This window comes from Lithobates pipiens, unplaced genomic scaffold (genome assembly GCF_037356315.1).
Source record: "Lithobates pipiens isolate NorthernLeopardFrog02 unplaced genomic scaffold, aLitPip1_a1.2 Scaffold_13, whole genome shotgun sequence".
Classification (NCBI taxonomy): domain Eukaryota; kingdom Metazoa; phylum Chordata; class Amphibia; order Anura; family Ranidae; genus Lithobates; species Lithobates pipiens.
The window spans coordinates 517582749-517654837 of NW_027507718.1; the positions used below are offsets into that span (position 1 = coordinate 517582749).

The following is a 72089-nucleotide window of genomic DNA, read 5'->3' on the forward strand; positions in this document are numbered from 1 at the left end:
TCTACTTAACACAACAAACCTACACAGTCCCTGTCTTGTTTGCACCGCCTGTATACTGCTGTTCTGAGTATATAGTGCCTGGGGGCACCACGCCTTTCCTTTTTTCAATATGGGTACGGGGTTCCCCTTAATATCTGTACAAGACCCAAAGGGGCTGGTAATGGGCAGGGGGGGGGGGGGCTACCCATGCCATTTTTCTCAATGATCTTCATCAATATTGCCGGAACCAGATACAGTGGTGTGAAAAAGTGTTTGCCCCCTTCCTCATTTCCTGTTCCTTTGCATGTTTGTCACACTTAAGTGTTTCGGAACATCAAACCAATTTAAACAATAGTCAAGGACAACACAAGTAAACACAAAATGCAATTTGTAAATGAAGGTGAAAAAAAATCCAAACCATCATGGCCCTGTGTGAAAAAGTGATTGCCCCCCTTGTTAAAACATACTATAACTGTGGTTGTCCACACCTGAGTTCAATTTCTCTAGCCACACCCAGGCCTGATTATTGCCACACCTGTTCACAATCAAGGCATCACTTAAATAGGAGCTGCTTGACACAGTAAGGTCCACCAGAAGATCCTTAAAAGCTACACATCATGCCGAGACCCAAAGAAATTCAGGAACAATTGAGAAAGAAAGTAATTGAGATCTATCAGTCTGGAAAGGGTTATAAAGCCATTTCCAAAGCTTTGGGAATCCAGCGAACCACAGTGAGAGCCATTATCCACAAATGGCGAAGACATGGAACAGTGGTGAACCTTCCCAGGAGTGGCCGGCCGCCCCAAATTACCCCAAGAGCACAGCGACGACTCATCCAAGAAGTCACAAAAGACCCCACAACAACGTCCAAGGAACTGCAGGCCTCACTTGCCTCAGTTAAGGTCAACGTTCATGCCTCCACCATCAGGAAAAGACTGGGCAAAAATGGCCTGCATGGCAGAGTTCCAAGGAGAAAACCACTGCCGAGCAAAAAGAACATCAAAGCTCATCTCAATTTCTCCACAACACATCTTGATGATCCCCAAGACTTTTGGGACAACATTCTGTGGACCGATGAGACAAAAGTGGAACTCTTTGGAAGGTGTGTGTCCAAGTATATCTGGCGTAGAAGGAACACTGCATTTCATAAAAAGAACATTATACCAACAGTAAAATATGGTGGTGGTAGTGTGATGGTCTGGGGCTGTTTTGCTGCTTCAGGACCTGGAAGACTTGCCGTGATAAAAGGAACTATGAATTCTGCTGTCTACCAAGAGATCCTGAAGGAGAATGTCCGACCATCTGTTCGTGTACTCAAGCTGAAACGAACTTGGGTTCTGCAGCAAAACAATGATCCTAAACACACCAGCAAGTCCACCACCGAATGGCTGAAGAAAAACAAAATGAAGACTTTGGAGTGGCCTAGCCAAAGTCCTGACCTGAATCCTATTGAGATGTTGTGGTATGACCTTAAAAAGGCCGTTCATGCTCGAAGACCCTCTAATGTAACTGAATTAGGACAATTCTGCAAAGATGAGTGGGCCAAAATTCCTCCAGGACGCTGTAAAAGCCTCATTGCACGTTATCGCAAACGCTTGGTTGCAGTTGTTGCTGCAAAGGGTGGCCCAACCAGTTATTAGGTTTAGGGGGCAATCACTTTTTCACACAGGGCCATGATGGTTTGGATTTTTTTCACCTTTAATAATAAACACCTTCATTTACAAATTGCATTTTGTGTTTACTTGTGTTGTCCTTGACTATTGTTTAAATTGGTTTGATGTTCCGAAACACTTAAGTGTGACAAACATGCAAAGGAACAGGAAATGAGGAAGGGGGCAAACACTTTTTCACACCACTGTATTCCATTAAAACCGCAAGAAGTTTTAAATGACTTTTGTCCCGTTAAATGTCATTTTGTGCAGGGACTGTTCTAAACACGGGAAACACGTGGCACTTCACAGGCCTACTATAGACACCCCCAAGGCATGATATTTAAAGGAATATTTCACTTTTTTTTCACTTTAATCGTCATTAAAATCAGTGCTCCCGAAAAAACTGCAGTTTTTAAAAACATTTTAGGCATTGACCCATGTCCCCTGGGGCAGGAGCCAGGTCCCCAAACCCTTTTTAGGACAACATCTTGCATATTAGCCATTAAAATTAGCACTTTTTATTTCGAACGTTCCAGTCCCATAGACTTCAATGGGGTTCTAAAGTTCACACGAATTTACGGTCCGTTCAAAAATTCTGGTGAAAACCGAACCGGGGGTGTTCGGCTCATCCCTACCTGTGGAATAGGACTAGGAAAACACAAGCAATTGGGGTAGCTTCAGGTGTACACTATGCAGGTGGCACAATACACCGACTGTAACTGCTACAGCTGCCTGTTGTATAGGACTAGAACAACACCAGCAATTGAGGGTATCTTCAGGTGTACACTGTGCAAGTGGCACAATACACCGACTGTAACTGCTACAGCTGCCTGTGGTATAGGACTAGAACAACACCAGCAATTGAGGGTATCTTCAGGTGTACACTGTGCAAGTGGCACAATACACCGACTGTAACTGCTACAGCGGCTCGTGCTATAGGACTAGAACAACACGAGCAATTGGGGTAGCTTCAGGTGTACACTGTGCAGGTGGCACAATACATTGACTGTAACTGCTACAGCTGCTTGTGGTATAGGACTAGAACAACACACTATGCACCGTGTACGTGGCCTTATATAGTGAGGGATGTGTACTAAAGCCCCTGAGCCATAATTGCCCACAGCATCCTGCCTGTGGCCAATTAATGGCTCTTCTCGCTGCCGGCGCTGTGATTGGCCAAGCATGCTTGCCCAATCATCATCCAGCATCATCTTTCAGCAATGCACTGCGATCCCGCAGGATTTAAATAGGATTTAAATATAAAACGCTACCAAAAAAAAACTGTTAGTGATCGTAGGGATCAGGCCTGACTCGCGAACGCTGCAGTTATGTGTTTAGTGTTTTGTAAGTGACAGTGATCAGTCGATACTGCACTTGGGTGGGCTGGGCGGAGGGGCAAAACGCAGGTGCTAGCAGGTATCTGGGCTGATCCCTAAAATGCTAACAATGCATTTTTTTGGAACCCTAAACTGCTGGGGACACTAGTATAGATCTGATCAGATCAGATATTGATCTGTTCAGATACTATACCACTACGGGAGGTGTATGCTTTGCGTGTGGGTGTTATCGGTACTGGCACTAACCTAGCGCTGCTTGGGGCGACGCAGACCCTATCTGACCCTTAAACCTAATTGATATCACCCACCGGGTGATCAGGGGGTTAAACCTTTATTGGGTAATAAATGGTGGGTGCCCTGATGCTATAAAAAGCAAACTAACTAACCAGTGTCACCCGTAACACTTATATGGTGATCACTGGTGAAAGGGTTAACTAGGGGCAATCAGGGGGTTAAAACCTTTATTAGGTAGTATATGGGGGTACCTAACACTAGCGATCAGAAAAAGATTGCTTAGTGACACTGTCAAAAGGGGGTGAAAGGGTTACCTGGGGGCAATCAGGGGGTTAAACCTTTATTAGGTAGTATATGGGGGTCCCTGGCGCTATATAAAAACCTGACGGGGGAACCTAAATAACTAAATAACTAACTGGCTAAGCAGCGTCACCAGTGACACTTATACAGTGATCACTGGTGAAAGGGTTAACTCTAGGGGCAATCAGGGGGTTAAAACCTTTATTAGGTAGTATATGGGGGTACCTAACGCTATAAAAACCTGGCGGCGAACCTAAAAAATAACTAGCTACCTAGCGGCACCAGTGACACTAATGCAGCGATCAGAAAAACGATCGCTTAGTGACACTGGCAAAAGGGGGTGAAAGGGTTGCCTGGGGGGGGCAATCAAGGGGTTAAACCTTTATCAGGGGGGTAGTGGGCTACCCTGGATGTATGACTAAAATTGAGTTTATTCGATTTTTCTTATAACAAAAAGTAGAAAATATCTTTTTTTTTCAAAATTTTCAGTCTTTTTCCATCTATATTGTAAAAAATAAAAATCATAGAGGCAATCAAATACCATCAAAAGAAAGCTCTATTTGTGGGAAGAAAAGGACGCAAATTTCGTTTAGGTACAACATTGCATGACCGCGCAATTACCAGTTAAAGCAGTGCAGTGCGAAATTGTAAAAAGACCTCTGGTCCATAGGCTGACAATTGGTCCGGGGCTTAAGTGGTTAATGTATCCTATGCTGCCAGCCCCCCTGCCCCCCCCCATTTTACTTACCTGAGCCCTGGAACCTGACCCGGCGGGGACCCGCTGTCTCTCTGCCCGGGGTTCTCAGCTCTTGATTGGATAGATTGATAGCAGCCCAGCCATTGGCTAATAAAAGAAGAAATGTCCGCACTCTGTACTGGATTCAAAATTCTTATTTATTGAGAACATTCCAAGAGTTGACAAAAGACAAATGATTAAGCGCACTTGGAATGTGTGAATTGCATCTACCAGCTTTCTGTCTTTTGTCAACACTTGGAATGTTCTCAATGAATACGAATTTTGAATCCAGTACAAAGTGCGGACATTTCTTCTTTTCCTGGACGTCCTGGACACTAAGCTACAATCCCTACTCCAAGCCATCACTCACAATATAGCTCAAGAAGTAGGGAAACTTGCCAAAGAGCTGATAGGAGAGATTCATCAACTAGGAGGCCATACAGACACCCTTGAGACTAAGTTTGATGAGCTGGTGCAATATGTCCACGTTTTGGAGGAAGACAACGCCGCCATTAAACACTCTGTCACCCAACTCCAAGCACAACAGGAAGACCTTGAAAACCGGAACGCAGGCAGAACTTGCGGATCAGAGGCATTCCTGAAACAGTGGATGATAGAGACCTCCGCTCTTATCTCCTGAGCCTGTTTAATGTGGTGGCCCCCAAGATTCTGGATATCGATTGGAGCCTAGACAGGGCACACAGATCCTTAGCTCCCAAACCCCCGGCTGGAGCGAACCCAAGAGATGTGGTGGTTCGGTTCCACTACTTTGATAGCAAAGAAGCGTTAACACTCGCCACCCGTAACCAATCCAGGCTAGACTTTAGAGGATTTAAGATCCAAATTTTTAACGATCTCTACCCCATTTCCCTGGTGAGAAGGAGGAACCTCCAACCATTGACATTACACCTTCAGAACCACAAGGTCTTGTACCGCTGGGGCTTCCCCTTCTGCCTATCTGCATCTCGAGATGGCACACAATATTCTCTTCGTGACCTCCAGAAAAGTGATGCCTTCTTACGCAACCTGGGCCTGCCGCCTCTTCCTGACGATGATCCTACACCGCTTCCTGCCACCCCTAAACCGTCTGCAATCCCAGGTCGCATTTGAACCCCAGTGAGATAGAAACCACCCAAGACCAACTTCACTCCTCAAAGGAGATCATCTTTCAGGCCCCCACCCTGAAGTGTTTCGCGCTTGGATAGGGTTCTGTTTCTTTCTACTGTTGGGCCTTCTACTGCTCTTGTTTGGATGGCTATGCCCTAGTGGATGTCCCCACCTACTCCCGACACCCATGGGGTGCACCGTTCATTGTTACTACCTTAATTTTCTTTCTTTTTTTTTTCCTCGCATCGTCCTGGTTTAATGGACTCCTACCTTACAAGATCTTGACGAACCAGGCCCTCTGCATCGGAAGGTGGGGGGAGGCCCCCCGGCTCCCCCCATGTTAGGTGGTCAACATGACCCCCTCACCTGCCCCAGGCCCAGACCTGGGCTTCCTGGAGGCCTTTAACCCTCTAGGTTTCTCTTCGGATGTCACTTGGACTTTATTTTTTCTTCTCTACATTTTTTTTTATTGGCTGCTTTTTTGTTTTTCGTTACTCCGCAGCCCCCTTTTGATGCTTACCTCACCAGTATTATTTTTCATAGTTTTTTGCCCCCGGGCCTTTTTCTTTTTGACCGGTGGCCGCTACACCTTAATGACTATAAATGTTTATGTTGCAAATCTACTGTTGTTCTATTTACTATCAGGTTACTTTGTACCTATCCCATGTTCCTTGCACCAGGGAATCTTTCCACCAATATATGCTACGTTTTTACTCATATGCTTAATTATCGGATTACCTTGTTATGGCGCTGAAATTTTTTACCTGTAATGTAAAAGGTTTAAACTCTGTCCGGAATAGGTGGCTAGCCCTGAAAGAGTTTAAAGCTTCCAAAGCTGATGTTATTCTAATCCAGGAGACTCACTTCCGTCCTGGGGGTTCCCTCAAATTTGCCAGTTAACATTTCCCGATATCTTTTATGGCCTCTGAGCCGTCGGGTAAGGCAGGCGTGGCGATTCTAATTAATCGTTCATGCCCCTTACAAATTAAATCCTCTTACTTGGACCCCCATGGCAGATTTATTATCCTGGACTGCATGTACCATTCTCAATCCCTTACGATACTTAATGTTTATGCTCCTAACACCGGCCACGTCCACTTCCTTACCACCGTATTTGACACTTTAGGTTCTCTCAACCCTTCATGGTGCTTGGTGGAGATTTCAATATGACCATGTCACCCAGTAGAGACAGACATGTTTTGTTCCCATCTAAGACCCTTTCTAACCCAGAATCCCTCTCTAAGTCCTTTCGTTCACTGATCAGAGCTAAACACCTATTAGACATCTGAAGGATTAAACATCCCACACAAAAACAATACACATTTTATTCCCACCCCCATAAACTTTTCTCTAGATTGGATAATTTTTTTATCTCCACACCCCTCTTGACATCTGCAATATCTTCAGAAATTAACCCGTCGCTTGGTTAGACCACTCCTCTGTACACTTGGAATTATCCCTCTCCTCTGCTTCACCTAGAACTTGTCATTGGCGCCTCAATGAAACTCTTCTACGAATCCCTGAAACCAGAGATCTTTTATCCGAGAGTCTTACTGAATATTTTCAGCTTAACACTAATACAGTCTCTGGGCCCTCAACCCTGTGGGAGGCACACAAGGCTGTCTTTAGAGGACACTGTATTGCCACAGGTTCTCGCCTGAAAAGAGACGCAGCATATTAATGATCCTCTATTCTTTCCAAACTCCACGAAGCTGAGAGACTTTTGTTTTCTTCCCCCGCGGTGGCTGGGCTCAGAGACGTTATCTATTTACGCAACCAACTTAGATCACTAGATATGAAAAAAATAGATAAGTCCCTCTTATGGGCTAAACAGAAATTCTACGAGTATTCTAACAAATCCCACAAGATGCTGGTTAACAAACTCAAACCTCGACCCTCCCACACATTCCCAGACCTTCTCAGACAACCTGATGTTCCCCCCCTTACTGCCCCCTTACAATGTCAAAAGTCTTCGGCGACTTCTATCACAAATTATATAATTGCCTACAATCAGACGCCCATTACACCTTTACACAGGAGAAATTTGATTCCTTTTTTTGAATCCCTGCATCTACCCACACTCTCTCCCGATCATCTTTTATCCTTGAACTCAACAATCTCTCCAGAGGAACTAGCTGGAGTGGTGAAATATCTCCCTACCCAAAAAGCCCCTGGCCCTGATGGCTTGCTGTACTCCTAATTTAAAACCTTCCTTCCAATCCTGAGCCCACACCTGATCTCCCTATTTTCCTCCCTATTGAAAGGCACCGAAACTCATCCCCAGTTCCTTCATGCCTGCATCTCTGTGATCCCAAAGCCTGGAAAGGACCCCTCCCAGATAACTATAGACCCATTGCTCTGCTCAACTCAGACTACAAAATCTTCACGAAGATTTTAGCTAACAGATTATCCCACTTGATTCCCCAGCTCATACATAAAGACCAAGTGGGTTTTGTAACGGCCAGACATGCAGGTGATAATACCAGATGCACCATAGATCTAATTGACTTGCTAAACAAAACAACACTCCCAGCTCTGATATTGAGCCTAGATGCTGAAAAAACGTTTGACAGCCTTAGCTGGCCCTTTATGTTTGCCACACTTTCCAACTATGGCTTTAAGGGCCCCTTTATTGATGCTCTACGTGCCGTATACTCCCGACCCTCCTCACAGGTTCAATTATCCTCCTACCTACCACCTTCTTTCTCTTTAAGCAATGGTACTAGACAAGGGTGCCCATTGCCCCCCCTACTTTTTATCCTCTGTCTAGAGCCCTTAGCTGCTGCCATTCGCATTCACCCTGATATCCGGGGGATTACCCTACGCCAAAATGAATGTAAGTTATCCCTATTCGCTGACGACATTTTGATGACCCTGACCAAACCCCACACCTCCCTTCCTAACCTACATGCCATACTTCAGCAATTCAGCTTTCTCTCAGGTTATAAGATCAACACTAGCAAAACGGAAGCTCTCCCTATACTCATCCCGCCCCCTGATCTTATAGCCTTACAGCGAAACTACTCCTATCACTGGCACACTGACTCCCTCAAATACCTGGGAATTAACCTAACAACCTCATATTCAAGCCTATATCAGGCCAATTTTCCCCCACTCTTCCGAGACATTGACCGACTCTTGCGACAATGGGACTCATATCCCATTTCTCTCTTGGGCCGCATCAATGTCTTGAAGATGTATGTCATGCCAAGACTCCTCTACCTGTTCGAAACCCTTCCGATCTCTGTTCCAATGTCCCAACTCAAGGCTACCCAAAGGTCTTTTCTCAATTTCATTTGGCATTACAAAGCCCACAGGATAGCTGGTTCGGTCGTGCTTGTCCCTAGATCCAGGGGTGGACTGGGTGCCCCCGACCTCCTTAAATACTACTTTGCTACCCATCTAAAACCGATTATTGTTTGGTCACACAGAATGGCATCCAGTATTTGGTCGTAAATTGAGATGGGCATTACTACCCCGGTCCACACTTGGTTTGGACAAATTTAGACACATCTATAACTCAACTCAGGAATTTATGCCTACATCCGATGACGTTTACTCTTTCCATATGAAAGAAATGCTCTCAGCGTTTCTCCCTTTCACCCCCATGTCCACCCCTATTAAATGTACTGTTTAATCCTGACATTCCAGATAGCCTATCATACACCCATATGCTCCCCTGGACACAAGCCATAGATAAGGTTTTAATGTTCTGGTATAGAACCCCAGAGGTTCTACATAAATACGACCCCGGGGACAATATTGGCTCCCTTTTTCACATCTTTTGGGAATGCTCCATTATTCAACATTTTTGGTCCACTATTCAAGCATACTTACAAAATCTTTTTGACACCAAATTCCTTCTAACCCCGACTCACTTTCTACTAGGCTTGCCACTCCCCAGCATCCCCAAACACGCCCAAAAATTGGCTGGTTTTGTCCTCCTGGTGGCGAGACGAGCCATACCTGAGGTGGCTGTCTCAGTCCCCACCCACCCTTTTACAGGTTCTGCAAACACTGGAGCAGATTCGTAGACTGGAGCACCTTACTGCTACTATCCATTACAATTTGCCTCGGTTTTCCAGGATTTGGGACTTGTGGGACCTTTCGAACCTTCATCCTGGGATCCCTCCAGTGCCCTCCGGCAGTACAGTGCCCTCTTAAATAGCTACGTGGTTGGTTTAACCCCCTCTGACTCTGATAACACTGCTTATTAAAGATTCCATGGTGCCCCCCACTCCCCCTTTTCCCCCCTCCCTGTAGGAATCCCATGGAGTGCCTTTATCTGGTATAGGCGCTCCTGAGGCCCCATTGACACCTAACGAGTGACTATTCTCACGGTGTGATATTTTAATACACTCAGTCTGCCCACTCTTGGGTTCCTTCCTCACTCCTCCTTTCCCTCGTAACCTCCTCTCCTCGATTTCTACAAGTATTAAAGTGTAACTCTTTTTGTACAACTGATGACACTGTAACCTGAACTTTACTGGCCTTGGCCTCTATTTCTGTCTCCTCTGTTTATCTCCTCCTGTTCTTTCTTATGATACTGGCGATTATTTGATGTTACTTTTTTCGTTGTATCTTTGAAATCATTCAATAAAACATACAATTAAAAAAAAAAAAAGGGATCCTGTGAGTAGGAGTAACCATTGCTGGGTATTTTTTCCCCCTTTGTTTTAATACAGCATAAGAACCTGTACTGAGAAAGTATAGGGATTGCCATAGTTGACCTCTCATTCTGCAAAGAGTAGTTCCCTGGCTGATATGTTAATCCCCCAGCTTCAGTTCTTCATGAACTTTAGACTTAAGACAATATGCAGATTAGGAATTGTGAGTTTACACTGACATTCAAAATTTGCAGGCTTTTGCACTTTAGAAAGTATGAACCAAAGACAGCTGGGCAGATGGAGGCCAGTAATGGGAGCAAGGTTGCTGAAAAGGGGAGACCTCCTGCCCTCAGTTCAACAAGGGGCACGGCAGCCGAGGAGCATCTCTCTCTCCCGCTCTGCCTTTCTGCTACACCACTTAAGGACCAGGCCTCTTTTTCAGACTTGGTGTTTTCATGTTTTGCTAGAAAATTACTTAGAACTCCCAAACATTTTATATTGTTTTTTTTCTAACACCCTAGAGAATAAAATGGCGGTCATTGAAATACTTTTTTTTACACCGTATTTGCGCAGCGGTCTTACAAACGCACTTTTTTAAAAAAAAATGCACTTTTTAAATAAAAAAATAAGACAACAGTAAAATTAGCCCAATTTTTTTTATATTGTGAAAGATAATGGTATGCCAAGTAAATTGATACCCAACATGTCACGCTTCAAAATTGCGCCCGCTCGTGGAATGGCGTCAAACTTTTAGCCTCAAAAATCTCCATAAGCGACATTTAAAAAATTCTACAGGTTGCATTTTTTGCGTTACAGAGGAGGTCTAGGGCTAGAATTATTGCTCTCGCTCTACCAATCGTGGCGATACCTCACATGTGTGGTTTGACCACCGTTTTCATATGCGGGCACTACTCACGTATGCGCCCGCTTCTGTGCGCAAGCTCGTCGTGACGGGGTGTTTTTAAATTTTTTTTATTTTTTTTCTTATTTATTTTAATTGATTTTATTTATTTTTACACTGTTGGATCACTATTACAAGGAATGTAAACATCCCTTGTAATAGAAAAAAGCATGACAGGTCCTCTTAAATATGAGATCTGGGGTCAAAAAGTCCTCAGATCTCATATTTGGGCTAAAATGCAAAAAAAAAAAAAAAAAAAGAAAATCTGACATTTAAAAAAAAATATGCCTTTAAGAGGTATGGGCGGAAGTGACGTTTTGACGTCGCTTCCGCCCTCCTATGGTATAGAGACGAGTGGGGGCCATCTTAGCCTCACTTGTCTCTATGCCCAGCTAGGAAGAGGACCCGATCGCCTCCGCCGCTACCGCCGGCTCCGGTAAGCAGCGAAAGGTGCGGGAGGGCAGCGGGAGGGGGGGTGGCACCTCTCCCGCCGCCGATAGCGGTGATCTCGCGGCGAATCCGCCGCGGAGACCACCGTTATCGTACAGCCGACCGCCGCCTGAAGAGATGGATATCTCGGTTGTGGCAGCAGCTGCTGCCGTTAACGAGATATCCCTCTTCAAAAAAAGGACGTACATCCCCGTGAGGCGGTCCACAAGTGGTTAACAGCCAATCCACAGCCTCCTGACAAACTCGCACAGCTCAGTGCTTTGATGTCATCTCTCCTTCTCTGAATTATCTTCTATTAAACTAGGTAAGTTTGTTACCCCCCCTTCCAGATACTTGTCCCTCTCACATTCTCCCTTCTTAGGCCCCGTACACACGATCGGACTTTCCAATGGGAAATGTTGAATGTGAGGTTGTTGGCGGTAAGTCCGACCGTGTGTATGCTCCATCGGACAATTGTCGTCTAACTTTCCGCCAACAAATGTTGGCTAGCATGTTCTCAAATTTTCCGTGGACAAATGTCTGTTGTTGGACTTACCGAGTGTGTGTACACAAGTCTGTCGGACAAAGTCCAAAGTACAAACATGCATTCTCGGAAGCAAGGATGAGCCGGAAGCGGTCGGTCTTGTAAACTAGCATTTGTAATGGAGAATTAACATTCGTGACGCGGCAAATTATGAAATCTCGAAATGCAGCAAACAATTCTCTTCTTCTTTAATGGGATAATAATGAAGCTGCTTTGCTGGTGATACTGATGGAGTTATTGCAAATGAATTCTCAAAGGCTTTTTTTTTCTAGTGATATCAAGAATAATATTATTATGTTTTTATTTTATTTTATTTGGGCAAGTTACCACAACACCATTATCCCATAGTTTTTAAGATCAAAGATACAACTATTCCTTGTGTCCTGAATTACAGAACACCAGTAATAAAGGGTAGCTTCAGGTGTATATTGTGCTGGAGACACACAACACCCACTTTAACTGCTGTAGATGCCTGTATTACAGAACACCAGTAATAAAGGGTAGCTTCAGGTGTATATTGTGCTGGAGGCCCACAACACCCACTTTAACTGCTACAGATGTCTGTATTACAGAACACCAGTAATAAGGGGTAGATTCAGGTGTATACTTTGCAGGAGGCACACAACACCCACTTTCACTGAGGACGTCTTATGATGAAACGCGTATGACGCAATCACGCACGCCACTTCCGCATTGTCACGTGTGTTAGGTGGAACGCAGGACGGAACGCACGCTAGGTACGGTTGCCTACGTGCTTGCTCCCGTGCTAAAGCTGGGCATTATGAGCCTTCATACAGGTGGTAGCGCTACACCCCGTGTGAGGACCGACGGCGGAGCTATCTCCATCCCCCCAGTTGTTAGCCTGTTTGGACGGAGTGGACTGTTGACTTGGGGACTGGTCGGATGCACTGAATCCCCCTGTCCATCCAACCCTGCTGCCTAGTATTATATTTAACATCCTCTAATATCAGCGCCTTAAAAAGCTTCTCACCAGGGCTCGCTATAGGGCTTATGGTTTTGGAGAGGTGCATATACGTTTAGCCACCTACACTCTGTGCACAGTATGAGTCTTATATATATATATATAGACTTATATTTTACATTTTGCATTTTTTCTGCATTTTTGATTTTTATTTTCAGCTTTATTTTTCAAATTTATTATATAGATTTTTGGTTTTTTTTAATCATATATATTTTTTATTCCTTGGTACCGATATTTACCCTTTGTGTCATACTGGGTGGTACATTATATACCCCCCAAAGGGTTTTCTGTGTGGTATTTTCTGTGAATGCCATAAAAAATCTTTTTTGTAGTTTAGCTCATTTTATATATTTACCTTCTGTTATTACATTTTTTGTTATTATATTTTTATTTTTGCAAAACACATCTCTGTCTGAATACCGATGTGTGAATAAAAGTTTATGGTTTTTTAAAACTACACACCTTTGTTGGAATTACTACACTATGGAATCCTCCCCCCTTCTTTTTTCCTTGAGGAAACTCTGAATACCAATATCAGTCTCACCTGCTCATCAGGACTTGAGTGGACTACAATCTCTGCAATTAATCTCTCATCAGCGCATCTACGTCAGCAGTGTGATATCTACGGGCCTGACTGCCCTGTGTTGGCTCATAGTTTCGGTGAGTGGGGAGATAAAGGGGGCGAGCACGAAAGTCACCTGAAAATCTGTTCCTGGGCACCAGTCACTTCTCCACCTACTGCACTCTTTTTGCTGTGAAGATTTTGTGGACTTATTAATTACTAATTTTTTAATTTTTTTATTTTTTCTAGTAATATATTTTTTCACTTTTTGGACTGCATTTATAGCTCTTAATAGATTATCTGGGGCTAATTTTGAGATTTATATGCATTTTCTTGGGTAATAATTATCACATTGATTTATTTAATATTTATTTATTTATGTAATATCTCCTATTTTATGGATTTACATTCCTGGTATTATCACATATTTATTTGAGGGTATATTACACTGTATGGTCACCGTATTTTCACTTTATTTATTTCTATTCATGCAATTAACTTCACTGTGTTAATTTTTCAACACACTTATCAATTTAGTGGCATATTAATATCTTATTATTTACCACGTATTTATCACTGCTGCACGCTATGCATATGTTATTTACCATATTACTAATTTCCGCTGCTTACGTAGTTGTCTAGTTTTGTGTCTACGTAGTCAAGCTTGGCCTAATTTATAGCCATCTTTTGTGGTACCTGATTGGCTGTGTTCAGGAATTGTTGTATAATATTGTTGGCAGTTGGCAGTGTGTCTCTATTTTCTATATTCTGCATATTAGTAGTAGTTAGTCTGATATCTATATGACACCTCTTGTGGCTTTGTGATAGGCTAATGGTGGAGGTGTACCTCTATTTTATGTACACACCCCATTTGAGCAAATTTACAGTGGCGCCGAACCCCCTTTTTATAAATAACCTCCTCTGATTCTGGTTGCATCCCCTTAGGGGGTAGTAACTTTTAGGGTTGGCGACATTGGTTGTGAGTCCTTCTATTTACGCCTACATCTCATCTGAGCCTCCGTAGTGCGGCCTGGGATCTGTAAGGTCTGAGCACACATTCTTTTAAAGATACAACTATGTTGGTGTCCCTTAACAATTTTACATTTGTTGACAGTACAGTGCATGCATCCTTTATGAGCAGCCATGGTGTAGGGAAGTACATGTCTGGCTGACGAACAGCCGTTCAGGAACAAACTGAAAAGGGTTAAATGAAAAACACGAAAAGAAAAGCATGAATCAACACTCACCAAACTTCTACTAACACGAAATTAGCAGAAGGAGTCCAAAGGGTGGCGCTAAAGAGCTGAAAAAACACGTAGTATGTCACTACGTTTAATAACATAATTGTTGGCCAACATTTGTGTGACCGTGTGTATGCACGGACAAAATTCCACGGTTTTGTTGCCGGAAAGTCCGATCGTGTGTACAAGGCATCTGGCTGATGTGCTCAATCTGCTGCATACACACTGATGCTATCTATGCGGGCTGCATTCTCCAGTAGTAGGAATTGAGCACATAAGCCTGCAGATTGTTATATAAAAAAAAAGAGTGGTGATCAGAAACCATCAAAAGAAAGCTCTATTTGTGGGAAGAAAATGATAAAAATGTAGTTTGGGTACAGTGTTGCATGGCAGTGCATTGTCATTCAAAGTGTGACAGCGCTGAAAGCTGAAAATTGGCCTGGGCAGGAGGGGGGGAAGTGCCCTGTATTGAAGTGGTTAAGGTTTGAGGTATGTCTTCCTCGGTTTCTATGCCTCCAAAACTGCCAGAATCCTCCTCCTCATTCTCCTCTTGTGTGTTCTGTGGCAACACAAGAATGGTGTCTGCATAAAGCGGGCCTTGAGAGGAAAGGAAATCCTCTTCTTCCTCCCACTGCTCTGCCTCTAGTGCCCTGTCCGTATTGCCACACAGTGTATTCTCTAGCAGGAACAGAAGAGGGATTGTGTCACTGATGCATGCATTATCACGGCTCACCATCCTTGTGGCCTCCTCAAATGGTCACAGTACAGAGCATGCATCCTTTATGAGCAGCCTTGGTGTAGGAAAATAAAAGCCAAGGTGCTATACTCACACATGTACTCATTGGTGGCTCTCTGCTGCATGTGCAGCCGTTGCAGCATTGCCAAATTTGCATTCCACCTGGTGAGCATGTCACAAATCAGGCTGTTTTTGGGCAGGTGGAATTGTGGCACAGCACATTCTGCAAATTCAAGGAAGCAAGCAGAATCCACCAGACTGAAAGATAGGAATTGTAAAGCCAGCAATTTTGACAAGCTGGAATTTAGACACTGGGCATGTGGGTGGCAGGGAATGTATTTAATTTATTTCATGCTGCACCAGTTGGGACAAGGACATTTGCCTGCTATTCTCTACAGCTGGTGGGGTGCTGCTGGCAGAAGTGTTGCAAGGTCCTGTGACATCCTTTGCTATACCATCATCCCTGCTAGTGGAGGCTGCTGAGAGGTCAAGATATATAGTGGGGGTAGAAATGAAAGGCAAGGAGTGAGGAAGAGAAGAATTGTGTCCTTTTTGCGTGGCTTTCAGGTACTCTTGCCAACTGGCTAAGTGGTAGAAGGTTAAATGCCTTTGCACGTATGTGGTACCCAAATGGCTGGTGTTTTTGCCTTGCTTGATCTGCTTGCAACAGAGATTGCAAATTGCAACAGTGCAATGTCACATGTCATCCGCAGATCTCCCATCATGGGAGGGTGTCATATGTACTTGGCTTCTCGCTGCTCCTGCGGGCCCCCGCAGTGCAACGATCGGGGATGAGGCATGTCCCTTGAACACAGCCCATCCCAGATCCATGTAAAGAGCCAATAAAAAAATCCTCTTTACCACGTGACTGGCTGCATTTAATCACAGCCGCCCACATTCACTATGCACGAAGCTCGTGCGCACCCCTAGGGGGGGCGCGCAGAGCACTGATTGGTGACGATGTTTATCACCCTGACACAGCCCAACCCCGATTGTGGTAAAGAGCCAATGTAACTGGCTCTTTACCACGTGACTGGCTGTGTCCAATCACAGCCGGTCTGTTAGGTACCCGATGATGAGCCTGACTTGGTAGGAGAAGACCTCTCTTACGACTCTGATTCAGGGGCCACTGGAATGGAGACAGTGGTCCCGTGAGCGCAGTGGGGTAGGAGTGTCTGAGCAGGTTGCAGCAGCAGAATGAATATTCTTCAGGCAGGCTGGAACTGAAGGAGCTGGCTGGGATGACAGCGGATCAGCGACCAGAGGACCGGCGGATGCTGGAGCAGCAGCTACAGATCCTGGATAGGATACAGCACACTTGAGGGAAGGCAGAAGAGTAGTCAGGAAAGCCGGGTCAGAACGGGTAGACAAACAGGGAGGTGCAGCAGACAGGAGCAAGGTCAGATGGCAGGCAAGGGTTCAGCAACCGAGGTCAGGCAGAAGTCCATAAGCAGGGTCAAACAAGCCAGGATCAGCACAGGAGAGGTCAGAGCGGTCAGACAGGAGCCGGTCGGTAAACACAGGATCAAACAAGCAGAAATCAGGAACTAAGGCACAGAGCTGCAGACAAACAGCGTCACACAAGTGTAGCTGTGATCCTTTTAAGGCCACTGGTGCCAAACGGCACTAGTGTGAATGCGTGTGCGCCCATTGTGCTTGCGCCCACACCTTTCGTGCACGTGAGTGTGCCTGAGGGGCACACTGGCACACACACACACGCGCGCCGATGCTCAGATCGATCAGAGGCGCGTGTGCACATGCGCGCACACATATTGGCACAGCCTGCACTAGTGGGTCCCTGACACGGTCACAGAATGTCAACAAACCACGGTAATGAGATGTTACCGGGTTCTCCTACTCACACCGATCGTGTGTGAGAAGGAGATTGCGGTAACAACTCATTAACGCTTACAGTGCACACCAACACACACTGATTGCGCAGTTTTTCTATTTTGTCATCTGAAAATTGGTCTGGGCAGGAAAGGTGCCCTGTATTGAAATGGTTAAATAATTGAAGTATAACTGTAACCCAACAAATAGGTTTGTATGTTTACAAAAATGTACAAGGCTTTGTTAAAAAAAAAAGTCAAACCTATATATATATTTGTTAAAAAAAAAAAAACAGATTTAGAAGGATGCATTTGGCAACCAAAACAGTAGATGCAGAAAGAAGAATCATATTCAGACAATGAGAAATCTATCACACTGAAGTGTATAAAAAGAGAGGAGAGATGATTACATTGTCACTAACGTAAAGTGGATAGAGTATGTTACTGATTAATGTTCAGTGCTACATCACAGAACTCTGTACATCATGATGTATCATAAGAAGGATTGTTTGTTATTTCATATGTATAGAAGGATCAAAAGTCCCTTTTCATTGAACTTCTATAAAGTCCGGCTCTTTTGGATTGTCTTGTGGATGACATTATTCATAAACAAGGCTCAGAGTTCACCAGCAATTAAGGATTTCCAGTTGGGGTACCCAGATGATGAGATTATTTTATATAGGGAGGGTGACCTTCTCATCGGAGGAGTGTTCACAATATCTGCAGGCACTGGAAACACAACAGACATTAATGCAAAATCAGTTCTTTATTGTGCTGAGTAAGTAGAATTTTACATTTACATTTTGATTTGTCTGTTTTCTTTTTCATACATGATTTATGAAACCTCACAACTAGAGATTAGAAATGAAAAGGATCCTGTGAGTGTGGAATAACCATTGCTGAATGTTGATAATACAACATAGAAACCTGCACTGGGAAAGTACAAGGTTGTCATAGTTGACCTCTCCTTATGCAAAGTAATTCCCTGGCTGATATTCTAATCCCCAGCTTCAGTTCTTCTTGAATCTTTGACTTCTGACAATATCCAGATTAGGAATTGCGAAAACACACTGACTTTCCCGATCTGCAGGCTTCTTCACCTTAGAAAGTATGAACCTGATATAGCCAGGCATATGGAGGTCAGCAAATGGGAGCATCCAAATTTCTATCCTTACAGAATTTCTTTATAAATGTAATGCCCCATACACACGATCAGTTTTTCCAACAACAAATGTTGGATGTGAGCTTGTTGTCAGAAAGTCCGACCGTGTGTATGCTACATAGAACATTTGTTGTTAGAATTTCCGCCAACGAATGTTTGAGAGCAGGTTCTCAAATTTTCCAACAACAAAATTTGTTGTCGGAAATTCCACACATGCTCGGAATCAAGCAGAAGAGCCGCACTGGCTATTGAACTTAATTTTTCTCGGCTTGTCGTACGTGTTGTACGTCACTGTGTTCTTGATGTTCGGAATTTCCGACAACATTTATGTGACCGTGTGTATGCAAGACAAGTTTGAGGTAACATCCTTCGGAAAAAAAATTCACAGTTTTGTTGTCGGAAAATCCTATCATGTGTACAGGGCTGCTCATACCCCCAAGCACAAGGGGCATGTCAGACAAACTTTACTTTAATGGACATTGTGCATGCTCAGCTTGGTGTTTAGTGGCCTATAGATTAGAAACTGCTGTGTTGCTCAGAGAAGTTGCTGAATGGTCTGCATCATGTTCCTGCTATTTCCAAGGCCTGATCCCCTGTTACCACTTATCTGTGCATGACCTGGGTTACTCTCTGAACTTTGCCTCTGCCTCCTGCTTTCACTCATTACCTGCTTACTTGACTGGTCTTTGCCTCCTGATTATGTACTTTGCCCAACTTATACCGACCATGGTAGTGCCAGCAGCAGCCAGCAACAATGTTCTTGATCATTGGGTACACCAGTGCCAGTGTCATCAGAGCCAGCGCAGCCATCAGCAGTGTCCCTGACTGCTGCCACATCAGTGCAGTGTGACCAGAGTCAGTGTAACCACCAACAGTGTTTCTGATCACTGTGTTGGCTCTGAGTGTTGCCTGTACTGACCCTGGCCTGTTTATTGACCATGTCTCCCATCTCTGGCCTACCGCTGGAATGTTGTCTTTGCCATGTCTCTTCCTTGTCACCTGAATGGACCCATCTGCACTTCCAACTGACTGTATTCCTTCAAAGCACTTGTCTCAGTCATCCACTGCAGAGAACTTAATTCCTGGAACCACAGGAACTCTTTTGTTCTTTTATTCAGCATCCTGTAATTACTGGCCAATGAACATAGCATTCCCGGGGACAGCTACTTACCAGTAGTCTAGGCCTGCTTGGCTTATAGGTACAGAGACTGCTACAAGTGAAGCTACACTAAACTATATTCCCCGACCAGACGCAAGCATTACACTACACTGCTATGGTACAATGTTGGTTGGTTTTTGTAATAAACAAGATACAATGTCCAGTGGATAATAAGTCCAAATATTGAAAAAGTTTCACACATGTAGTATTCTGATACCTGGGAGGAATAGCAGAATGTGTTTAGGGTTGTAGTTGTAAGTATGCCCAGGCTGTGTGTGAGATATATCTTATTGCATTGACAACTTTGTGTAAAAATATATATTTTAATTTTCTTTCATTTTTCAAAAACGTATAGTGAAAAAATAAATCTTAAAAAGGCTCACCATTCTTTCTAAAAATACCCTGGGGTTGTTTACTCTCCAAAATGTAGCCAATCTATGAGTGTTTCTACTGTGATAGGTAGTCAAGACATTCAGTAGATGTCTAATTTATGCCCCTTGAAAGCCTTGGATTTTGGGCCCCTCTATGTGGCTGGGCTATGAAAAAGTCTCATATGTGTGGTATCTCCATACTCAGCAGGACTATCAGAATGTGTTTTGTGGTATAATTCTAAATATGACTTTACTGTGTATTAGGAGTATCTTATTTGACAACTTCATGTAAAAACATTACATTTTTCATTCATTGTCTTTCCACATTTTCCAAAAACTTGTGGCAGAAAAATTAAACCTTCAAAAGACCATTCTCCTTAAAAACATACCTATTGTATTTACGTGTTTTTGGTGTCCTGACACTCCAGGGAAACCAAACATGTGATAGGTAGTCGAAAAATTTGATTAGACTTGGATTTTGGCCCCTCTATGTGGCAGTAGCAGCAGAATGTGTTTTGTGGTGTAATTATGAGTATTCCCATTCTATGTGTGAGAAATATCTTATTCATTGACTGCTGTAGGTTACAAAAAGTACAATTCCATTCTCTTTACATATTTACCAAAAACAAGAGTCTACTTTGTGAAATTGGGTCATTTTGTGGGTGGTTCTCCTGTCCTGGCATTTCAGGGTCTCAAGAAATATGATAGGTAGTCAAGAAATCAGATGCAAAGTTCAAATTCCATGAAAGCCTAGGGGTTCTCTTTGAATATTGGTCCCCTCTATGTGTCTCGGGAGCAAAAAAAGTCTCATGAAGTATCCCCATACTGGGGAGGAGTAGAAGAATGTGTTTTGGAGTATAATTTTAAGTATGCCCATGTTTTGTGTGATAATTATCCATCAGAGGCTCTTTATCAAGATCGTGGTGCTGTGTGTCATACTGACACACCGCACCACCGATCGCCGTGATTTGCGCTGTTATCACCGATCGCCGTGATTTGCGATGTTATCGGGCTGTTATCCTGCAGGACGTCATATGACACCCAGTCAGGATAACTGAACCACCGCCCGGCCGTCATTCTGCTATAGGCTGGGCAGGAAGTAGTTAAATAACAAGGTTCTACAAAAGCTCCAGAAGAAGCCATGCTTGTGGTAAAACATGTAGAGGCAATCACACTTTTGTACCTTTACCACTGGGTCATTATGGCCCAAAATTTTTATAAATTGTTTTACAATATCTATGTAATAAACAAATTCTATTCTTTGTAAATTTTGCTCTTGATTGGTCTTTATGAACCTTAAAACTCCAACTTTGTGCTCTCTGGGTTTGGTCATATTTAAAGGAGGTGGCACATTTATTAGAGTCTCCTAGCTCCAATATCAATTTGATAAATTTCTGTTACCATTGAAAGATTTCCCCTCTATTACTTTTCTGGGGACTACCCAAACTGGGATTTTCTTTTACCTTTAATGATAATGGTAAACAGGACAAATAGAGAGGGTGAATCTCCTTAACGGGGCAGAGACAGGTGTTCTAATCCCTCTCCACTCTGTCCAAAACTAAAGCAATATGATGCTTCCATGCAATGTTTTTCTTAAATACCTGGAATTTATAGAGATTTTTGTGTAATGAAGATTCACTGGTTAATATGATACTATTTCTTTACCTTTATCTATTATATATATTTTTTTCCTTTGCAGAAGGGATCCAAAACTATTTTTGAATGTTCTTGCTTTAAATTTTGCCATATCCAACCTCAACCAGAATCCAGAAATATTACCCAATATTACACTGGGATTTCATGTCACGGATTCATGTTTATATTCTAGTATGGCAGTGAGGAATCTTCTAAGTATTTTATCTGGGCCACAGAAGACAGTTCCTAATTACTATTGTTCTGGAGAAGACAAACTAGTTGGTTTTATAGGAGATCATTTTTCAGTGACAACTATTCCAATGGCACAAATACTGGGAATCTATGGATATACACAGGTAAGTGCTAATCTTTTATCCTTGACTTCAAATTTATCCTGGGCCCATGCAACACAACATTCTAGTAAAGTAAAACCAGAATGAAAAAAATAGGCAGTGTATCCAATGCCACTGAATTGAATTGTGATTTAAAAATTGCTTTGTGTATGAAGTTTCTTATAGACTACCTATAGTGCCTTGAAAAGGTATTTACACCCCTCCAAATTTCCCATATTTTGTCATGTTACAACCAAAAATGTAAATTATTTTTATTGGGATTTTATGTGATAGACCAACACAAAGTGGCACATAGTTGTGAAGTGGAAGGAAAATGAATGGTTTTCAAACTGTTTTAGAAATAAATATCTGAAAAGCGTGGCGTGTATTTGTATTCAGCCCCCTTTACTCTGATACCCCTAACTAAATTCTAGTGGAACCAATTGCCTTCAGAAGTCATCTAATTAGTAAATAGAGTCCACCTGTGTGTAACCTCTTTGAAGCCCTCAAAAGTTTGTTAGAGAACCTTAGTGAGCAAACAGCATCATGGCGGCCAAGGAACACACCAGACAGGTCAGGGATACATTTATGGAGAAGTTTAAAAGCAGGATTAGATTATAAAAAATATCCCAAGCTTTGAACATCTTATGAAGCACTGTTCAATCCATCATCAGAAAATGGAAAGAGTATGGTACAACTGCAAACCTACCAAGACATGGCCACCCACCTAAACAGACAGGCCGGGCATAGAGCGCATTAATCATAGAAGCAGACAAGAGCCTCATGGTAACTCTGGAGGAGCTGCAGAGATCCACAGCTCGGGTGGGAGAATCTGTCCACAGAACAACTATTAGTCGTGCACTCCACAAATCTGGCCTTTATGGAAGAGTAGCAAGAAGAAAACCATTGGTGAAAGAAAGCCATAAGAAGTCTGGTTTGCAGTTTGCGAGAAGCCATGTGGGGGACACAGCAAACATGTGGAAGAAGGTGCTCTGGTCAGATGAGACCAAAATTAAACTTTTTGGCCTAAAAGCAAAATGTGTGGTGGAAAACTAACGCTGCATATCACCCGGAACACATCATCCCCACCATGAAACATGGTGGTGGTAACATCATGCTGTGGGGATGCTTTTCTTCAGAAGGGACAGGAAAGCTGGTCAGAGTTGATGGGAAGATGGATGGAGCCAAATACAGGGCAATCTTAGATGAAAACCTTTTAGAGTTTGCAAAAGACTTGAGACTGGGCCGGAGGTTCACCTTCCAATAGGACAATAACCCTAAACATACAGCTAAAGCTACAATAGGATGGTTTAGAACAAAGCATATTCATGTGTTAGAAGGGCCCAGTCAAAGTCCAGGCCTTAATCCAACTGAGAATTTGTGGAAAGACTTGAAAATTGCTGTTCACAGGAGGGCTGGGATCTGCAGGCTCCCTTGTTAAAGAGGGTCTCCAGATTTTGATAAGCCCCTGCCCATAGACCCCCCTGCCCCAAAGCACTTACCCACCCTGTTGAGGGCATGTGGCCTGGTATGGTTCAGGAGGGGGGTAGTCACTCGTCCCCCCCCTTTCCTGACCTGCCGGGCTGCATGCTCTATAAGGGTCTGGTATGGATTTTGAGAGGGGCACCATGCCATTTTTCTTTCAACTTTGGTGTGAGGTTCCCCTTAAAATCCATAACAGACCAGAACCCCACGCCATTTTTTTCAACATTTTTTTTTTTAAAAAACATTTAGCGGGGAACCCACTGACAGCTGATGAGTCATCTATTGTCAAGGACGCTGCGGCCATCTTCCCAGCCCACTCCTTAGCATTACTTATTATTAGCAACTAATACAGTAATTACCGCTAAATTGAGCAAATACCGTATTTGGTATATAACGCAAAATTAATGTTAATTCATGAATGTTAATGAATTGAACACTTGCACAATTGTTACCGCATTCAGTATTTTACCGAATTTTATGAGCCATTATTTAAGGCTTAGTGAATTGAGCCCCTAGTCTTGCATGTCTACCTAACATTAGCTAGACAAACAGGGGAGGTTAATGAAGTCAGTGGCCCTGTGTGCAAGATCATAAGTTGGGCACCATTGCTTGATATGATATAAAAAAAATCAGGGTGCTTAGTGCACCATAGTGAAGAATAGGCATGGTTTTCAATGTGCCAGGGGTGTTGCTAGGATTGTAAAAGATCTGGAGCTCCTCTGAATATATGAAATAGAGTAATGTTGCAAAGTAAATATGACCAAATTGTGTTAAGAGTTAGAGGGGCTTAAGAGGCATAGTTAAATAAAGAAGGTCTGTCTGTCAGTATAATCCCCCCATGTCAGGCTGCCCCCCAATATAATTCCCCCAGGGTTGACCTGCCCTCAGTATAACCCCCCCAGGCCAGTCCATCCCCAGTACAATCCCCCCCCAAGTCATACTGACCTAGGGAGATTGTACTGGGGGACACAATAACACTCAGCAATAGTTGATATTTTCGACCCTGCCTTTGTTGTGCAATGTTTACAGGTTGAAAACATTTTTTTTGCTAGAAAATTACTTAGAACCACCAAAGGTTCAATTTTTTTTCTAACACCCTGGAGAATCAAAATGGCGGTCGTGAATTTCTGTCACACCGTATTTGCGCAGCAGTCTTACAAGCACACTTTTTTTTGGAAAATATACACTTTTTTTAATTTAAAAAATAAGACAACAGTAAAGTTATCCCAATTTTTTTATATTATGAAAGATAAATTGATACCCAACAGGTCATGCTTCAAAATTGTGCCTGCTTGTGGAATGGTGACAAACTTTTAACCTTACTAATCTCCGTAGGCGAAGTTTAAAAAATTCTACAGGTTGCATGTATTGAGTTACAGAGAAGGTCTAGAATTATTGCTCTTGCTCTACCGATCATGGCGATACCTCACATGTGTGGTTTGAACACCGTTTTCATATGCGGGCGCTACTCACGTATGCGTTCGCTTCTGCGCGTGAGCTCGGCAGGATGGGGTGCATTTAAAAAATATTATTTTTTATTTAATTTTTTATTTTTACACTGTTCTTTTTTTTTAACCACTTACAGACCGGACCATTTTGCTGGTCAAAGACCAGACCACTTTTTGCGATTCGGCACTGCGTCGCTTTAACTGACAATTGCGCGGTCGTGCGACGTGGCTCCCAAACAAAATTGACGTCCTTTTTTTCCCACAAATAGAGCTTTCTTTTGGTGGTATTTGATCACCCCTGCGGTTTTTATTTTTTGCGCTATAAACAAAAATAGAGCGACAATTTTGAAAAAAACGCATTATTTTTTACTTTTTGTTATAATAAATATCCCCAAAAATATATAAAAAAACATTTTTTTCCCTCAGTTTAGGCCGATACGTATTCTTCTACATATTTTTGGTAAAAAAAATCGCAATAAGCAATTATTGATTGGTTTGCGCAAAAGTTAGAGCGTTTACAAAATAGGGATAGTTTTATGGCATTTTTATTAATATTTTTTTTTTTTTTACTAGTAATGGCGGCGATCAGCGATTTTTATTGTGACTGCGACATTGTGGCGGACACATCGGACATTTTTGACACATTTTTGGGACCATTGTCACTGTCACCAATGATATTGGCAGTGAAGGGGTTAACCAGTGGGTGACAGTGTAGGGGTTAAGTGTTCCTAGGGGTGTGTTACTAACTGTGGGGGGTGGGTTGGGCTTTCATTTAGTGAACACTGATCTCTGCTCCAATCATATGGAGCAGAGATCAGTGTCACTAGTTGCTAGGCAGAATGGAGAAATGCTGTTTACACTGCATTTCCTCCATTCAGCCGTCCCGTGAGACGATCGCGGGTATGCCCGCGGCGATCGAGTCCGCGGGACCCGCGACCGGACTCACGGGGGTCCCGACCGGCACACGATGGCAGGGCGGCATTGAAGATTGGATGTACCTGTACGCCAATATGCCTGCCCGTGCCATTCTGCCGACGTACATCGGCGTGCGCTGGTCGGGAACCGGTTAAATAAAGTGTCCCATTTATTCCTATTACAAGGAATGTAAATAAATAGGAGTAAAAAAAGCATGACAGGACCTCTTAAATATGAGATCAAAAAGACCTCAGATCTCATATTTACACTAAAATGCAATACAAAAATAAAATAAATGTTTGTCATTTGAAAAAAATAAATAAAAATGTCGCTTTAAGAGCTATGGGCGGAAGTGATGTTTTGACGTCGCTTCCACCCTGCAAAGATATGGAGACGGGTGGGGGCCATCTTCCTCTCACTCGTCTACATACCAAGCCAGGAGAAGGATCCAATCACATCCGCCGCTACGACAGCTCCGGTAAGTGGCAGAGGGCACTGGATCGCGGCGGGAGGGGGGCCCTCTCCCGCCACCAATAAAAGTGATCTTGCGGCCAGGCCCTCGGACCATGGCCAAATCGACCGACTGGTCAGTCCGCCCCTGAGCAGTAGTAATATCGCTGCTAAATGTTTCACTTCCCACTACAGCTAAAGGTTTGCTCAGCTGATTTCCCATTATGCCGCATACACACAACAGGACTTTCTGGCAGATTAGGTCCGATGGTCTTCCCGACGGACTTTTGGTGGACTTCCGACAGACTTTCCAAATGGACTTGGCCACACACAATCACACCAAAGTCCGGATTCGAACGTGATGACGTACGACAGGACTAGAATAAGGAAGTTCATAGCCAATAGCCACCCTAGCGTCGGTTTTCGTCAGTCGGACTAGCATACAGACGAACTGATTTTTCGACCGGACTCGAGTCCGTCGGAAAGATTTGAAACATGTTCTAAATCTAAAGTCTGTGATTTTTAGACAGCAAAGGTCTGACGAAGCCCACACACAATCGAATTGTCTGGCGTATTCATTCAGTCGGACCTTTGCTGTCGAAAAGTCCGGTCGTGTGTACATTAGTTTGACCATCCACTGAACCTCCAAAATTATGTGCAAACCTGCAGCTCAATCCTAGAGCACATGAATCTCCATACACTTTGTACACAATGCAGACAGAGGCCTCCCTTATATTGTCACCTCTGTTGGTTGAATGTTAGCATAAACTGTTCTTTATTGGTGAAATGCTTTTAAGGCTATTTTCACTAAAGAATATTAGGCCCCATTCACACCTGAGTGTTTTGTAGCTTGAAGCCTAAAGCTACAAAATTCTGGAGGGTAAAAAATCTATTATTCTCAATGGAGATGGTTCACATCTCCACTCCATGTCGCCTGAAGCCGAAAACCTGAAGCTCAAACAAGTTCTGAACCCTTTTTTGTCTCTCAAATCGGGCAGATTTTGGCGTTTTTCTTCTTTTTACATTGGTGACCTTTTGCCCTGCACAAAATAGCGGCAAAATGCAGTAAAAAACTCTGCAAAATTGCGGTAAAAATGCTGCAAAAAACGCAACAAAATCGCACTAAAATCACGCAATTTTCTGCCTTAAAATGCTACAGTCAGGTGTGATTGGGGCCTTAGGGTGTGTTAGGTTCACCCAGTGAAAAGCAACAAATAGTATCTGACAATACACATGTATTACAAACATTACAGGTTTTATTTGTGACTTTTGTGGGAATTCTGAGACATTGGCAAAGTTAGATTTTTAAAGTTTATCTCCAGCCTAAACTTTTTTTTAGGCTTGGATTGAATGATGATGAATGGCTTCACCAAATGAAAATCACCATATGCATGGTCTTAAAATAAGCCTTATGCCCCGCACACACGATCAGACTTTCCGCCAACAAAACCATGATTTTTGTTCGAAGAATGTTGGCTCCAACTTGTCTTGCATCCACACGGTCACACAAATGTTGGCCAACAATTACGAATGTGGGAACACAGTGATGTACGACATATGACGAGCCGAGAAAAAGGAAGTTCAATAGCCAGTGCGGCTACTTCTGCTTGATTCTGAGCATGGACTGAACTTTTTTGCGTCAGACATGTGTACACACGATTGGAAATTCCGACAACAAAGTTTTGTTGGCGGAAAATTTGAGAACCTACTAGCCTACATTTGTTGGTGGAAAGTCCGACAACAAATGTTCGAAAAAGCATGCACACATTCGGACTTTCAGCCAACAAGCTCACATCCAACATTTGTTGTCGGAAAATCCGATCATCTGTATGGGGCATAAGATGCTGTATCACCAGGTCTACATCTAGACCCAAGAACCCTGATGTTTTTTCATCATGGCTAAAGGCTCATACACGGATTGGACTTTTTAACAACAATGGTCCAACTGACCTGTTTTATTGGACAATTCTACCTTGTATGTGCTCCATCGGACAATTGTTTTCGGGTTTTTCAACGGACAAGTGTTCGCTGTGCATGCTCTCAAACTTTCCGGCAACAAATGTCCGATGGAGCATAATGCAATCATGTGTACACAAATCCATAGAAATAAAGTTCAAAGTACAAACACGCATGCTCAGAACCAATGCTAAATATCAGACAACAGTAGCAGAAGTTGTCCAAAGGGTGGCGGTAAAGAGCTGAAAAACCACGTGATTTGGTGAAAGTTGGCGGAAAATGTTCTGCTGTGTGTATGCATACCAAGTTCACGTCCAATGCCCCTTCGGACCAAAATCCACGTTAAAGTCCGTTGGAAGTCCGATCTTGTGTATGAAGCTTTAGTTTGACTAATTTGTACAATGATGCTTCCCTGTAATGCAGTTGAAACCAATATTAGAAATTGTACAAATCAACATTTCAATATAATATGTCTTGTTTTGAGTTGACGTTTTTGATATATATACATATATATATATATATATATATATATATATATATATATATATATATATATATATATATATATATTTTGGGCTTTTAGAAATATTTCTAAATATTGGCTATAAACACTGAAAATAAAGATTTTTTTCTATCTCTTTCAGATCAGTTATGGAGCTACAGAATATTCTCTGACTAATAGAGTCCTTTATCCTCATGTCTTCAGGACACTTCAAAATGACCATGTTCAATATATGACTATAGTTAAGTTGTTGAAACTGTTCGCTTGGACGTGGGTTGGAATATTGGCCTCACAAGATGATGAGGGAGACACAGTTAAGGACATTTTTACAAAGTACCTGAATAGTAATGGTATTTGTGTTGCGTTTACTATATCATTAGGAACTTATACGGGTGTTAGTAAGAATGAAGGAGAGCACAAACTTTTAAATATTATTGCTACTGTTAATAAATCAGTTGCTAAAGTTATTGTAGCATGTGGATCTTATCTAAGTGAAAATGCATTGTTTTGGTACCGTGATGCTTTCTATAATAAAACATTCATTTTCCCTCCTCTGTGGTCTCCCAGCCCTTCACTATATACTCCAATGGATGTATTTAATGGTAGCCTGGCCGTGGAACTCCATCCTCTAATCTTTCCAGATAAAGAACATTTTTTTGATGACACTGATAAGATGAAAAGCTTAAATAATTTAACAGATTCTTTAAATCTTTTATCACTTGCCAGATGCATGTCTGCAAACAAAGAAAATAAAAATAGTTCCATATTATGTCCAGCATTCTATGATACTTCTATCTATGAATTCTATCCTAATTTATTAAATTTTCTGCATCAAGGAGCCCCTCCTCAGATTTATTATGCAGTAGAAGCCATGGCAAAAGCATTACATGATATGAATCAGTTCTTTAAAGGAAAATCTTATCATAAGCAACATCATTATTACACACATAAGGTAGAGTATATAACCTTTCTATGGATATAGGAAACATACAAGATAATACCATCCTGGTAATAATCAACTGATGATTATTTACCCGCTTCCGGACCAGCCGCCACAGTTATACTTGCACAAAATGAGTTTTTCTGTTCTGCACATGTCTACCTCCAACACTGATGCCCTGTACACATGGTCGGACATTCCGACCACAAAATCCGTTTGATTTTTTCCGATGGAATTTGTCCGAAACTCGTCTTGCATACACACGGTCGATCAAAGTTGTCGGAAAATCTGATAGTTCGGAACAAGGTGACGTTGTTTACGTACGACGGGACTACGTAGAGGCCAGTAGCCAATAGCTTTGGTTTTATAATTTAATCTGAGCATGCATGGCACTTTGTCCGTTGGAATTCTCTACAAACGATCAGAAAAAGTCCAATCGGATTTTGTTGTCGGAAAAAAATTATAGATCCAGCTCTCAAACTTTTTCCGTTGGGATTTCCGACGGAAAAAGTCAGATGGAGCCCACACACGATCGGATTTTCCAACAACATAATCCGATCGGACTTTTTCCGACGGAAAGTCTGACCGTGTGTACAGGGCATAATAACCCTAACTTTTTTTTCATGGTGACCCAAGGAAACTTAAGCCTTAGTACCAGTGAATAATAATACACAAAGAATAAAAAAAATGTAACAAGAATTTTTCTTAGTTTAATTACAAATGATGGGTAGTAATGAGAGTGTGTTTGCTTGTTGTTAGTGCCAGGAAAAAATGAAAAGAAAAAATAGCAAGATTAGGGTTTGATGTAGGTCAATGTCAGGGATAAGGATAGGGTGATGGGTCATGGGTCATGGCCAGAGTTAAAGATCAGGGTCAAATGCTGGGGCCAAAGGTCAGGGTCAGTGTATTCTATTGAGGATTTAAAAAAAAATGAAACTTAGTATCAGTGTCAGTTGGTGTCACTGCCAGTGTGTTTTAGGTTGGATAAAAAAGCAAAATGCGCACTATTGTATCTGGGCCCTAATATGGGTACAAACAAAAAAATATATATTCCATTTGTGATATTGTTGCGATCAACAAGAGCAGGAGAATTTATTTTGGGTTTTTCTTTGGTGGTAGGTTATGATAATAGCAAGAAATACACAGCTTGAATTAATAAATATATATATTTTTTTGCCAGCTTCCTTTAATAATAAAAACAATTAAGGAATATCCATTACCATTTACTAGCAATGGAAAACTCCTAATTGAAAAAAGGTACCGTATATTTCATCTGGATACACTAAGTAGTTGCTATGATATGTACAATTTTACTAACACATGTCTAACTTGCAATATTATATGAACTCATTAGGATTTGTTTTACCCTTCGTCATGAAGGGGTTAATCACTTCTGACGGGAGACAGGCAGACCCTGCAGTTTTCCTCATTAGAGGTCTCAATTGCATCAGCTGATTATTAATTAAAATGTCACTCCCATTCAGAATCAGTATGCAAAAGACATAGAAGAACAAACAGATTTTCCTCAGAGTAGAAACAGGTAGGAGTCTGCATCAAAACTTGTTAAAATACCTGCAATGTACATAGAACAACCAGAGAGAATCGTTACATAGTTACATAGTAGGTGAGGTTGAAAAAAGACACCAATCCATCAATAGACATGTGCCATTAGTTTTGTACGAAATACGAACTTTTGTTTACGAATCCCCAGGAGGAAGTCAGTACAGGGATGGTGGGAGCCCCTCATCTAACGAAAATTCGTATTTCAGATAGGAAATTCTTCAACGGAATTTCGTATTTCGGAAAAAAACTAAACTTCCATCAGCATCGACTGTCATATTGAGGTATATTTTTGCCTTTAAATTCATCGTAAAGAACGTTCATACAAGTTAACGAACCTAACGACAATTCGTATTTGGTACGAATTGAAATTTAATTTCGGACACGAAATACGAAGTACGAATTAATTTTAATACGAACCGTAACAGAACAGAACGAAACAAATTTATTGACGGCGCCCATGTCTATCCATAAAGCCCAACTTGTGTGTGTGATTATATGTCAGTATTACATTGTATATCCCTGTATGTTGCGGACGTTCAGGTGCTTATCTAATAGTTTTTTGAAACTATCAATGCCCCCCGCTGAGACCACCGCCTGTGGAAGGGAATTCCACATCCTTGCCGCTCTTACAATAAAGAACCCTCTACATAGTTTAAGGTTAAGCCTCTTTTCTTCTAATTTTATTGAGTGGCCACGAGCCTTGTTAAACTCCCTTCCGCAAAAAAGTTGTATCCCTATTGTGGGATCACCAGTATGGTATTTGTATATTGAAATCATATCTCCTCTCAAGCGTCTCTTCTCCAGAGAGAATAAGTTCAGTGCTCGCAACCTTTCCTCATAACTAATATCCTCCAGACCTCCAGTCCAGCTTTGTTGCCCTTTTTGTACTCGCTCCTTTCCAGTACATCCTTCCTGGGGACTGGTTCCCAGAACTGGACAGCATAATCCAGGTGTGGCCGGACCAGAGTCTTGTAGAGCAGGAGAATTATCATTTTTTTCACAACAAACAGGGTTATACTTTACACATTTATTTCCCTGTGACAAATTTGTTTTCCCTGATTGGCATCATTTTTCTATATTTTTTGAAGTTGTATAACTTTTTGAAAGAAATTAAGTATTCATTTGATTCTAATGAACCAGTTGCATTCTTCAATGACGATGGAGAATTTGTTTATAAGTACAAAATAACAAATTGGATACATGAAGATGAATACAAAATGATTTATAAGGACTTGGGGAATTTTACATCCTGGGCACCAGAGGATCAGCAATTTCAGATCGACATTGAGGCCATAACATGGAAGTTCAACAATGGGGTAAGACCATCATAGAAATGAGGACTCATAATGAAGAAAAAGCTTTTGTGTTTCAATGAAGTTCTGATTCTAATTAATATGATACAAACTAATATTTTTGTTCTGAATGGACTGCATATAAATGACCCCAATGATGATTCTAGGTAGGGCCATTAGAGTTCATTGTGATGCTGACATTAATCTCTCCAAATAGCTTAGCATAGTAGAATACATATAAAAAATGAATTCTGAAAAAAATAAAATAAAATAAATAAAAGCATTGGGGTGTATTTACTAAAGGAAAATAGACTGTGCACTTTGCAAGCACATTTGCTTTCTTTTTCCCATCACTTAGTGTATGTAGTAAAGCATTATGCAAGCAAAAATGCTTTTTTTTTTGCACCTCATTGGGTGTTCTTTATTATTATTATTATTATTATTATTATTATTACTATTATTATACAGGATTTATATAGTGCCAACAGTTTACGCAGCACTTTAAAATATATAGGAGACAATACAGTTATAATATAATAAAATACAAGAGGATTGAGAGTGCCCTGCTCTGAAGAGCTTACAATCTAATAGGGTGGGGCAAGTGGTACAAAAGATTGTATCGGTGGGGAATGAGCTGATGGAAGTGGTAGAAGATTAGTTGAAGACATGATGGGCTTTCCCGAAGAGATGAGTTTTCAGGGATCGCCTGAAGGTAGCAAGAGTAGGGGATAGCCAGACCGGTGGTGGTAGAGAGTTCCAGAGGATGGGAGAGGCTCTGGAGAAATCCTGGAGACGAGCATGGGAGGAAGAGACGAGAGAGCTTGAGAGTAGGTCTTGAGAAGAGATGATTTGGGTGTTATTTGGAGACAAGGTTGGTGATGTAGCTCGGGGCAGAGTTGTTAATGGCTTTGTATGTTGTGGTTAGTATTTTTAATTAAATTTGCTGGGTAATTGGGAGCCAGTGAAGGAATTGGAGGAGAGGATTAGCAGACACTGAGCAGTTGCTAAGGTGGATAAGTCTGGCAGCAGCATTCATGATAGACTGAAGAGGAGATAGCCTCTTTTTTGCACCTTATTGGGTGTTCTTTACCAAGTGAACAGTGGCGTCACTGGGGGGGGGGGCAAAGGGGGCCCTGACCCCCCCAACATTATACTGTACCCCCCCAATTAAAAGGACTTATGATTTGTACTTGGGGTGGGTGGCCCCACACATTGCTCTGGCCGCCACTGGAATAAGCCAGGCTCTCCTGACAGTGTCCCTGTCAGGTCCTGCGGGGGAATTCTCCCCCTCCCTCTACTCGCTGACACTCTGTATAATAGGAGCGGCGCTCACACAGCCACGGCTGCCCACTCTGCTCCCCCCCTGTATCCTCATTGGCAGGGAGGAGAGAGAGTTGCATCACTGTGTGTGTGTGTGTGTGGGGGGGGGGGGGGTCCCAAGCCTCCCATGATCTCAATGACAGTTTGAAAAATCAGACTGATTTCTCCCATGGTAGGACAGAAAAATCAGCCTGTAAGTTAAAAGGCTGAGCTGCGTGTCTATGATTACACTCTTACACAGCCCAGAGAAAAACAACTCCTCCTCCTCCTCCCACCTCTGTCCCTTCTAGGTCTTCCAGTCCCATCCACATGATCCCCGGCATGCAGCTATGCCTGAAAGAGAGGGGATGTGTGAGCAGGAAATACAGTATGAAAATCAGCAGCTGCAGCAGATTCCTGGTTGTGTCAATGATTCCTGTCTGAGCCTTGGTCCATGGGTGAGTGTGCACTGCAGTACACTGTGATCAATGAACATCTCCCTTCTCTCCCCCATCTGTCTCCCTCCTCCCTCCTGTTCTTCCTGAATCTTCACAAACTTTTAGTTTCAGTTAGGCCGGTTATTGGCTGCATATGATTGACTGCATATCACATTGTCAAACAACAACAATTTATAATACATGTCACAAAATGTTTATCCTTGTTGTTTGAGAATGTGATATGCAGTACATAATTTGTTAGAGTGCGCGCAGGCGCAGTTTTTTTTTTATATTAGGTATTCTTAACAACGTAATTTTTTTAAGGGTCGAGCATTGTGCCAGCCATACAATGTAATTTTCGTAAGTGGTCACTGATTTCTGGCGTGTGCATGCGCAGTAGGCGGTCGAGCATTCTACAAGGCATGGGATGCAGTGTTCCAATTCCCATACCCAATTTTTATCTTTATTTTTATTTCTATTTTTATTTCTGTTAACACTACTGGCAGTTACTTATACCCTCGCCATTCCGCGAAATTTGAGGGATAACCATGTTCCCCTAGTAAAGATGGCGTTTATTGATTCCGCGCATGCGCGGAGAGACACTATCCTCGCCAGTGTGCGGAGTATGAGGAATTACTATGTTCCCCCAGTAAAGATGGCGCTTATTGATTCCGCGAAGGAACACTGCACCCTATATAAGTGGAGAGATGCACCAATATGGCCGCTCCAGATGACGTCTTGATGATGAAACGCGTAGGGCGTGTCCATAGGACGTACACTCTCCACAGTAAATTACAGCGGCCGACGGTGGATTAAATGTGTTGCAGTTTTAATACTTGTCACATGTGAGTAGTTTTCTTTCCTAATAAATACTTTGTGGAAACATATCACACTATGGATATCCCTCTTTTTCATTAAATATGTGAATGAGGCAATAATACCAGCGGATGAAAAACGAAGCTCCCAGGGAAACACCAGAGAGCGGTACAGGGGCTTACACTGTGAAGGCGAATCTACCCTTGCAGGGGCAGAGTATCTGGTGAAGGCAATATCATTATTTTGCACTGAAAAACGCATCGGGAGCTCTTTCCATCTCTGGAATAGTTACAGATTGTCTGCACAAGTCACTTTCATTATTACATTTATTAATTTATTTTACTATTTATATTAATCATATGCACATTATTATATGCGTGAATTCTCATATGATTAACAGTTCACTATACATATTATAGGCATGTATGCACGTATATTGGTTGTAAACCATTATAGATTTGTTATTATGTTTTGATCACAGGCACGTACAGAAACTATTCACTTTTTACATATTTAAAAAATATTTATTTATTTATTTAATTTTTTTTTTTTTTTTTTCCACCAATCATTCAACTCTACCACATTTTGTAAGCATCCTTCCAACCATTTTCTTTGGTTGGGAGGGATTCAGAATTGATTCAGGGGGCAAAACACCCTGACATATTTAATCACTGTCACTATTGAAAAATTCACTCTTACATCCAGTAGGAAGGGTATATATCATGGTACAAAAAAGGAACACAACATTTTTTTTTCTATTGGAAAGTTTTTATTTCTACTTTTATTTATAGTTCTAAGGTATAGCGCCAACTCTACTTAACCCTTCTCTTCATATAGCACAGTCCACCTCAATTGGTTGGACATATAAGGTAGAGGCAGCTCATACCTATTGTGTTTTGGCTCACTCTACAAGTAATCCATAGCACAATCTCACCTTTATCTTTATTCTACAAGACATATTCGTCTGTGTAACGGCGTCAGCCACTGAAGGCAGGTATGACATGTTGAGCATGTGCATGGCAGGTGTTTTTCCCATACAGCTGATTATACATTACAGGAAGTTACTCAGGGTTGCAGAATCCGCCAGGTTGAGCAGTAATGCTGTGTACACACGGCTGGACTTTTCAACAGCAAAGGTCTGACGGAATGAATCCATTGGGCAATTCGACCATGTGTGGGCTTCATCGGACCTTTGCTGTCGAAAAATCTGATGGACTTTAGATTTAGAACATGTTTCAAATCTTTCCGACGGACTCGAGATCGGTCGAAAAATCCATTCGTCTGTATGCTAGTCCAACGGACGAAAACTGACGCTAGGGCAGCTATTGGCTACTGGCTATGAACTTCCTTATTCTAGTCCGGTCGTACGTTATCACGTTCAAATCCGTCGGACTTTGGTGTAATTGTGTGTGGCCAAGTCTGTTCATTTGGAAAGTCCGTCGGAAGTCCACTGAAAGTCCGTTGGGAAGACCAATCGGACCTAGTCTGCCAGAAAGTTCGGTCGCGTGTACGCGGCATTAGTCACAACTGGTACAAATTTCTTTCCTGCAACCACAGATTGCAGGAAAGAAATGTGCATGATTCCCCCATCAACACAGTCAGTGGTGACAGGGGAATCCCCCCCACCTAGCAATTCTCCTGAAAAACAGTGATTATCACTAGCGGCTATAGCGACCGCTAATGATAATCATAAGAGTATCCAGCAGACTGGTTGTACCCAAGTCAATCGATCAACTTGGTACATTCAGCCTGCTCATTAATGGTTCAAATGTCAGCCAGTTCCTGATGAACTGGCCAAGATTTTAACTATCTATGGCTGGCCTTAGCCCTTAGGCAGACCATACATTGATCAATTTTTTTCATTCAACTATTAAGTTGAATGAAAAAAATAAATAAATTCCAATTCCCACATCTACACATTCCAAGTGGATGGGGGAATAGACATGTGCAAAAGGAAACAATTTGTTTAGTTTTGTTTCGTTTTAATTCGTTAATGAATTAATTTCGTTTAGTTATATTCGTTAAATTCGTTTTCAGATTTCGTTTAGTTTTCTACCAAATTTGAAAAATCGGTCGCATTCAAAAATATTTCAACCAAATTCAAAAGTATTTCTACCGAATTCGAAAAGATTTCAACAGGATTCGAAATTATTTCAACCTCCTTCGAAAATATTTTGCGACCCGAATTTAGGGCCATGTATCTTGGGGTCACTTGGTGCTAGGAACCCCAAATTTGGAGATGTCATAGTGCTATTTCTATTGTGTTTGCATACCAAATTTGGTGTTTCTAGCTATAAGTGACCCCAAAATATATGGCCCCAAATTCGGGTTGCAAAATGTCATTCTCTGCTGCAGAAAAGTACCTGGCATATTGCCCATATCTGGGCTCACTTGGTGGCAGGTGACGTGGCAAGTGGACAATCCACAACTTGGTCACGTGGCACTCGTGTCAGGTCACGTGGCACTCGTGGCAGGTGTCGTGGCAAGTGGACAATACACAACTTGTGGCAGGTGATGTGGCAAGTGGACAAATACAATACACAACTTGTGGCAAGTGGACAATGACATACAGCATATGCACTTTCTTTGCGATCGGCATCTGTGACTTCTTCAATCAGGCATGCTGACAACTTCATTGATACCATAAATATAAATGAAATAAGATGTGTGTGTTTTGTTTTGCACTGGTACACTGCAAGTATGAAAAGTTGATGTGACAGATATATATAAGTAAGTATAAGTAACTAACCGTCTTCCAAAATTTCTAATTCAAATAGAAAAGATTAGAACAGAATAGAAAAAATATATAATTTAATAGAATAAAATAGAAAGAATATACAACCATCTTCTGAAATTCAAATTTGAATAGAATAAATTAGAATTTCGAATAGTATGAATTCAAATTTTTAAATTAATTAATTTTATATTTGGATAGAACAGATTATAATAAAATAGAAAATAGACTAGAAAAACAATAGAACAGAACAGAATAGAATATATTATATTTTATTCTGTTCTATTGTTTTTTGAGTCTATTCTTTTATATTCTATTAAAATCTTTTCTATTAAAATCGAAATCATTATATACTAAATTCGAATTTCGGAAGATGGTTATTTATATATATATATATATATATATATATATATATTTCCGACATTTGAATTTCATATAGAATGAATTCGAATTTGAATAGAAAAGATTAGAATAGACATAGAGAGTAGACTAGAACAATAGAACAGAATAGAATATAGATACTATTTATTTCATTTTGAATTTTTTTGCAGATTACCATTTGTTTTAATAAGATCTCCTGCAGACTATTAGCATCTATTTCATTTTTTTGCAGATCTCCTGCAGACTATTAGTATCTATTTTGTTTTTTCACCAGATCTCCTGCAAACTATTAGCATATATTTCATTTTTTTTGCAGATCTCCTGCAGACTATTAGTATCTATTTTGTTTTCTCACCAGATCTCCTGCAGACTATTAGCATCTATTTCTTTTTTAGCAGATCTCCTGTAGACTATTAACAGCCATTTCGCTTCTTTTTTTGCAGATCTCCTGCAGACTGTTAGAATCAATTTCATTTTTCTTTTTTTGCAGATTACTATTTATTTCCATAAGATCTCCTGCAGTATATTAACATATATTTCATTTTTCGCAGATCTCCTGCAGACCATTAGCATTTATTTCATTTTATTTTTATTTTTTTGCATTAGAACAGCCATTTCCTTTAGCTATAGATGCTAATAGTCTGCAGGAGATCTGCAAAAAATGAAATAGATGTTAATATACTGCAGGAGAACTGATGGAAATAAATAGTAATCTCCAAAAAAAAATTAAATTGATTCTAACAGTCTGCAGGAGATCTGCAAAAAAAAAGAAGTGAAATGGCTGTTAATAGTCTACAGGAGATCTGCTAAAAAAAGAAAATAGATGCTAATAGTCTGCAGGAGATCTGGTGAGAAAACAAAATAGATACTAATAGTCTGCAGGAGAGCTGCAACAAATTGAAATAGATGCTAATAGTCTGCAGGAGATCTTATGGAATCAAATAGTAATCTGCAAAAGAAATTAAAAATGAAATAGATAGTATCTATATTCTATTCTGTTCTATTGTTTTTCTAGTCAATTCTCTATTTCCATTCTAATCTTTTCTATTCAAATTCAAATTCATTCTATACGAAATTCAAATGTCGGAATTTTTATATATATACATACATATATATATATATATATATATATATATATATATATATATATATATATATATATATATATATATATATATATATATATATATATATATATATATATATATATATATATATAACCATCTTCCGAAATTCACATTTAGTATATCATGATTTTGACTTTAATAGAAAAGATTTTAATAGAATATAAAAGAATAGACTAGAAAAACTATAGAACAGAATAGAATAAAATATAATATATTCTATTCTGTTCTATTGTTTTTCTAGTCTATTCTCTATTTCTATTCTAATCTTTTCTATTCAAATTTTAATTAATTCTATACGAAATTTGAATGTCGGAAAGAAATATATATATATATTATAAAACCACCATCTTCCGAAATTCGAATTTAGTATATAATGATTTCGATTTTAATAGAAAAGATTTTAATAGAATATAAAAGAATAGACTAGAAAAACAATAGAACAGAACAGAATAAAATATAATATATTCTGTTCTGTTCTATCGTTTTTCTAGTCTATTTTCTATTTTATTATAATCTTTTCTATCCAAATTTAAAATGAATTAATTAAAAAATTTGAATTCATACTATTCGAAATTCAAATTTATTCTATTTGAAATTTGAATTTCAGAAGATGGTTGTATATTCTTTCTATTTTATTCTATTAAATTATATTTTTTTCTAATCTTTTCTATTTGAATTAGAAATTTTGGAAGATGGTTATTTACTTACTTATATACATCTGTCACATCAACTTCTCATACTTGCAGTGTACCAGTGCAAAAAAACACACACATCTTATTTCATTTATATTTATCACATCAATGAAGTTGTCAGCATGCCTGATTGAAAAAGTCACGGATGTCGATCGCAAGGCAAGTACATATGCTGTATGTCATTGTCCACTTGCCACAAGTTGTGTATTGTATTTGTCCACTTGCCACGTCACCTGCCACAAGTTGTGTATTGTCCACTTGCTACATCACCTGCCACAAGTTGTGTATTGTCCACTTGCTACATCACCTGCCACAAGTTGTGTATTGTCCACTTGCCATGACACCTGCCACAAGTGCCACGTGACCAGTCACGAGTGCCACATGACCAAGTTGTGGATTGTCCACTTGCCACGTCACCTGCCACAAGATGGTTCCTAGCACCAAGTGACCCCGAGATATGGACAATATGTCAAGTACTTTTCTGCAGAAGAGAATGACATTTTGCGACCTGACTTTGGGGCCACGTATCTCGGGGCCACTTATAGCTAGGAACTCCAAATTTGGTATGAAAACACAGTAGAACTAGCACTACAACATCTCCAATTTGGGGTTTCTAGCTCCAAGTGACCCCACGTTACGGGGCCCCAAAGTCGGGTCGCAAAATGTTAAGCACTTTTCTGCAGCAGAGAATGACATTTTGCGAACCGATTTTGGGGCCCCTTAACGAACCGATTTTGGGTCACTTGGAGTTAGAAATCCCAAATTTGGAGATGTTATAGTGCTAATTCTATTGTGTTTGCATACCAAATTTGGTGTTTCTAGCTATAAGTGACCCCAAGATATGTGGCTCCAAATTCGGGTCGCAAAATGTCATTCTCTGCTGCAGAAAAGTACTTGGCATATTGGCCATATCTGGGGTCACTTGGTGGCAGGTGACGTGGCAAGTGGACAATTCACAACTTGGTCACGTGGCACTCGTGTCAGGTCACGTGCTAGTTCTACTGTGTTTGCATACCAAATTTGGGGTTTCTAGCTATAAGTGGCCCCGAGATACGTGGCCCCAAAATCGGGTCGCAAAATTTAATTTTTCGAATTTGATTCGAATTTCATTTGAATTCAGTAGCATTGTAATTCGGTAATTCGGATGCATCCGAATGTCCGAATAATGAAAATTCGTACGAATTTCGATTCAGAACGAAACATAATGCACATGTCTATGGGGGAATCCTCCCACTGTGGACCTGCTGCAGAACTACCAGGGTTGCTGTCCTGTCCCGGCTATTGGCAGCTCTGGTCTCTGTCTCCATGGCTGTGATGGCAGCACATTAGGACCCAGTGCTGATTACTATATGGGGCTGATGGGCTCATACACAGGAGGGCCAGCACAATTGGTTGTCAGAAATGGGCTCAGGTGTGTTTGAAATCCCACATGACCGATCCTGACAGGAAACCGACACTCCACACGGCTAATCACAGGCAGTGAGACATATATAGGCAAGGGCGGGGCCACCGGTTATATAGGCGAGGGCGGCCCACCCGCTGACGTAACCAGATGACCCCATCCCCTCTGATGTCAGCCAAGAGACAGCAGTCACCTGGAGGCCTCCCATTGAGGTGAAGCTTTTGTTTTTTCTATTTTTTGGGTCCGATGGGCGGCATAATTGAAGATGGATGGACATGGTGGCCACACAATATATTGACACTTTGGGCCCAATTTGGACATTTTCACTTAGGGGTGTACTCACTTTTGTTTACAGCGGTTTAGACATTAATGGCTGTGTGTTGAGTTATTTTGAGGGGACAGCAAATTGACACTGTTATACAAGCTGTACACTCACTACTTTACATTGTAGCAAAGTGTCATTTCTTCAGTGTTGTTACATGAAATGATAGAATAATTTTTTTTACAAAAATGTGAGGGATGTACCCATTTTTGTGAGATACTGTGTATATACTAAACTGTCTGCACACAACTAACCTGCCTAATCTAGCTCAAATTCTCTCGCTCTCCTCCATGTATCACACTACACAGGGCCACCATGTAAGCAGCCTTGTATAGTGTGGGGCATGGACTTAGCCCCCTGAGCCATGATTGGCCAAAGGCACCCTGCAATTGGCCAATCATGGCTCTCACAGCAGATCGCACTGTGATTGGCCAAAGCATGCAGATCAGGTGCATGCTTTTGACAATCAGCAGCCGTCGATGCACTGCGATCTCGCATTGCATTATGGGGCGCTCCACGACTCTCAAATTTGGCGTGAACGCCCCATATGTTCAGTTAATTTACGAACAAATGAACACCCGATTTTCGAGTCGAACTTACGTTCGATTCGAACATCGGGACCATGCCTAACCACAAATAAGCACAAAATACATCAGGAAATTATGGAAAAACATAAGGCAAGAGACTAAAAATATTATAATCTCATTTTCTGGAGGTAGTTATTGTTACTTTAACACAATATTGTTTGATCATGATCATGGCTCACATTTACCCAGCTCATGGTACAGATAGCAGTGTTAATTTTGACATAAAATTTAAATTTAGTCTTAGTCATAGTGACTAAAATGCAATTGTAGTTTTAGTTGTGTTTTAGGCAGGGATCACACTATTGCGAATTGGATGCGGGATCCCGCAATAGCAGGAGATTTTGACCGACTCTCTATGGAGCCACATCACATATCTCCTCAGCAGGTCTGGTGTGCGTCTTTTGGTCCATTTCAGGTCCGAATTCAGTCCAAAACCTGAAACCTGAACCAGCACACCTCGGACCCGAGCTGTGAGCCGAGCCTGAGCCGGTTGACTACAATTTTTTTTAGTCATATTTTAGTCATCTGAATTGTTTTAGTTTCAGTCGTATTTTACGTTTTTTTTATTTTTCAAAAATCTCAATTTTAGTTGACTAAAATCTAATGGGTTTAGTTAAATTTGAATGCATTATTTATTTATAATTGCCAAACATTATATACTCCCGGAGCAAAACTCAAATAACATATTATTATTTATGGTATTAAAGTTTGAACAGGCACTACAGACACAGATTGAGCCATTGTGATATATTATGTCTTTATAAAGAAAACCAGGTTTCATAAACAAACAAAAATATTGCATTTTGACAAAAACTGTAAACTCTTTTGGCTGTAAATGCCATTGCACATATTACCTGAATAAATTACCAACATTAAATATTAAGAAGAAAAAAGGAAAGCCTTTTTCTTAATTTTTTTTTCCATTCAGAAGCTGAGTAGATGCCCCCTACATATTTTTATGTTAGTGCAGTATTCATTGTGACGTTGAATTTCAATTTACTTTCAGTTATAGTCTTTTGAATAAAATGTAATTTTAGTTTTAGACGTATTTTAGTCTTTTGACTAAAATCCCATTTTAGTTTTAGTAGCATTTTAGTCATCTGAACTGTTTTAGTTTTAGTCGACTAAAATAGTATTAATTTACTAGATGGAAATATTTTAGTCATCAAAATTAACACTGACAGTCTAGTAGTAGTTGCTCATATTTAACTGGACTTGTTCTGAAATGAGAAGGACGTTTTGCCACTTATCCAACCCCCTTCTATAATTTTTTTTTTCTTATACAATTTTTACCCTTCTGTAATTCTAACTGAAAAAGCATATTGAATAAGCTAAGAAACATCTTCAAAATTACAGAACAAGTCCAGATAAATGTGATTAGCTTTTAGTACCAATTCCCAGCCCTCAAACATGTAAAAATGTTGTTTTGCTCTTTTTCCTTTAAGTTTTTTTCACCGTTTTGCTGTATTGTGTTGCTATTTATAGTTTTTGTTAATCAATACAAGTATAATTTGATGTCAAAATAGAAACCAATTTAAAAACGACCATAACATAGACATACACCCAGTGTTAATAATGCAAAAGTTTCTATTTTGAAATGTCAAATAAGCACAAAACTTCACCAAAAATATGAAAACAATACAAAGAAAAAACTTTATTCTTTTCTTGTTTTCGGTGCATGTATTGTTACTTTACGAATCATTATATTATTTATTAATAAACCCTAAAATTAGTTAAACCATGTAAAAAAAAAAAATTGCCTTTTTCTTTGATTTCCCAACTTTTCTGCTTTATGTTTTTGTTACGTACATTTTTTTTAACAAATGGAAAAAAAGCCAAATCCCAACTTTGTCAAGGTGAAGACAACGACACAAGCATGTGCACAGTAATACAAGTTCTTCTTTTAAACGTTTTTTCTTCTTGTCTAAAAAGCCTCAAAAAGGACAACACTTCACCCAAATATTGAGTACTGTTATAGGTTAAGAAACCTCAAATAAAAATAAAATATACACAAAAATACAATAGCGCACATGCGATGGTGCCGCAGCAAATTCAAAGGGACGTACAGGTACGCCCATTTGCTCAGTCGTGCCATTCTTGTCAATGTACGACATCTACATGCGGCGGTCGGCAAGCGGTTAAGCACAAGCTGATGCCTTCAATAGCATTGATCACCCTGTGTCGGTCTTACTCAGCTGGCTCCCCGTTTCATATGAAACTGATGCAATGGGTGTATAGCCGCTGATCAATTTCATAGTGAGGGCAGCGTAGTGCCCCCCCCCCCCGCTGGCATGGTTCCCGGGCTCTCCCCCTCTTCCCAGGACCACATCCACAGGCTTCAGGATGGAGAACACATGCATGCCTCAATCCCCTCTGTACTGATTGAAACTGAAAGCGACAATGATTTTGTCACTTGCCGTTTCAGATCCTCTATCCCCTACTCGGTAGAGCTAGGGGAAAATCTAACTTTTTTAAAACCTATTTGTGTTATTTGCAATACTCAAACTTCTTAATAATGTTTACTGAGTTGGATGGACTTATGAAAATAATAATACATATATTTTATTTTTAGGTTCCGGAATCTCGATGCTCCACACCTTGTTTACCCGGCAGCAGAAAAAAATTTGGATCTTCAATTCACAAATGCTGCTATGAGTGCGTCACGTGTCCAGAAGGAGAGATATCCAACACATCTGGTAGAGTTCATAGTTCTTGAAATGGGCAGACATTGTAGCTGTAAGGGAATTTATCATGTTTTTTTCTTTATTAAAGCGGCATTAAACCCAAATCCAAAAATGTATTATACTGCAGCTTACCAATCATTAGAGGTCCCCCTCTGTTGTCACCCGGGGATCTGGCTAGTGACACCCCTTCTGTTTTAAGCCCCTTTTTCACACTGAGCTGGTTTTCAGGCGTTTAAGCACTAGAAATAGCGCCTGTAAAACGCCTGAAAACTGCCTCCCATTCATTTCAGTGTGACTTTTCACACTGGGGCGGTACGCTTGTGGGATGTTAGGAAAAGTGCCTGAAAAGCGATTCAGCAGCACCGCAACACGCTTTTCATCCCTTCTTCAGCTGCTAGAGGGGATTAAAAGCACCCCGCTAGCGGACAAAAAGGGCAGCTTAAACGAGCGGTGTTTTACCACTAATGCACAGGCAGTACCAGTGGGAAAGGGGTCCTAGCAATGGGCGGTGTGTCCATAAGTGCACATGGACACACTGCCCCCTCTCTGTAGCCATCCCCTCTATGACCAATGGATAGATTCATGCATAGCATGAATCTATCCATGGCTGCTGCTGTGACCCCCTGCAGGTGCCTGGCCCCTTTTCGGGTGCCAGACACCTGATTTACAGCGGCGGGGGGGGGGGGTTGAAGCACATGGTTAGAGCCATAAGCTCTAATAGGCATCAAAAAAGGTGACCTGGTGTTCACCCAGGTGTGTTAGAACAGCCAATGAATATTCGCTTTCCTAACACTGAACCTCCTCTCTGCCAATCAAGTGCTCGGGTCTGTTACCTGTCACCCGATTGGCTGAAACGACAGGCACTGTGATTGGATGCCTATCAGGAGGAGAGGATGGGGGGACGCATGGAGGACACCGCTCGCTGTCACCCACTGCCCCACGAGACAGGGTAAGTGTCGGGCAGATGGCGAGCTGGCAGGGGGGTCACAGTGGCGGCATTCTGTGGCACAGTGGCAGCATTCGATGGGCACAGTGGCAGCATTTAATGGGGCACAGTGGAAGCATTTGATGGGCACAGTGGCAGCATTTGATGGCACAATGGCAGAATTTGATGGGCACAGTGGTTGCATTTAATTGCACAGTGGCAGCATTTAATGGGCACAGTGGCAGCATTTAATGGGCACAGTGGCTGCATTTGATGGCACAGTGGCTGCATTTGATGGCACAGTGGCAGCGTTTGATGGGCACAGTGGCAGCGTTTGATGGGCACAGTGGCTGCGTTTGATGGGCACAGTGGTTGCAATTGATAGGCACAGTGGCTGCGTTTGATGGCACAGTGGCTGCGTTTGAGGGCACAGTGATTGCGTTTGATGGCACAGTGGCTGCATTTGATGGCACAGTGGCTGTGTTTGATGACACAGTGGCTGCAAATGATGTTTTTTTTCTGAATTTTATCAGTTTTTTTGCGCCCCCCCAAAAAACTTTGAGCACCAGCCACCACTGGGTCCTAGTGAGACAGAACTCTGGAGGAATAAGCATGCTCTAGCCCCCTATCAACCTATGCTGTGATTGGACACATGCTGTTTGACAGATGATTTTAGCCAATGAATTTGGCTGAAGTCAGTTAAATGGGCTGTGGCCAATCACACGCATGGAGTTCTGTGAATCAGTTCACCACTGACACCCAAAGACCAATTTTTCCTCACCTGTTTGACAGGTACGTATCATTTAAATTTTTGACAGCAAGGCCAATTTTTGTTTTCATCAGGAGTACCTCTATGGGGTTACGATGTGAAGGCACCGCAAACATACAAAGCACATATACTATCTGTGAAAGAGTGTACTAAATTGCGACCTTATCATACAGATTGGCTCCCCAAGCCGTTGTAAAGAAATCATACAGGGAAAATTTAATTTCTTTGGCTTTATAAATGTCATTGTTGCTGCAGCAGGTTTTATACATGGTACGTATGTGCCACTTTACAGACAGACTAAGGGGACACCCTGGCACTTTACAGTATTTAAAGGAATTTTTCATTTTTATTCTTATTTCTCATTATTTTGGTTTCACTTTATGGTTTCACTTTATGGTTTCACTTTAGGCTGATGTTTTATTAAAACTTTGTTTATTTAAAAAGCAACAAGTAGTACAAAGACTCTGATATAATCAGTTTGCGTTAACAATCAAACCATATATGGAACAAATTATATTGATCGACAAGAGAATTTTCTCTGTTTTCCTAAGTTAAGGGAGAGAGAGGGAGTAAGGAGGGAAGGGGTAGGTTGAGAAAGTAAAGAGAAGGTGTGGATGGTGGTCTTTTCTCATGAAGCCTGAGGAGGGTATAGAAGGGGGTATAAGGATGATACGGGGGGAGTAGAGAGTGGGGGTAAGAAAGCAGTATGTAGCAAGGTCATAGAATGGAAAGGAGGGGTTATGGAGAGAGATGAAGGGCAAACGGTATGTTGCATCGTATATGGGGGGGGGGGGGGCTGACGTTAGACCTTCGTCTAGCTCCTTGCCACAGTGAATATAGTAGAAGGTCAACTATATCACAATCAGGATACACTGTATCCAGGGCAGGACTTAGGGTGGTGGGGGCCCCTGGGCTTGAGTCACTTTCGGGCCCTACCTTCTATACATTACCATATTTATCGGCGTATAACACGCGCCCCAAGTTTAGGAGGGAATTTTAAGGAAAAAAACTTACATTTAAATGCCCATCAATGCAGCCTTATCAGTGTCCATCTGCAGCCTTGTCCATCCATCTGCAGCCTTGTCCAGTGTCATTTGCAGCCTTGTCATTGCAGTCTTGAAGTTTAAAAATGGCGCCGCCGAGATACAGAGTCCTCTGTATCTCGGCGGCTCTCGGGTCCTCTCAGCAGCTTTCCGGTCCTCTCAGCGGCTCTCGGGTCCTCTCGCAATCCCGAGCGGAGCCGAGAGTAGCCAAGTGTACTCGGCTTGGCTCACAGTAACACCCAGTCCCTGTGTTATGTCCATCATAGGGAGAGACTGGGTGTGACTGTGAGCGGAGCCGAGCCAAGTACACTCGGCTATGTATCTTGGCGGGGCCCCCTATTGAGCGGGGCCCATGGGCTTGAGCCCAGTCAAGCCCAATGGTAAGTCCTGCCCTGACTGTATCACATACACAATTAGTTTATTCGAACAAGATTGTCAATTCTAAACCATGGAACATATCTGGGAAATTCGGTGAGTGTTGCGATGTCGTGGTAAGAGCTAGTTGTGGGTGGTAGGCTTGTGTGGAAGCTGAGAGTAACGGTTTATTGGCTCCGTCATTGGCTGGTGAAGGGAACAGGTTTACTTAAGAGTTGACTTTGTGAGAGTGCGCATGCGCGGGACTTCCGGGAAGACGCTCTGAACGGGAGCTCCGCACCGCTCCGGCCTTCCGCGGCACTTTCCCGGCGCTCTCTTTAGCGGACACCCTCGGGGAGACCATCCCCGTGCTCCGGAACATTTGGGGCAACTTTTTGAATGCCGGGGAAGACGTCTAGGAAAGACGTAAGCCGCAAACTTCACTTCGGCCTGACGGACACTCAGTCTCCCAAGATGGCGGCGGCAAAAGCAACGCGCGGCGAGGCCGCAATCCCCTCACTTGGGACAACTTCGGGGACATCTCCTTCTGCTCCAGTGAGTAACCCTCAGCATCTCTCCCCCTCTCCTGCTTCCACAGAATCTCTCCTGGGCAGGCTGCAGTCGGAAAACCCTTTCTCCCCGCTTTCCAACCCACCCAGCTGCTTGGCTGAGTCTCCTCATGCTTCCCCCATTCAGCTCAACTACCCCCCTGATGTGTCTCAGCTATTGAACAGTTTCTCTGACATGCTGGCAGTGGGTCTGGCCCAGAATGCTGCTCAGATTACAGCAGCTATTAAGGCTGACATCCAGAGCTTGGGGAGCAGAATTGATTTAATTGAGCAGACAATGGATGACAATGCAGCCCGCACCAATCAGAATTCTGCTTGTATCCAGACGCTACAAGATCAATTGGACACTGCCCTCTCGAAAATCGATGATTTAGAGAACAGGAGCAGACGTTATAACTTTCGCATCAGAGGGATCCCGGAATCGCAAGAGGATATACATGACACTGTTAAAACCATGATTAAAATCCTTATCCCTGACATCCCGGACCAGAGGCTGGAATTAGACAGAGCTCACAGAGTCCTGCAACTTCCCCGTAAAGACGGCCTTCCTCGGGACATCGTGGTCAAGCCACACTACTATGAGGTCAAGGAGGAAATAATGAAAAGGTCACGCAACAAGGATGATATCTTTTTTAATGGCGTCAAAATCCAAATCTTTGCAGACATTTCCCCCACAACAATCCAAAAAAGGAGGGCTCTAAAACCTTTACTTGATGTTCTCTCCCAGAAGATGATTAAATAAAGATGGGCCTTCCCCTTCCGCCTACAATTTCATTATAAGGAAAAGTCGCACAGCTTCACGGATTTCCAGAGTGGCGAACGCTTGCTCCTCCACTTAGGACTCATCTCCCAGGACTCTTCTCCCGAACAAATGGAAACACGCCCGGCCTCTTCCAAAAGACCTCCTCCATCGAGCCCTCTGACCCCCCTCTGGGTCAAGCAGCAACCCAAGAGACAGCGTGACACGGTCCCCCCAAGATGAACGTCTTCCTCCTCTGACCCTTAAGGGTCTGCTTGCTTCTTTTTATCCTAACCGGATCCTTTGGAAGTGATGTCCTCACGTCCTTGACTTTTGAGTCACCTCGGACTGACTTCTTCCACTCCCCCCCCCCCCCCCCCCTCCTGTTTTTTTTTTTTTTTTTTGGATAACTTTCTTTTTCTATTACAGGCCAGGTGAACTTGAGGGTCCCCCCCAACTTATTTCTCCTGAAGGGCCACAGTGTCCCTACCTGGCCCATGCCCCCCCCCCCTCCTTCTACCCCCCCTTCCCTTCCATAGAGGTTGTCCTCAGGCCCCTGAATGCCTGTTTTGCAACAAAGTCTCACTGTTAGTGTTCTTCATTTTGCCCGCAGGGCATGAGTGTCTCTTTCCTAGGGGCCTTCCCCCACACTAGGTTTACTAAGTGTATGTTAAAGTTGTCACACCTACATATTATTCCAGTTGTTAATGTTTATAACGTTGTGTTTTTTTTCCTGCTATAGGTGTCATTTTATTGTTTTCTTTTTATTGGCGAGTGCCGCACGGCCGGAGCGGGCCTGCTTGCCACTCCACCTGCTGTTACCCTGGGGCCTATCCCCCCCTTGGTGACACCAGGACCGCAACCCAGATCCGGATTGCCCTCCTTCCGATCCCTGCCACTCAGAGGGAATTGGAGCAGGTTTGGACCTGCAACCCCCCCTACCTCTCCTGGGGAATCCAGACATCTTTTCCGTCTGGACTCTCCATCTTTCTTCTCCTTTCTCTTCTCTCTTTTCCTCTGTCCCTTCCTTCTGCCTGGTACTTACGGTTCTCTTCCCACTCAGGTGCCTCCAAGGAGAGCGAGCTGGTTTACACCCTTTAGGATACTGGGTCATAATCGGATCCCACAAGTCGGGACCATTGATCGCTTGGTTCAGGTAAGCAGAGCCGGCATGCACTCGCACTTTTTCCCTCACACCCATGGCTGATGACGACCCCAAACCACAACCACTAAGGATCGCATCTCATAATACACAGGGCCTAAACTCTCCCATGAAAAGGCGCAAAGCCCTGCACAGCTACCATTCCAAGAGCCTGGATATCGTCCTCATTCAAGAGACGCATTTTCCTAAAAGCTTTAACCCCTCCTTCCTGCACCGAAACTACCCTACCTTTTTTGTGGCCAATGCAGATGACAAGAAGAGGGGAGTAGCTGTCCTCATTTCAAAATGCACCCCTTTCACACTGTCCCAAGTTATTAGGGATGGGGAGGGAAGATATATTTTAGTCAAGGGACATATCAATGGATCCCTCTTCTCTTTTGTGTCTTATTATGCTCCCAACAAGGGTCAATCTCAATTCTTTTCCTCCATGCTAACCTTTCTTTCCCCTCATTTGGAAGGGAAGGTTATCATGGGTGGTGACTCTAACGTCGCCTTTGATTATGTGCTAGACAAGTCTGCCCCTAATAAAGCCCTCCTGAAAAGACCTCCCAAACAGAGTCTCCGCATTGCTAGACTCTTTCATGCCTTGGGCATGATCGACTCCTGGAGGGAACTCAATCCCTCGTCCCAGGACTACACCCACTATTCAGCTCCACATAGGACATACGCACGTATAGACCATATTTTCCTACATTCCTCAGATATCCACCATGCTCTTCACGCTACTATTGTTGATGTGCCTTGGTCGGATCATTCCTTGGTTATTCTGAAAATCTCGGGCTGCCTTTCCCAATCACATACTCCACAATGGCGGCTGAAGGAAACATTGCTTTCCAACTCTGCTCATCGTACTGCCCTTGAATGTGACATCAAGGAATACTTTCACACCAACGATATTGAAGACATATCCCCCGGGGTATTATGGGGGGCACATAAAGCGGTGATGAGGGGCAAGTTTATACAACTTGCCTCGCGTCTTAAGCGAGAAAAACACATCGACATTCTTAACCTAGAGAAAAATTTCCGGGCCTTAAGTAAAGCACACAAGCAGCATCCCACGGCCTCTTCCCTGGCTATGCTGGATGCAGCCAAAATTGCCCTCAACACTGCACTTACCTCTAGCGCCGAAAGACATTTGCATTGGATGCAGGGCAGATTTTATCTTAATTCAGACAAATTCGGTCCTCTCCTTGCAGCAAAGCTGTCCCCTAAATTTAGAACCCAGGCCCTCCCTAAAATCAAATCTCTTTCAGGCTCGCTCACACAAAACCCAAAACATATTCTGAATGCGTTCCATGCATTCTATTCGAAGCTCTATTCCAGCCCTGACCCTGACAACACTCAGTCATCTAACACCTTTATGGATAACATTCCCCTCCCCAAGATTTCGGAAGCACACCGAACAATGATGGAAGCCCCCATCTCTGAAGCTGAAATTAAGCAGTCATTAAGACTCTTAAGAACAACTCCGCCCCTGGTCCTGATGGGTTCTCCACATCTTACTACAAGACCTACTCTCTGAGATCCTGTCCCCTTATCTGGCCCGGTTCTTCAATTCCCTGAACAAAGCGTCACCCTTGGACCCTGAAGCCAACTTAGCGTACATCTCGGTCATCCCAAAACCGGGGAAAGACCAGAGCCTGGTCAGCAATTACAGACCTATCTCGTTGATTAATAACGATCTAAAAATAATGACTAAAATTCTCTCGAACCGTTTGGGCTCCTTTATTGGAACATATGTCCATAAGGACCAGGTTGGCTTCATCCCAGGAAGGCAGGGACCGGACCAGATAAGAAGGGCGGTTGATATTATTTCTCTACTTAAGTCAGGTTGGGACGGGGGACCCTCACAGGAAGGCTTCCTCCTCTCTATAGATTTACAAAAGGCTTTCGATACTATCACTTGGTCATACCTTTTTAGTGTGCTAGAAAGATGGGGCTTTGGCCCACACTTCCTTCATCTCCTGGGAGCCCTTTATTCCCAACCCAAGGCAAGAATCAGACTCCAGGGCCACCTTTCCGAACCCTTTCTGATTCGGAAAGGTACTAGACAGGGGTGCCCGCTCTCCCCCCTCCTCTTCGCCATTGGCATTGAAACCTTAGCTATCTCCATTAGGAACCACCCAGACATTCAGGGAGTTAAATGCGGAACGGTAACACATAAATGCGCTCTGTTTGCAGACGATGTCCTCCTCTTTATAACCTCTCCCCTCACCTCGACTCCTAACATTCTCCAACTCCTCCGAAAATTTGGGGAGGTATCGGGGTTGCAAGTTAATATGGCCAAATCGACAGCCCTCAATGTTTCTGTCCCCTCAGACCTTGTTAACAGGCTCAAGGAGCATTTTCCATTCTCCTGGAGCACCCCGTCCATTACCTATCTAGGGGTCCAGATTACGCACACCATCGAACACTTATATAAACATAACTACCCACCCATGTTTAAGAAACTCAAACAGGACCTGGAGCAGTGGTCCCTCCACAAGCTGTCATGGTTTGGGAGGATCAATGCGGTCAAGATGACTCTTCTCCCTAGACTATTATATCTCTTCCGATCATTGCCGATACCTGTCCCCAAATCCCACATCCATACCCTACAGTCAGCGATCATTAGATTCACCTGGGGCAAATCTAACCACAGACTCCCCAAGACAACGCTATTTAGACCTAGACGGAAAGGCGGCCTTGGGCTGCCTAACCTTTGGAGGTACTACCAAGCAGCACAACTCTGCCAGATTTCGAATGTATTTTCCAGAGGACCAAAGCCTGATTGGCTCCTAATGGAGAGACAAGCCATCCCCAAACACACTATTGATTACCTGCTGTGGCGCCCCCCGAAATCTAGACCCCCGATCATGGCCCCTACCCTCTCCCTTTCCTTTGCTCTTTGTGACACGCTTTACAAGACCAACATTCTCACTTCAGAATGGCGGCCTCTTACACATCTCTTCAATAACCCCTCGTTCCCACCTGGGAGGGATGTTAGAGCTTTCCAGTGGTGGATAGATAAAGGCCTTTATAGAATAGGGCACTTTCTCAACCAGTCTGGGCCACTCAAACTTGGGCATTGCATATCTAAACTGGAGATGCCAGATTCGGAAAGATTTTGATTCCGCCAAATTGCCCATTTCCTACACACTCTGATCTCCCATCATCCCCTCCCCCTTTCTATTTCCCCATATGAACTTTGGTGCTCGTCAGCCATGGACGTGAGGGGGGGCATTTCCCTGATTTACTCTGCTTTGGTCGATCCAAAGGAAAAAGCGAGTTACATGCTGAGCTGGGAACGTGACCTAGATATTGATTGGGACCTGGACACTTGGCACTCCTGTTTCTCGAGTGCCTTCAGGGGGATCCTTAACATTTCTCTGATGGAGGCAGACGTCAAAGTCTTCTCGCGCTGGTATCTGGTCCCGACTCGTCTGGCCAAATATTACCCCCAATCCTCGCCCCTATGTTTTAGGGGCTGCGGCCATCTAGGGTCGCTCCTCCATATCCTATGGGAGTGCCCCAGGATTAGAAGCTTCTGGAACAAGACCTTTGGCCTTATTCGTAGGGTCACTGGTCTTGTTATTCCGCAATCCCCTGCAATTGCCCTTCTGAATCAAACGATACCCCTAACCACTAAACATAGCCGAGTTCTGATTCATTTTTTCTTTATCGGTGCTAAAATGACGATAGCCAGGTCTTGGAAGTCCCCCAGGGTCTCCTTCCCATTACTTAAACAAAAAATTACTTGGATTATGTTCAACGAAAAAACTTCTCATTCAATTTTGGACAAAATAGACAAATTTAAGCGGGTGTGGGAACCTTGGGCCAACTTTATTGGGATCCTTCTATAAGACCAGACTTAGGGCTCGGTTCTTGTTTAGCTCCCAGTTCCATATTATATCATGTTATCCACGGTCTCTCCTTGGTCCAGGCACCCCTCTCTGTACACCTATCTCTCTCTCTCTTTTTCCCCTTTCTCTTTCCTATTCTTTCCTTTCTCTACCTCGTCCACATCCTCTCCCTCTCCATGCCCTGCTCAGCCGGGTTTTGGGGATTTTTAGAACTCAGGGCAGGTCATAGCAGTTTTTTATTTATTTTATTTTCTTTTTACTGCTCTATCACCTTGTGGCCTTAGACTCACTAGCTTCGCACTGGTGGTCCCACTACTCCTGGGCCTTTTCCTCATAAACTGATTGTAGCTATGTTAGTAGTTGGGACTCTCAGAGGCCTGCACCTAGTTCACTGTACGTTCTCTTGATCTACTATTTACCCCAGTCAATTTTTGCTAATGTTAGGCATATAGTCCTCCAGTTACATCGACAGGTTAGGGGGGTTTCGAGACCCTGACACAGCGTGATCCCTGTCGGGGTGTCGGGACCTTGATCCTCCCAGAGGTTGTTTCCGTCTGCTCATGTATTTTATGCGGCCTTTTGTTGGATTTTTTATTATCTTTTGTCTCTTATGTTGACTGGAGGTTTCCTTTTTTTTTTACTTTTCTCACGTATTGATGTTTACTCAGAACACGGAAATTTACTATTCGGGCGGAACTGTTGGTGTCGGGCGGGGAGCCCCCTCCTTACTGGGAGGGGTCCATATCTCCTCCTTAGGTCTCTCAGTGTTTCTCTTATGTTTGTCATTTTGCTCTCCGAGCTTTTATTCCTGTCTTGCAACACCGTCATTGTAATCCCCTGCGAGGGAGCTAAGTTCATGTATTATTTGCTATACTTCAATAAAAAATTTAAATAAAAAAAAAAAAAAAGAGTTGACTTTGTTCTTGGGTTGTCAGGCAATGCTTTATGAAGTGTGACCATTTCTTGTGTGATGGTTTATTAGATCCTTGTTTGTAGGTCGTTGCGTCCAATTGTTCCTGGTATGACAACTTTAGGCCATTGATTGTTTCCAATAATCCTGGAGGTGTTGTTGAGATCCAGTGTTTAAAAATGTTTCTTCGGGCTATGAGCAAGGTAAGAAGTATCCACTGTAGAAGGTCATGCGGGATTATGCTCATAGGCGGAAGTGAACCATGTCTCTGTGGAGGGAAGCCAAAGAGTAGTAGCATTGGTTCTTTGTTGGGTAGGAAGGCTGTTACGTCTTGGATAAATTGGAGAATGGAAGTCCAATATGCGTCAATATGTGGGCAAGTCCATAGACGGTGCATTAGAGAGGGCTTGTGGCTTGAGCACCATGGGCAGGTAGGGCTTGCGGGCGAGGGATGTGATGAAGAGAAGGGATAGTAGGCTCTATATGCATCAGCCTGAACTGGGTTTCTCTCCATGTTTCACACTTGGTGATTTTTCTGGTCATTTGAAATCCCTTGATAATATTGGTTCATATAAGCCTTTTAAATGGGCACTTTTGACTTTTACAGTTCGGGTCCCGTAGACTTCAATGGGGTTCATTATTTGGTTTCAAACTTTTGTAATGTTCAAAAGTTCTGCTATGAATTGAACCAGGGTCATTCTCCCCATGTCTAATATTTAACATTGACAGAAGTGCTTACAACGCTCAAGCTTTTGTTCACTTATGTAAAACCTTTATTTAAAAAATAAATAAAGGATTCCATAACTGCTTAAAAGGTGTTTGCATTATGGGTGGGTATATGTTTCAAAACTATCAATTTCAGAACAGTCGTTTGATTTACTAATCATTAGTGGTGCCAAATCAATGTTCTTAATTGACAGCAGATGTGAGAAAATTCGAAAGGCAGGACATTTTTCAAAGCAAACTAATTTATGATTTTCGTTTGAGAAAAATGTTTAATATATCTGGGATTACATTCAAAGGAAAAGTTTGGACGGCATTTTAAAGATTTTTTAACAAAATGTGCTGACTCGATTATGGCAAAAGTTAATGTTCTGACAGCTGATTTATGTACAACATATGGACAAAAATCTGCTCTTGTGTACCCAGCTTTTGTCAAGTCCATCTAAATCTTCTATTGCATCTTATGCCCCGTAAACACAATAGGATTTTCCAATGGAAAATGTTTGATAGGAGCTTGTTGCCGGAAATTCAGACCGTGTGTAGGCTCCATTGGCCATTTTCTATTTCCATCACACAAAGTTTGAAATCTGGTTCCCAAATTTTCCGACGACAAAATTCCGATTGTGTGTAGACAATTCCGACGCACAGTTCCATGTGTGCTCGGAATCAAGCAGAAGAGCAGCACTGGCTATTGAACTTAATTTTTCTTGGCTCGCCATACGTGTTGTACGTCATCACGTTCTTGACGTTTGGCATTTTCAACCAACTTTGTGTGACCGTGTGTATGCAAGATAAGTTTGAGCCAACATCCGTCGAAAAAAAAAACATGGATTTTGTTGTTGGAAAACAATGCATAACACTACCTTTTTCCCAGATTGGCAATGCTGCTGTCCATGGTTTGCCTTGTTGCTCCTCCAGTTGAGTGAAGACACCCTAAGGCAGGAACTGTGTTACTGTCCTGACCATCAAATAAAAATAATGGGAATAAAACTCATGAAGACAATTTAAAGGATCAGCAAGCTGCAATATAGTAGATTTCTTTGTAAGTTTAATACTGCTTTAAAAAAAATGTTTGTTGCAGATTGAAAGTCCAGTGGATTTTACCATCTACCACTGCCAAAGTTTAAAAATAAAAGTGATGTGTGGTGGTAGAGTCTCTTCAAAAACTTTGACCCAGATGCTCATTGCTTTTTTTTTGTTTTTCAATCATTTTTATTATTTTTCCATAGAAAAAAAGGACATACATAACATATTCAAAAACAACACAACACAACACAAACAAAAAAGGGTGATATTAACAACATTTATTGTGTAAGAAGCAGGGACCAGAGGAGTCTCACCCAAGGGATGCCTCTAATCCTATCAAGATCTATATCCCCCACAAAAAAAGTGCCTCAGACTCATCCTTGAATCCATTGTTTGCTCTATAATCTATTAAGGTGAATGTTAAAGAATGTGTTCCTTATCCATTTCATATTGTGTTCCTTTATTCCACCCAATCATATGTTCTCTCACTACATCACCCCCCCCCCCCACCTAAGAATGGAGGTGTTTACTAACATTACCATTTTTGTGTAAGAAGGGGGCCTGGGGGGGGCATTTTTTAGGACCCTCCCCAGTTCCCCTATCTAGGTGCCCAACTCCCTGTTGTTATTGTTATTTTATTCTATAAAGTGTCATATTGTGGAATGTGTCCCAAATCACCCATTTGTAGTGCATCTTCAACTCCACCTATACCCAAATCCCCCCACCCCAAAAAAATGTATATGGAGGGGGGGCAGGTAGAAACAGGAAGCTCCAAATATCTCCCAGTCCCTCACCACCCCTGCTCATTGTGTTTGTATTACTCTTCCTGCAGACAGTGAAAACTGCATGAAATGTCCTGATGAAGAATGGCCAAATGAGAAGAAGGATCGGTGTGTTTCAAAATTGGTGGAATTTCTCTCCTACACTGATGATACAACCGTTGCACTATTTTCATCTCTCTCCATCTTCTGTTGTCTTCTAAATGGTTTAATATTGGGGATATTTATGCATTACGGGGACACCCCCATTGTTAAAGCGAATAACCGGAACCTCAGCTATCTTCTCCTGGTCTCCATCATGCTGAGCTTCCTCTGTGTCTTCTTGTTCCTCGGACGTCCAGTAGATGTAACCTGCATGCTGCGTGTGACCTCTTTCGGTGTCATCTTCTCAGTTGCTGTCTCTTCGCTGCTTGCCAAAAGTATCATGGTGTATATTGCTTTTAAAACCACCAAACCTGGGAGTCCTTGGAAAAAATGGATGGGAGCCAGATTTCCCATTTCTGTAATGTCTGCGTGTTCACTGATTCAAGTTACAATCTGTGTCACTTGGTTGTCTATTTCTCCTCCCTTCCAGGATAAAGACACTCACTCTTATCAGGGAAAGATCATCATTCAGTGTAATGAGGGTTCAGTTATCGGCTTCTACTCTGTCCTGGGATATATGGGGCTTCTGGCAGCTGTGAGTTTCATTATAGCTTTTTTAGCCAGGACATTACCGGACAGTTTTAATGAGACCAAGTACATCACCTTCAGCATGCTGGTGTTCTGCAGTGTCTGGATTGCCATGATCCCGGCCTATCTGAGCTCTAAAGGGAAAGACATGGTGTCTGTGGAGATTTTTGCTATAATGGCATCAAGTTTTGGACTTCTTGGCTGTATATTTTTCCCAAAATGCTACATAATTCTGTTCAGACCTGATCTCAATACAAAAATAGGCTTTCTTAGTAATAAAGGACAATAAACTTTTGGTATGACTCAAATAATACATATAATCTATAAACACAGAATTACTTTTCCCATAATACTTGTCTATAGCATTGTGCTAGTCTATTAAGAAGAAAATCTGTTAAATATATTGTATTTAGTTTTATTTTTATTGGTGCATTAAACACAATTTTCAATAATAGTTTGCATTAACCAAAGAAGAAATAAATCTTAAAAAAAATGCATGTCTTAAGTTAAAATTTTACTTTGATGTAAAGGAAAACTATATTTTCTATACATAAAAAAAACTGAAACGCCAAAAGTTAAATAATTAACAAATATACTAGTTAGGATGGCTACTGGGGACTGTGAAAATCATACGGTGATTGAAAAATGGATACTGCAGACATAACTCCTCTTCTGGTTAGCTATGAGTGAATTTACTTGGGGTCAATTCAAAATCAGGCTCAGTGGACAAAAATCAGCAAAATGCAAATGTTAAAGAGGAGGGCCGGTTATACGAAAAAAAAAAAAAAGTCAGCAGCTGCAAACACTGCAGCTGCTGACTTAATCAACACACTCACCTGTCCAGGGCGCCCGCGATGTCGGCCGCCCGAGGCCGACCCGTCCCTCGGCTCTCGGGTCCCGGCGCCGCCATTCCTTGTAAGGGAAACAGGCAGTGGAGTCTTACGGCTTCACTGCCCGTTTCCTACTGCACATGCGCGAGTCCCGCAGCTACTGCGCATGCGCGAGTCCCGCAGCGCTTTCTGAATGGGACGCGCTGTGTTCTGGAACACACAGTTCCCAGAACACAGCGCGACCCATTACCCAGAAGACGCCGCAACGAAGACAGAAGACAGAAGATCTCCGCGGAGGAGGAAGAGGAAGATTAGGAGAAAGTGCCTAGCAACAGGCATTTCTGGTAAGTAAAAAAAAAAAAAAAATTTCATTTTTTTTTTTTTATATATTTTTTTGTAATTTTTAATATTTTTTTTGTTTTCAGGGTGGCCCTCCACTTTAATGAAAACTCTATTGAAGTCAGCAGGGAGGGAATCTTGAAAGTCCATTCTCTCCATTTTAAAGGCTAAAAGAAAAGGCGTTATCAAACAAACAGTAGAGGGGCACCCCCATAGAGGGACATGTAGCAATGCAAAAAATGTTTTAGAAATTTGTTTGGTGGGGAGCCGCTCATTTAAAACGGCTCAAAGTGAAACAATACAAATGCAAAATTCCTTTAACATTTTCTCTGCCACCAACGTAAAGCGTACACCTGGTCAGTATCTTGGTCAGTATGCCTTGCATTAGCTGCATTATCCCTTCTACTCTCAGCTCATGGTCACTTCAATGGCCATAAACTTACAGTGCCTTGAAAGTATTCATACCCCTTGAAATCTTACACATTTTGTCTTGTTACAACCAAAAACGTAAATGTATTTTATTGGGCTTTTATGTGATAGACCAACACAAAGTAGTACATACTTGTGAAGTGGAAGGAAAATGATAAATGGTTTTCAAAACTTTTTACGAATAAATAAGCGAAAAGTGTGGCATGCGTTTGTATTCAGCCCCCTTTACTCTGATACCCCCAACTAAAATCTAGTGGAACCAATTGTTTTCAGAAGTCACCTAATTAGTAAATAGAGTCCACCTGTGTGTAATTGAATCTCAGTATAAATACAGCTGTTCCGCAAAGCCCTCAAAGGATTGTTAGAGAACCTTAGTGAATAAACAGCACCATGAAGGCCAAGGAACACACCAGACAGGTCAGGGATAACGTTGTGGAGAAGTTTAAAGCAGGGTTAGGTTATAAAAAATATCCCAAGCTTTGAATGTCTCATGGAGCAGTGTTCAATCCATCATCTGAAAACGTAAAGAGTATGACACAACTGCAAACCTACCAAGACATGGCCACTCAGCTAAACTGACAGGCTGGGCAAGGAGAACATTCATCAGAGAAGTAGCCAAGAGGCCCATGGTAACTCTGGAGGAGCTGCAGAGATCCACAGCTCAGGTGGGAGAATCAGTCCACAGGAGAACTACAGTATTAGTCGTGCATGCCACAAATCTGGCCTTTATGGAAGAGTGGCAAGAAGAAAGCCAATGTTGAAAGAAAGCCATAAAAAATGGCCTCTTTCAACATTGGCTTTCTTCTTGCCACTCTTCCATAAAGGCCAGATTTGTGGCATGCACGACTAATACTGTAGTTCTCCTGTGGACTGATTCTCCCACCTGAGCTGTGGATCTCTGCAGCTCCTCCAGAGTTACCATGGGCCTCTTGGCTACTTCTCTGATGAATGTTCTCCTTGCCCAGCCTGTCAGTTTAGCTGAGTGGCCATGTCTTGGTAGGTTTGCAGTTGTGTCATACTCTTTACGTTTTCAGATGATGGATTGAACACTGCTCCATGAGACATTCAAAGCTTGGGATATTTTTTATGTCTCATTTGCAGTTTGTGAGAAGTCATGTGGGGGACCCAGCAAACACGTGGAAGAAGGTGTTCTGGTCAGATGAGACCAAAATTTAACTTTTTGGCCTAAAAGCAAATTGCTATGTGTGGGTTCTGGGGGAAACCAACACTGCACATCAACCTGAACACACCATCCCCACCGTGAAACATGGTGGTGCCAGCGTCATGTTGTGGGGGTGCTTTTCTTCAGCAGGGACAGGGAAGCTGGTCAGAGTTGATGGGAAGATGGATGGAGCCAAATACAGGGCAATATTGGAAGAAAACCTGTTAGAGGCTGCAAAAGACTTTAGACTGAGGCAGAGGTTCACCTTCCAGCAGGAACATGACCCTAAACATACAGCCAGAGCTACATCTTTGGTTGTCACATGACAAAATGTGGAAGATTTTAAAGGATTGATCACTTTTTCAAGGCACTGTATATCAGAACTACCTGCAGATGCGACTGAATAAAATATTATCGCTGTTCAGTGGCTTATAAGCCACTGATCACAGTCATTCATCAAAAATGGGACCCTTGACTAACTGCTGCCATTACTCCTGCTCCTGCCCGCAATGTACATTACTGCCCCCTTCTTAAATGGAACCTCCTTGACTCCTCTACCTTTTTCTCAGCACCAGCCGCTGGCAAATAGGGGATTGTTTTTTTTTCAGGTTGAAGAGTGGGGGAGGGGGATTTTTAGACATGTCATGTTTACTAATTCCTGAATTAATTTAGTAAGTGATTAGTATCCATCACTCTTGTGTTCATTCATAAGTTATGTCTTCCGCTTGTGAATGAACAGAAAGCCTCAGTGCAATGTAGTTGCAGCTACAGAGAAGTCAAAAGTGAAATATCAGGTATATGTTTATTTCACCATATTTCACCAAAGACCTCCCTCCAACAGGACAGCTGCAAAAAAGGAACAGTTCATAATACAAATTAATAAAAATTAAAAAAATTAAATTGTAAAAAATGTAAAACATAATTGGGGGCACTGTGGCGTGTACAATTTGAATGCATAGAGATAAACCCCTCTTTGGATTGGGGTTATATATGCACAAATAGAAAAAAATATATATAAAAAAAAACACATTAATACAAACAGTTGTGTGGTAGAAAAAAAAATTATATCTAGACTGTGAAGCAACGGTGGAGATAAACTCCAGATATAATAGAAGTGGAGACAGTTAACGCGTTTTGAGTATTCTTCTTCAGAGGTGTCTAACTTTAGCAGAAAACCTAACACCATAAAATCTGAGAATTCTCAACAAATAAACATTCAAGACATATATAGTTACAATATTGGTCTTAAATGTTTATTTGTTGATAATGCTCTGATATTATGATCACTCATTTATATCATACTTACATTTTAAGCAATTTTTCTGCTAAACTTAGACACCTCTGAAGAAGAATCCTTGAAACGCATTAGCTGTCTCTACTTCTATCACATCAGGATAATGGATGAGCGAACGGTTCGCCCTGAGTTCTGGCTGAACTTTGGCTGTTGGGCCATTCTCCGAACAACCAAATTATCTGGAAAGAAAAACAAGTTGCGCTTAATTAAACAAAAAACAAAACATAAGTGAAGAAATCCGTGAAGATCCCATGAATCAATCCAAAAAAAGGCAAATATCATTGACACTAATAAAAATGACAACATATATAAATAGACAAATATATCGTCCCAAAAAATAAGTCCGTGTATGTTAATTCAGTGATTATTCAGTGAAGGTGAATGAAACTTCTAAATCACATAGATAACACCCTAAGACGTGATCCACCACGGCATAGAATACACGCTTACCGGAGGGCAAGCTTATGCAAGCTTGTAAATAATTTGATATCCAGTCAGCATTGCAGTCACAGCTCAACCTTGCAGCAATAAACCAGAGGCAGACAGGAAAAGCTCAGTCCAATAAACTTACGGAGCGATCAAACGATAGGACCCAGAAAGATGAAAACAAGGCTCTCCATAGGGTGAACCAGTATGACCAATTTTAATAAAAATAGAAAATTGCACTTACATCAATTGTAGATAAAAAATGTCAAGAGTAAAAACAGTAACCAGCCGTCTTGCAGACACCCGTTCAGCTACGAGGTACACAGCGATGACGTCAGCACGTCAACAACCCAACGTACATTTTGTCTCAGAAAGACGTCATCTGGGGAACGGGCGATGTACTGACTCATCGCTTAAATAGAAACACAAAACCACGCCTCCTTGTGAACCTGGGCAGCGGAACCTGATCTTTACATTATAAACAATAAAACCACAGAATCCACGCTTCGTATTGAACCGAAGCGGCAGGACCTGATCTTCACATTATAAACAGGATGTAGCCAAAAAATGTATTTGAGTACTAAAGCAATATTATTTTTAAAGGCATTAATTAATAGAGGACAGGAATAATAACAAATCTACGTGGAACAAAGCCCAACAGAAAAAAAAATCAATAAAAAATAAATTATAAAATATAACAATATAATCTCAATCTACACACCCAGACGGCCATAATGGGATAGGTAATGAATATCAATCCCAATGCCATCTAGTGGGAGAAACCAGGAAGTACCACTCAAGAGTGTATACATTTATAACGCAATGAGTAGCACAACCTGAGAGCACCAGTTAGTAGTTATTGGTTCAAAAAGGTTGTATCAACCATAAAATAAATTAAATTAAAAAACATAACATATAAACTCATTAATAGAAAATCCCAAACTGGAGGTAAACAATAAAAGTAAGTAGTTAATAGTGACCAGCAATAATAATGATCAAAAGAACATCAATAGTTAATAGTGACCAGCAAAGATGATGATCCAAGGGCATCAAAAATGAATATAAAGGTATGGTCACTAGGGTTCAATACACCACATCTAGGACTCAATGGTATTTAAATCACAGGCTGGAGAGAAATGATACAGGCTAATCATGACCTCCAAACATCAAAAAACGATTGAAGGGTGTCAAGATTAGATAAAGAATGATATCAAAGCCATGCATTTAATTTCCTATCGGGAAAACCGTTCGTCTGTATGCTATTCCGATGTACTAAAAATGATGCAATGGCAGCTATTGGCTACTGGCTATTAAACTTCCTTTTTCTAGTCCCATCGTACGTCATTTTGTTCTAAACGAATGGACTTTGGTGTGATCGTGTGTAGGCAAGTCCGTTTCAGCGAAACTACGTCTGAACTCCATCCGAAAGACCATCAGAGTTTATTCTGATGGAAAAAACGGTCGTGTATACGCGGCATTAGGCTTTAAACTTGCAACGCAAAAAACTATATGGCGTTAAACCTGCAGTAACGCAGTGAAATATATGGCATTAAACTGGAAGTAACGCAATGGAATATGTGGTGTTAAACTTGCAGTAACACAATTAAATATATTATGTCAAACTTGCAGTAATGCAATGAAATATACAGCATTAACCCCCCTGGTGGTCTTCCCGAGTCTGGCTCGGGGTGGAATTTTCATACCAAAAGCGGTAACCCCGAGCCAGACTCGGGACCGCATCGCTGGATCCAGGAGGAGGTTTACTTACCTTCTCCCTCGGATCCAGCGTTGTCTCCCCGCTGTACTCGCTCGATCTATCACATCGCCGATCTCCGTTCCCTGCGAGCGTTGCGACGCACGGGGACGGAGATCTGCGCCAAATTCAAAAAGTGAAACAAACAGTAAACATACAGTATAATGTAATCTTACAGATTACATTGCTGTATGTAAATATTTCACATCCCCTTTGTCCCTAGTGGTCTGCCCAGTATCCTGCATGCAGTTTTATATAATAAAAACTGTTCTTTATGCCTGGAAACTGGAGATTGTCCATAGCAACCAAAACTGTCCTTATACATCAAAAATGGTTTTAGACCAGCTATAAAACAGCGATAATAAATTAGAATCACTCGCAGAATTGAGCGATAGCGATTTGTGGGGAGATCCGTCATCAAATACTGAAAAGTAATGACAGTGACAATTCTGCAGCTGAGCAAATTTCAGTGTTTTTGATTTGATTACATTATTGAATAATTGTTATTATTGTTATATTATTATTTGGTACAATTATTTATAATTATTTATCATATTATAATTTATGATTTCATTTTTCAAACTTTATTATACCCGGGATGTCTGCTAGACTCTGGTTTGGACAGATTTAAGAGAGTTATTCCTAAAGCCGCGTACACACGGGCGGACTGTATGGCCAACTTAGTCCATCAGACAATCCGACGGACAGTCCGTCCTACTTTCGAATGAACGGACTTGACCACACACGGATGCACAAACAGTCCGTCGAAAGCTTGCGCGATGACGTGTACAGCACGTACGACGGGACTAGAAATAGGAAGTCCAATACACAGCAATGCAACCTTTCGCCGTGTAAATCCTTTCTGAGCATGCGCCATACTTAGTCCGTTGAACTAGCCTACTCACGAGCGGATTGTCCGCTGAAACCAAAGTATGACGGACAGTATTACGTAAATTCCGAAATACTTAGTCCGCCAGACTGCACGCTGAAAAAGTCCGCTGAAGCCCACACACAAGCGGACTGTCCGCTGAAATGTGTTTCGACGGACTAAGTTGGCCAGACAGTCCGCCCGTGTGTACGCGGCTTTAGAATGACAGGACTACAGTATAAAACGCCAAATTTTCATGCTAAATAATGGTACCGCTTTTAGCACCTAAAATCCGAAATAATCGTACCGCCAGGGAGGTTAAACTTGCAGTAATGCACAGAACTATATGGCGTTAAACTTGCAGTAACACAATGAAATATACGGCATTAAACTCGCAGTAACGCACAGAACTATACAGCGTTAAACTTGCAGTAATGCACAGAACTATATGGCATTAAACTTGCAGTAACGCAACTAAATATATGGCGTTAAACTAAAAAAAGCAATAATGCAATGAAATATACAGCATTTATTGCATTTTGTTAATAAGCATGTCTGAGAGGACAGCAAGGAGAGGCAGACGTTCCCAAGGCACTGTAAGGGGGCCAGAATCATATGTGTGGATGTGGTCAGTGTTCAGATAGGGCACAATTTTATTTTAGTAATATTGCCTGTACTATCCAGCTACAGCATGCAGAAAAGGTGGTGGACTGGCTTACTAAACCGTCTTCATCCTTATCATCCTCTGTCACCCAAGCAGAGACTAGTGCACAGTCACCTGCAGCTGCCAGAGTGGCTAAACCTGCCTATTTGTCCACAGCTATTCCTGCCATAGCCCCAGCATCAGGCATGGAGGATTCAGAGGGGTTATTTGAACACAAGGTCAGCCACTTGCTCCTTGACGATGTGCAGCCATTACTCGATTCAGACGTTGGTTCTGAGGTTGAGGAAGGCAGGGACATGAGGCTACAGAGAAGGGAGAACACTAGTACACAAATTGGCATTTCTTTATCATACATCACGGGACACAGAGTCATAGTAGTTACTATGTGGGTTACTATACTATACTATATAGGCTACCTTTAGGTGATGGACACTGGCACACCCAGACAGGAACTTCACTCCCTATATAATCCCTCCCATTACTAGAGTACCTCAGTTTTTTCATCAGTGTCTTAGGTGTTGGTCATGAGTAAAGATGTGCAATGCTGAACTCCACTGCAGTAATCCTTTGCTGGGCAAGCTATGCAGCCGGATCCATTCAAAGCGTCTTTTCAGGCCGAATTGAATGGTACCCAGGCTTTTTTTAACCATAAAGCTTCCTGGAGGGGTGCTTTATGGGTCCAAGGGTGTGGATCCCCCAATAAAGGAGGCCCCAGTCCTTGAAGGTTTTTTAACGGATCCCGCCATGAAGGGTAAAGATAAGGTAAGTGGAGATTCCAATGGAATTTTTAATTTTCTTATGGATTATCTCCTTTAAAAGTAAATTTTGTCATGCCTAAAGTCACCACTGGGGGCTGTATAGAGCATGTACCTTGTTCATGCTTCCATTCCTCGCGCTGCGTCCACAGAAGCTGAAGGCTTTCTCTGGGCTAAGCAGTCCCAAGCCTCGGTAAGTTGATGGAAGGGGGATTTTTTTCTAAAAACACTTCCCACCTGGGCAGAAGCTCTCCCCTCTCCCAGATAGGTAGGGGAAGCCCAGAGAGATTGGCGGATGCCACTCCGCTCTATCACCGCCTCAACAGTGGGTGCAATTTTGGCGGTTCTCCATCTCCTCTCCTCACCACCACCCCCCACCACACGCGCCAATCCCGTTGGATCAGAGGCTCGCTCTCGCATGTGAAAACACTCTTTTTTGAAGTGGGGGGGGCCGCAGTGGGTCAATGGAGGTGCATGGCTTAGCGTGGCATTGGCGTGCAGCAACGTCCAGTGTGGGACTGCATGATAAGAAGCACCGTTTGCAGTCTGAAAGCTCACGGAGGGACACAAGAGCAGAGGGGGGCACAGGCATTTCCTAGGCACATTTACTGAGCATCAGGCTGAGCATTAATAGCAGCGGCAGTTGCTGGACTATTTGCTCAAGCAGTGGATGCAATTTCTTCTGGCAGTACCTCTGCGTTTGTGCATCAGGCTATGGTCAGAAGGGGAGGTAGAAACACCCCAAAAAAGGGCACAAAAAGGGTCTCCCTTAGACTCTAACCTTAGTCTCATCTCTACAATGTCATCCTCCCCTGAGAGATCTGGGGTGGCTGGTCAGAGTGAGCCATCGGGGGGCCATCAAATGTTGCAACTGTTTCCAACACTGCAGCCCCTGTCTATATTACTGAGGAGGTTTTTTCCTCAGCTATGATGGGATTGGAAGAAAGGTTAGTGGCTTTAATCGCATATTCCCAAAGTGGGTCAAAGCGCAATAGGTCCCCTTACACTACCCAGGACCCTCAAACAGAGGAACTGGAGGCAGTAGAAGATGAATTCCTCTCAGGGGACCGTGAAGAGGCTGATGACTCCTCTTCTGAGGGGTCAATTGCGGAAGGACCACCTTCATCTTCACAATCTGTAAGATTGATGGTGCAATCTCTTACTGAAATGGTCCAGTTACGCTACCCTTAACTGAGTTGGTTGGTAAGCCCACTTCTTGTTTGGGTTTGCTAAAGCATCCTCAAGCTGTGCATGCCTTTCCTGTCCATTCATTTCTAGAACAGCTTATGTATTCTGAGTGGGATCAACCAGATAAGCATTTTTTTCCTCCTAAAAAATTCTCAGCATTTTATCCCATGGAAGAAAAATTCACTAAGAAATGGGAGATACCAGAAATTGATGCTGCTATATCCTCCGTGAAAAAAAGTTTGACTTGTCTGGTAGACAATGCTCAAATGCTTAGGGATGCAACTCATAAGAAATTGGAATTCCTGTTAAAAAACGCATTTTCTTTGGCAGGTTCAGTGACTCAACCTGCGGTGGCAGCAATTGGTGTATGTCAATCCGTGAAAGACCGGTTTAAACAGGTGCTCAAGGTTATCGCAGGCCTAGGATTTAGCCGAGCTACCAGGTTTTTTATGTCTTGGAATAGACTCTAAGGCCGCGTACACACGGGCGGACTGTCTGCCCAACTTAGTCCGCTGAACAGTGTTTCAGCGGACAATCCGCTCGTGTGTGGGCTTCAGCGGACTTTTTCAGTGGACAGTCTGACGAACAAAGTCTTACGGAATTTCCGTAAGACAGTCCGTTCAAACTTGGTTTTGTCCGTCCAAACTTGGTTTCAGCGGACAGTCCGCTCGTGTGTAGGCAAGTTGGACGGACTAAGTATGGCGCATGCTCAGAAAGGGTTTACACGGCCGAAGGTTGCATTGCAGTGTATAGGACGTCGTTTTTCTAGTCCCGTCGTACGTGCTGTACACGTCATCACGCACGCTTTCAGCGGACTGTCTGCTCATCGTGTGTGGTCAAGTCCGTTCATGATAATTTTGAACGGACTGTTTGTCGGATTGTCTGCCAAACTTAGTTGGGCAGACAGTCCGCCCGTGTGTACGCGCCTAAGAGAGATTCTATTCTCGCACCTTACGTCTGGGCTGGTGCATATGCATAGAATCCTATGAATGAAAAATTGGTCTGCCGAAATGTCATGCAAAAAACTCCTGGCTAGTTTTCCTCTCCACAGTGAACGGCGTTGTTTAGGGATGATTTGGATAAATGAATCAATTTCTAGTGGAAAAAGTACCCTTTTGCCAGTTAAGAAAAGGAGTAAATGTATTTCATTTAAATGACCTCCTTCTCCAGTGCCAGGGGCATCAGTCTCCAGGCAGCCGGGACGGGCCCCCCCATCGGGTTCAAGAGGAAAGCCTTAGGGTCAACCCCAGGGACAAAAGAAGTCCTGGGGAAGGAAACCTACAAAACAAAATACTAAAGCCTCCTTATGAAGGGGCGCCCCCGCTCGATCAAGTGGGGGGGAGACTTTTGCAGTTCTCAAGGTTCTGGCAGGAAGAGTGTTGAGACAGATGGGGGATTTCCTCAATAGCTCTAGGTTACAAACTAGAGTTCCGAGAGTTCCCGTCTCCTCGTTTTCTCAGATCAAATGTTCCCAAGGATCCACAGAAAAAGAAGTCTCTTTTTCAAGCATTGAACAATAATAATGAAGAAACTATCTAGAAGTTGATCCTGAAGGTCCTTGCCACATCCCAAAAATATTGGAAATAGGAGAATGCCCCAAGGGATAGTACGGACAAGAGAACTAAGAGGTCTCTTGTCCGTACTATCCCTTGGGGCATTCCCCTTTTTCAACCCATAGACCCTACCACCCCATCCAGACCTACTTTCGCAAGGTCCAGTATTCCATCCTACAGCAGGTGACCGTGATATTGTGTCAATCTCGCCACTTTTATCAGCGAGATTGACACCCTGCGAGCCCCGTTGCGGGAGCCAGCGCCGAGCCGGCTCACATCGGCAAAGGAAAAATGTTTATTTTCCTTTCCCGATAAGCGACAAGCATTGCTGACATTGAGGCCGGGTTCACACTGGTGCAAGGATCCGAATTGGATTCCCGCCAATACCAGAACACTGTATTTGTTATGAATCCTAAGGGAGAACTCCACGCTAAATTAAAAAAAAAAAACGGCATGGGTTCCCCCCTTCGGAGGCATATCAGACCCTTAGGTCTGGTAGGGATTTTAAGGGGAATCCCCTACACCGAAAAAAAACCGTCGTGGGGGCCGCCCCAAAATCCATACCAGACCCCCATCCGAGCAGGCAGCCTGGCCGGTCAGGAAAGGGGGTGGGGATGAGCTAGCGCCCCCCCCTCCTGAGCCGTACCAGGACACGTGCCCTCAACATGGGGGGTGGGTGCTTTGGGGGAAGGGGGCGCCCTGTGGCCCCCCACCCCAAAGCACCTTGTCCGCATGTTGATGAGGACAAGGGCCTCTTCCCGACAACCCTGGCCGTTGGTTGTCGGGGTCTGTGGGCAGGGGGCTTATCAGAATCCGGGAGCCCCCTTTAAGAAGGGGGTCCCCGGATACCGGCCCCCCACCCTATGTGAATGAGTATTGGGGTACCATGTACCCCTACCCATTCACCTGGTAAAAAAAAGTAAATAAAACACACCATCCCCACCCCCCTTCCTGACTGGTCGGGCTGCGTGTTCAGATAGGGGTCTGGTATGGATTTTGGGGGGGAGGCCCCCACGCCGTTTTTTTCGGCATAGGGGATTCCCCTTAAAATCCTTACCGGACCTAAGGGCCTGGTATGCCCCCAAAGGCATGCAGGTTTCATTCGTGAGGCGACATTATCGGGACAGGATCGCGCTGGTTAGAGAAGCCTGTCGCCGGGAATCTACTGTACCTTACAAACACTAAATTTACCGGCTATTGAGGCCCACATTCTGAAGAAACATGAGCTAATAGGTTCAGTGGTATCTACCTTGATTAATGCAAGGAAGCCAGCCTGTATAATCATATATTATAGAGTTTGGAAGGCATATGTTTCCTGGTGTGAATCCAGGGGTTGGCATCCCAGAAAGTATGTCATAGGGAGAATCCTTGACTTTCTGCAAAATGGGGTTAGAGATGAAGCTGGCCTTGAGTACTTTCAAAGGCCAGATTCGGCCTTATTGGTATTATTTCAACGACCGCTTACTTTGCATTCTTTGGACTGTAGCTTTATACAGGGGGTAACAAGGCTTAATCCACCGGTTAGATCACCCCTGAACCCTTGGGACTTGAATTTGATTCTGTTGGCTTTACAGAAACAGCCTTTTGAGCCGATACAACATATTCCCTTTGTCCTTTTGACCAGGAAAGTAGTTTTTCTGGTAGCCATATCTTCTGCAAGAAGGGTATCAGAATTGGCTGCTCTTTCTTGTAAAGAGCCATATTTAATTATTCACAAGGATAGAGTAGTATTGCATCCTCATCCTAACTTTCTAGTGAAGGTAGTATCAGGTTTTCATATAAATCAGGATATTGTTCTACCTTTGTTTTTTCCAGAACCCAGTCCTACAGAAGAAAAGTCGCTACATTCTCTTGATGTGGTAAGAGCAGTCAAAGTCTACTAGAATACGACTGCTCAGATTCGAAAAACAGATGTTTTGTTTGTGTTGCCTGAAGGTCCTAAGAAAGGACAGGCAGCATCAAAATCGACTATTTCTAAGTGGATTTGGCAAGTAATTGTTTAAGTTTATGGTTTGAAGAGGAAGATTCCACCCTTTCAAATCAAAGTGCACTCCACCAGAGCTGTTAGTGCTTCATGTGCAGTGCATCACCAAGCCTCCATGGCTCAAATATGCAAGGCCGCAACTTGGTCTTCAGTCCATACATTTACCAGATTCTATCAGGTCGATGTAAAAAGCCATGAGGATATTGCCTTTGGGCGCAATGTGCTGCAGGCAGCAGTATAGTTCCTCTGGTCACATGGTGCCCTACTTTTGTTGTGTCTCCCTCCCCTCAGTTAGCATGGGACATCCCACATAGTAACTACTATGGCGCTGTGTCCCGTGATGTACAATAAAGAAAATAGCATTTTTATAACAGCTTACCTGTAAAATCCTTTTCTTGGAGTACATCACAGGACACAGTGGTCCCTCCCCTCTTTTGATATATGTATATTGCTTTGCTACAAAA

At 42.5% G+C, this 72089-nt stretch overlaps 1 protein-coding gene across 1 annotated transcript; it reads left to right on the top strand.

Annotated features, from left to right (window-relative positions):
• The first annotated feature begins 33844 nt into the window (after positions 1–33844).
• LOC143976209 (vomeronasal type-2 receptor 26-like) lies at positions 33845–58674 on the top strand. Its single transcript, XM_077478629.1, has 3 exons — positions 33845–34143; positions 44756–44879; positions 57762–58674. The coding sequence occupies exons 1-3, from the start codon at positions 34036–34038 to the stop codon at positions 58667–58669; spliced, it is 1140 nt and encodes a 379-aa protein (XP_077334755.1). The 5' UTR covers positions 33845–34035; the 3' UTR covers positions 58670–58674.
• Positions 58675–72089: the final 13415 nt, after the last annotated feature.

Bases quoted from the DNA above. Each gene is read 5' to 3' on its own strand.
- LOC143976209 (XM_077478629.1), top strand. From the start codon at position 34,036: ATGCCTGAAAGAGAGGGGATGTGTGAGCAGGAAATACAGTATGAAAAT. The intron at 34,144-44,755 runs GTGAGTGTGCAC...TTTTATTTTTAG, and splicing joins GTCTGAGCCTTGGTCCATGG to GTTCCGGAATCTCGATGCTC. The intron at 44,880-57,761 runs GTAGAGTTCATA...CTCTTCCTGCAG, and splicing joins AGAGATATCCAACACATCTG to ACAGTGAAAACTGCATGAAA.